This window comes from Acanthopagrus latus, chromosome 12 (assembly GCF_904848185.1).
Source record: "Acanthopagrus latus isolate v.2019 chromosome 12, fAcaLat1.1, whole genome shotgun sequence".
NCBI lineage: Eukaryota > Metazoa > Chordata > Actinopteri > Spariformes > Sparidae > Acanthopagrus > Acanthopagrus latus.
In genome coordinates this window covers 26338475-26408416 of record NC_051050.1, presented here as the reverse complement: position 1 = coordinate 26408416, position 69942 = coordinate 26338475, and the positions used below count along the sequence as shown (strand labels likewise).

Here is a 69942-nt window from a genome sequence, read left to right as displayed (position 1 = left end):
TCATTTACAGTTTCATCTGGTTAACTGGTTCTGACCCGCTGATGTTGGTGTAGAAGCAGCATCAGACACTCGGAGCTGTGCGACGACTCGTCTCGTCTACAGAGACGCTCAGAACGCTCGATACTGACCATCCGTGTTTATCCTCCGCTGAGCGGCGGCACCACAGCAACCTCGTCTCCGTCTGCCAGAGTCACCACCTGGTCGCCAACGGCAACGTACTGCTGACGCACCGCCAACACCACCTGATCCTGCAGGACGGAGAGTCTGCACGCACAAACACACACACACACACACACACTCTGATGACTGACTGTTGGTTATTTGTCACCATCAGTCAGTCAGTGAACACATCAGGGTACCTCTGGTGTCGCTGCAGCAACAGTCTCCAAAGGTCCCGGCTGCTGATTGGTGTTGGCACAGCAACAATCTCCTCCTTCACTCTGGTCAGCTCCACGCTCTTAGCGAAGTACAACACACACACCTGAGGAAGTACAACACACACACACACACCTGAGGAAGAACAACACACACACACCTGAGGAAGAACAACACAAACACAGTACTACAACACACACACACGAGGAAGTACTACAACACACACACACACTCTGTCAGGACGTCACATCATGAAGCTGATGATGCTGATCAGCTGATCAGAGTCCAGGCGGGTCAGCCTGAGTCACAGGTCTAGGTCTTTGCTTCGGTTCCGGTCCGGACCCCCTGCCGGTCCCGGGGCCGCCGTGACGTAGGGACTGATGAGGTCATCTGCCTCCTCGTGCTGCTCACGAGGGATCTGCTCACCACGGTGGTCCTCCACCGCAGAACTCCACTTGGAAAACCTCAAATCTGAACAGTTTCTACCGTGTTTGCATATTATTTACCTCAATTATACATAAATCATTGATGTTTTTATCCGAACTTCTTCTGACTTGAGTTCGGAACCAACATTTGTGAACAGCACCGATACAAACGAACTGTGAACGTGTTTCTGCTCCGGCTGCTCGGTGGACGTCACGTCGGTCGGTACAGCAAAGCGGTGTTAAAAGAAGAGGAAATGTCAGCGGAGTCTGGTGTTCACCTCCGTGCACCCTGTTAACTACGTCACACTCTGACACACCGCCATGTTTGTCCTCAGGTGTGTTTCTACTCTGACGTTACGTCACACTCACCTGAGCAGTCATGAAGAAGGTGACAGCTTCTGGACATCTGAGGAAACTTTAATCACAAGCTGTGACTGTCACTTCCGGTTCTTCTTCTTCTTCTTCTTCTTTTCCTCTGGCGGATACAGACCAATAATACAGGTGATGTCGCCACCTGCTGTGCCGGAGCGGAACAGCATGTTTTTGTTAACCGGTTTGATTTAAAGTTCATTTGAACGAGCTGAACAACACTTGATGCTGCTCCCCCCCCACTGACTCCGAAACATTGAATCCAAACATGAATGATCTTAGTATTTTATTACTGAATGAATGTATTGATAAAAATAATCAGTACAGTTTTAGTTACTAGTTACTCTTCAGATTACCTTCCTGTCAAGTGGAGACCTCGTATCTCCAGGTGTAGAAGTACACAGTGATACAGGAAGTAATCTGTAGAGTAACTAGTAACTAAAGGTATCAAATAATGTAGTGGAGTAAAAAATACAACATGCTGTCACTGTGGGAAACGTGACTCATCCCCATCATCAACAGACGATCAACAATTCTCACTCTTTAGTTTCTCTGAAGTCTTTCAGCTCCTCCATCATCTTATTAAAGGTATCAATGACCCTCTGACTCTGATCAGCTGACTGCATGATGGACTCTCTGAACTTTCTGTCCTGTTCAGGGGTCGCAGAGACTGAGAAGACTAATACAAACAACTTTAACATATCACCTACAGCCTGAGTCACGGTTAGAGCTACATCCAAAACTTGTTTGCTCTTTCCCACTTCAGACACTCGTCTAAGAATCAACTGAAACTCCTTCATGTCTGTCAGAGTGTTTCCAGCCTGAGCTTCAGTTTTCTTCTGTTCCAATTTTCACACGTCGTCTTGATTTCTTCCAGGATTTCCTTCATCGGTTCAACAGTTTCCATGAATTGTTTCCCCAGTTCTTCTACTTTCTTTACACTTTTAATCTCTACTTGTTTTTTTGTTACATTTGCATGAACAACAGTAGCTCCTGCTGCTGCAGCTCCTGTTGGTCTGACTCTGTTGTCTTCTGCATCTTTTTCACTTCATCAGAGATCTTCTTACACTCTCTGATAATCTGTCTCATCTTTGATTCTCTGAGGTCAAATCCTTTGATGAATGAAGCTGCATATTTAATAAGGTCGTTCATTAAATCAGAAAAAACAGGAGGGATTTCTTTGCTCCATCTTCTTAGAGCAGAAGCCATGTTCAGGAAGTTGAGTCAGCTGATCAAACTGAAGTGTTTCTGATCACAGAGACTCTGTGGAGACAAAGAGAGAGACAGGTGATACTCACACAGGTGTTCTCACCTGAGGAGAAGTTCTTTGTTGGCCAACACAAACTTTACACTACATATGAAATATATATTACATCTCAATATATTTAGATAAGCTGTACTAACTTTACACTCCAAACACGCTATATGTCACAAATCTCTCAATTCTCAAAACTCGCCATCTCTGTCGCTGTCACTCATCCGCCTCCGTCCCGCCCACAACTTTCTGTTCCTCAGCAACCTAGTGATCGGAACGGCAGTTCTTTTTACTGAACTGAATCTCTAGAATCCGTTCAGTAAAATGATTTGTTCAAAAGATTTGTTCACCGAATCGTTCAGTGCTCTCCAACTCCCTGAACTGATAAGCAGCCAAATGATCCGTCATTCAGTTAATAATTCAGCCCTGAGGTTCACGTTCACTTACTGAGGGACGGTGCGCAATCATTCAGAGGAGACGCAGCGCTGCTCTGAGTATACATGCACTAAAATTACAACAGGGTGAAAGTGTCCTCTGTGCACAGTAAAATCACTTAACATGATGCTACACGGATTTTAGCAACACAGCGCTAATTTTAGCAGTACCGTTACTGAACGTGAATCATCTCCTCTGCCCTGGCTGGGTGAGTGACACAGCGCCACTGTCAGCACAGTACCTGCACGAAAATCACGTCCTCAGCGTCAGTTCTCTGCCTGCAGTAGGTTCGCGAATCATGAACGAATCACAGCGCGAACGAGAATCACGTCCTCACAGTTCTCTGAGTGAGTCGCAGCAGTTCCACTCCCGGCCGGCATGATTGCGGCTGAGCTCAACTGAACTGAGAAAGGAATGAATCAGTCCATGAAGTGATCCCGTTCACTTCATTTACTGAAAAGATTTGTTCGTTCGAACGACACGTTCGCGACCGACACAACACTACAGCAACCAAACTTGCTGCTTGGACACTTTTGTGACAAAAGCCTGTTTTTACCGTTTCTTCCTGCACAGACACAAAGCAAATGTGATGGCAATGTTCGTGAAAAAGCGTGGCGGTCATTATTTACCCTAAGTCCGGTTCTGGACCTGCCGGTGCGTCGGTCAACTCGGGAGGTGGGCCGTGTTAGCAGCTAGCAGCTAGCTACACATGAACATCCACAGATTCCACTTTGTTGTCCGCGCGTCTCTGGATCTCCTCAGACCCGAACAGACCCGGTCCGGACTTGTTTTGTCTCATTAATCCACAACAGTCAGTTTAGATGCACAGAACGGGACCGAACCACCGGCAATATCCCGGTCCAGCTCGCGTCTCTGCAGGTATAAATCTGCCTGTTGTCCTGGAAGTGAGCTCTGCAGTGATTGGCTCTGGTGCGCACGTGACTATGGTGGCTATGGTTAGCAATGTGAATTTGGAAAGCATTTATGAAATAATTTGTTAATGGTATCACTGCAGTCCAAAAAAATGTGACATTGCACACCCTTGAACCAAGCAGCAGCCATGTTGAAACTCTCAGGTCAGTCTGATTCTGATCTGCAGAGACATCTGAGGCACAGACACACACACAGAGGTTTCTTGCTTTTATAGAGAGATGCAGAAATATACAGCACATCGCTCACTGTTAGTTAGTGGTGGGACTGTTTTGTTTTGTGTTTTGTTGTCTGGTTTGTTTCTTTTCCACTGTTTGTGCTTATAAAAATGAAAAACGTTAAAGTTATGACATTACATTATTAGAGTTCTGCTGCCTGAGTTGCTCCAGGAAATCAGTTTCTCAACAGGAAGTTCAATTAAACAATAATTTATTTAGTATTAAAACCATAAAATCTCCCCAAACACAGAAAAAGCACAAAATGTTTAACAGTCGTGATAGAAAAATACATTTTTAGCTTTTAAATAAACATCTGAGAAATAAACCCGCTGATAGAAAATATACAGAATTTCTTAATTAAACAAAACCCAGAAGTTGTTTCACAGTAAAATACAGAAAACATCATTCAACATGTCAGCAGGTCAATATGTGCTCATAATCAATAATAAATCATCAATAATCAATAGGAACTCACACACACACACACACACCCTGAGCTGCACGTCCACTGATCATCAATCGATCAGTCAGTCAGTCAGTCAGACATTTCACCCACAATTCCACATTTTGGTGAAAAAAAAAGAAGAAAAAAATTCGAAACAGCAGTGAGACACACGCACACACACTTATAAACATTCATTAAGCACTAACGATGTGTTTGGTCCCGTTGTGTTGCCGTCACCATGACGACCTTTGACGGGTTAATTAAAAGTGTAACGGCTTCATTTCACCACAGTTTTGAAATAATAACTGATTTTCTTGGTTCGCTGGTTCATCTTCATGTTCACGGCTGATTAATAACATGTAATGATGATTAATGATGATTTCTGCTGATTGTGTTTCATGGCTGATTAAGTTTTCTGTCGTCCTGTCAGCTGGTTCTGTTATTTGTTTCTTCTGATCACTTTCAGATGCCTCGTCAACTTAAGTTTACATTCATGCTCCATTTTTAATTTTTCACTAATGATCTTTTGTGTATTTTCCCTCCAACACGTGTTTTAAAGTGATTCCTTCTGATTGGCTGCTCGTGTCATCGACACAACAAGTGGAACAATTTTACCAGAAATTACAAAATGTTGATGATGTTTCATTTTTCAGTCTATCTCGACACGGAAGGCGGTGATTTCCATTGGCTGCAGGCGAGTGATGCGTGGAGGCTGCTGTTGCCGGGCGGATTCCGGTTCATCGTCTTCACGTAGCAGAGTGAGACCCGACTGACGGACAGAACGGAACCGGAGAGGAGAGAACAGATCGTCCAAGTTCACCTGGAGACAAAACCAGGCGACACGAAACCAGAAGAGACGAGACAAGAACAGAAAACTCTTTTTAAAACAACAACTATAAAAAACAACATCTGGGAACATTAAACTGTCACATGAAGCTCAAAACACAATTTAATAAAAAAGTCTGAAAATGTAAATATTCACACAGTTTAAAAGAAAGAAAGTTTTTATATTTCACAAAACAGAGATTTTAAAAATGCAAAGCTATTATTATATAATTTTTAATGTGTGTGTGTGTGTGTGTGTGTGTGTACCTCCTCGTGCGCGCTCCACGTGCACTGCAGTGGCATGTCGGGGGCGGAGCTACAGTCGAAGCCCTTCCTGTGGAGGAGCAGAGCCACTTCCTGTGACGGAGTTTCTGCTTCCTGTTTACCAGAAAACACAAACATTCATTTGTTTTGATTTCATGTTTAACAGATTTTAAAAAATTTCAATTACTTTTTTAAAATAATATTATAAAGTTATTATATTAAAACTTTTTTTTAATTGTGTTTTTCAATGTATTCCTATGTGAAAGTGAGTATTGCTCAGTTAATGACTGCTTATTATTTTCAACACAAAAACCACAAATCCATTTTTTCCAGGTGTTTCCAGGTGTTTCCAGGCGCTGTTCTCACCTGTGCATCCTCCAGCGTCCTCAGGTTCAGCAGGTGAAGGTCGCACGGCATCGACGAGCTGAGTGGCAGGAAGGGGCGGAGCTTTGGCAGCTGGCTGTTGCTTGGGGCAACCATGGTGATTGGCGGGTGGCAGAGGGAGAGCGAGGACAGGTGGGCGAGCAGTGACAGGTGTTCAACTGAGGCTCCTCCCACTTCCTGTCAGGAAAATAAACAGAAGGATAAAATATAACCTGTAAAAAATGAAAAAACATTCACAGCTCTGATATCGATGCTCTGCACCGTCACATTGATATTCTACTAATGATCAGAACACACGAAGCTGTCTGATCCGACCCGGTCCGTCTCTCAGGTGGAGACGGGTGGTGCAGTCTGTGATGTTCTGATCTCTGGGCCGAGTAAACATCATTCTAGCTGCTCACCTCTCACGGGAACATCATAGGCGATGTCTCGTCCATGAGACACAGAAGCACAACAGTCAACAGTTTGAGAAGATGAGTGCAGTCAGAACCAGTGATCCAGCTCCCTCGCCCGAGCCCCGCCCCTCACCTGAGCCCCGCCCCTCACCTGAGCCCCACCCCTCCTGTCCTCCAGCAGCAGGTGGTAGAGACTGGCCGTCAGCTTGTTGTCGGTGACGCCCTGACCGAGGCCGCGGTTATCGTCCTGCTGCAGCCGCCGGTCCAACACCACCTCCAGCTCACCTGCACAGGTGACAGGTCAGAGGTCAGAGGTCAGCACAGTGACAGACTCACTGTGTCCTCACTGCTCGAGGTCGCTGTTGTCCATCAGTGAAAACATCATCGATCCATGTGTCTGACACCACTTCAGTCTTTTATTTTGCTGAACTTCCACTGTTGACCAGCTGATGTTAGAATGATGACATCATTGTTATTAACACTGTCTAAAACAATGTGCAGCAAATATTATTGATTATAAAACTGATTCTGACACAAGTGAGTCACTGATAAATTGTCCTGTTGAAGTGATGAAGAGTCTCTGATGTCATCATCACTGGACCTCCACGATCACCACGAAGCTGAAAACCTCAAACACCACAGAGACAGTGAGGCGGACGTGCAGGTGAACAGGACTCACCTGGTGTGAGCGAGGCGACGGCCTGACTCTGAGCCGACAGCAGAGACACGCGAGACGTCGAGTCCTGCAGGAACGACGCCGATGACATCGGGTAGAAGTTCGCCTGCAGGGGGAGCTTCGCCAGAGTCCGCCGCTGCTGCATCTGCAGGCCGGATCAATACGCTGCTGATTACTATCAATACACTATCAATACGCTGCCCATTACCTTCAATACACTTTGATACAGGATCACTGACATGTGACATCATCAATCAGCGTCTATAAACACAAAAGAAGGAACCTGGAAACTGTTGAGGTCGGAGTAGAAACGGTTGCCGTTGGCAACATCGGTGACGAGCTTCATGGCGAGCTCACGGTTGACCTCTGACCTGATGTCCACCATGTTGGAAATCTCCACAGATCGCCCAGCATGCCCTGGGGCAGAGACAGACAGGAGACTTTTATTGTGAAATTACTGAGTGTGATGAATATTAAGTGAACAGCTGGACAGCAGATGAGGACAAAGTCATCTGAACTCCAACTGACCCTGAACTCATCATCTGCACCTGAACTCATCATCTGCACCTGAACTCATCATCTGACCCTGAACTCATCATCTGCACCTGAACTCATCATCTGACCCTGAACTCATCATCTGCACCTGAACTCATCATCTGCACCTGAACTCATCATCTGCACCTGAACTCATCATCTGACCCTGAACTCATCATCTGCACCTGAACTCATCATCTGCACCTGAACTCATCACCTGGGGATGCCTCTACCCATCATGACAACCAGAACCGGGCCACCTGTCACATCCTGACAGAACCCGGGGCTGCGGTTTAACTGCGGTCTCCTTACCATCCAGGTGGTACAGTCGGACTCTGTGTGTGAAGTGTTGGAAACAGGAAGTGATGTCGGAGAAGACCGGACCTCTGGAGACCCGGACCAGGGGCGGCTCTGAGGATGTGTAGAGCTGCAGGAGGGCGAGAGACAGTGAACCAGAGAACAGAGAGAGAGAGACTGATGTGGCTCACGACTGGATCCTGGTTCTGGTCTCACCTGACCCCCCTCCTTCCCTGGCAGAAACAGGTAGGCTCCGCTCTTGTCCCGGTTCGATGTGGTCCCGTACCACAGAAACTGGACCTGGAGCTGACGGACCAGACCGGACTGGAGGCGGAGCTTCTGCATTTCAGAATAAAAGCATATCATGTCAAAAAAAGTATTAAAAAAAAATATATATAAAAAATAATATATATATATATAAAAAATAATATATATATATATAAAAAATTATATATATATATATAAAAAATTATATATATATATATATATATATATATATATATATATATATATATTTATATATATATATATATATATATTTATTTATTAACAGATTTATAATCAGTTTAATGATCAATAAATCAGTTATTTGTTTTATTATGATTCTGCTCTGATAATCTTTATCACACCTCATGTAGCTTCACATGACTTTAATATGCCCAGAACACTGGAACCAGAACACCAGAACACGTTCCAGGAGGGATTCAGTATTTTGCTCAAGGACACTTCAACATTCATACCAGGGGAATCGAACCAGCGACCTTCCGTGCTGTGAGTGTAAACAGTGAATCTTTCTTGCTCTGAATATGAGTTGTGATTGTTTTTCCTTTTTATTACTTTGATTCATTTTCTTTAACTTTATTCAGTTTGTGTCTGTCGTGACTTTTAGTTTGAAAAGTCTGACCTGCAGCAGGCCGGTCTCCGGGGAGCTCCACATCTGGACGTGCTTGTTGCTTAGCAACAGGGGGGCGTCGGCCTCAGGCCCCTCTGGGTGGGACACCTGGAAGTGTTCGCTCTGGATGGTCAGAGGGTTGCCGTGATGATAGAAGGTGTACTGAGCCCGATGGGTGGAGCCAACAGCGGCTTTGGTCACATGATAGACAGCGAGCGACAGAGGAGGAAGTTCAGCCACGAAGTCGAGCTGAAGGCGAAAAACATTAAGTTTAAAACACCTGAACACCAACTCACCTGCTGTGACAACGTACAGTTGCTCAGCTGTGATTGGACTGTGATTTATCACTGACTAGGGGAGGAGCTTAACATTAACCAGGAAATAAGGCAAAATGTAAAATCTCAAAACATCAAACAGTCCAGACCAATGAGACATGTGAACATAAATACTACTAATAATATCAGCAGTGACACGTCCGCTCTCAGGAACATCTGAGCGACGTGTTCATCACCTGGAAAGATTCTCTGGATGCCCGGCTCGGCTCCTCCCACACCGCAGAGATCTGTGCAGCCATTGGTCGACCCGTTTGTGTGTCGACAACACGAGCGTCCGCAGAGTCGACGACGATGCTGACGACTGACGTACGGAGCTGCTCAGTCGGGTTAAATATGATCAATGACCTGACACAAACACAATCAGTCAGAGGAGATGACAGGAAGTCAAACCTGCAGACAAACTGTCAGTCAGCCGACACGACCTGCAGCTGGAAGCATTAATAAAGATTCAACTGGAAGATTTATATCACTAAATCACACGACAGCGTGAGTGACGATAAAGTAAATACAGTCAGTTTGCTCACAGATGTTTGCGTCTCGTTATAAACTATGAAAATGACTCTGAATCAGATTCTTCATGTTCACACTAACAAAGTTTTTCCTTGTAGCTTCTATAACTGTATGGAAGATCTGCTAGCTTGTGATGCTACAGTGACTTCCTGTTTACTCCGCTGATTGCTTTCATTGGACAGAGCTGCAGCTGTTTCCTAGCAACAGATTAAAACATTTGTTCTTAAGTCTTCACAGGCCGAGACATTTATTGAGCTATGACACATGTAGCCTGATGTAGCAGAGCGTTAGCGTGATGCTAGCTGCTGGTTAGAGAGAAGTCAGGAAGAACTTTCTGTTTACTCTCATCATCAATATAAACTCCTCCCTTTAAGCTCCGCCTCCTCACCTGGGCTCATCACTGAGCGTGAGCGGCGTCTTCTGAGGCAGAGCGTCCTGCGCTGAGATCACGTCATCCTGAAACATTCATCACAATATCAACCAATCATCCTTTGTTGTCATGACGATCTGTCACATGTTTTAGTTCATCAAATCTCTGAGTCTGTCTCATTTATAAAAGTTATTATCCATAATATTAAACTGGATGTCACAGAAATAAACAATGAGGACACCATTTGTAGGAAGGGTTTTGATTGGTCATGGTGGTACTCGCTCTTGTCCAATAGAAGCAGCCAGTGGGCGGAGCTCTGCAGCACCTGGCGCATGTTCAGGATGGAGTGAAGCAATCTGCAAAATAACACTAATTTCAGTTTTCATTTTTAATGATGGAAGAGTTTTGATTTTCTTTATTTTCATAAATATGTGTTGAGCTATATTTTACCTTCTCTGGAGTGAAAAACATGTCGACTTTATGAGAACTAAAAGCTTTTATGACCAAATCTTCAACTGTTACAACTTCACTTTAAAGACAAGGTGAAACACACAGTGACTGACAGACTACACTGTAAAACACACATGAAGAAGAAGCAGGGAGCGATGGGAAACTAATGTTAGATGCTAATGCTAAATGAATGGGAATGATGGGAGGCTAATGCTAACTGCTCACACTAAGCGTGGTGGTACCTGTTACCGTTGTCAAGGGCGACATCCTCCTTCAACAGAGAGCATGGAGGGACAAATGAGACAGAAAACATGCTAATGCTAAAAATGCTGAAGAGTTCCTGGAGCTATGATGCTAACACTTATTTAATATCTGGGAAAATAATCAATAAGAAAAACATTTCTACAAAAAATTGGTTTCTAAATTTAAACTGTTATCTTAATAATTCACAAACTGTGTTGACCTTTGATCCATGATCCTTCATAATAACATGCTAACATGCTAACACAGCTGACCAATAAATAAACATTCTTCAGCTGAATAACCCTCAAACTATTCTTGTGTTGTTAGCTGCTCATGCCCCCTCTGCTAGGATGCTAACATGCTAACACACCAGCATGCTAACATGTTTTGGTGCTAACAGGAAGTAGCTACCTGGTTCCGTAGTCCACCACCACAGCATCGCGGGCGGTGCCGGTGACGGCGTCGTGGTGTTGAAACAATGCCAGATTCCGTCTCCCGGCCGTCAGCCGCTGGAAGTGCTCATGTGCAGGGAAATCAGCGGCCAGCTGACCGTTACCATGGAAACGACGCATTTCAGCCAATGTCAGGCTAAAAAGGATTTCTGTCGCTCTGACGGAGGAAACGCGAACAAAAAGACAAGAAGAAGAAATAAAATAAAAAACAAGATAAACACTGAAATATATTTGTAAATAAATCACATGTTTATATGATTATTATAAAATCATTTTGCCAAAACAAAAGGCTTCAAACATTACAAAATATTAGTAATGCTGATTAATGTTCATTCAATGAGTCTGAACATTTATCTGATGACACACAACAAAAAAAAAAAACTCAATGAGACCAGAACAAAATATAAAATATATTAAATACATAAAAACATATAAAAACATCTAAATACTATAACATTGTTTTTAAATGTCTCACTGAGTAAAAACTTATTTAGCTCTTCTTCTTTTACATTTCTACAAAATTCAAGAAATTCAAGAATAGACGTCCGTTTGATCTGAAACGAATGGAAGAAAGAAAGTGAGGAAGAAAGAGAGGAAGAGAGGAGGAGAGGAGGAGAGGAGGAGAGGAAGAGAGGAAGAGAGGAAGAGAGGAGGAGAGGAAGAGAGGAAGAGAGGAGGAGAGGAGGAGAGGAGGAGAGGAAGAGAGGAAGAGAGGAGGAGAGGAGGAGAGGGTCTGACTGTATCTGTATGATGAGAGATAAAACCTGTGAGATAAAGTACCTCAGCGTGGCCTCCATGGTTCTGTCGAGGCGTTTGTAAAACGGTCTGGACGTGAAGTATCCGCTCCAGTAATGATCGTCACGGTCGGCGTATGTGAAGAAGTCGCCGCGGAGCGTCGGCAGTGTGGAACCTGCTGCGCTCAGACGCTGATGGAGAGTCGTGAAGTAATCTGACAGAGTCCCGAAGCGAGCCTGGAAACAGACAAGAGAAGAAGAAGTGATGAGAGCCTGGAAACAGACAAGAGAAGAAGAAGAAGTGATGAGAGCCTGGAAACAGACAAGAGAAGAAGAAGAAGTGATGAGAGCCTGGAAACAGACAAGAGAAGAAGAAGAAGTGATGAGAGCCTGGAAACAGATGAGAGCTGCTGGTGCTGATCCAGATGAAGAGACGAAGCAGGAAGAACTTTGGACATTCAACATTTTGGTGAATTTCTCAGAAATGATGATGGATCAGGATGAGCTGTCCGACCTTGGCGGAGGTATACACTCTACTGAGTGCCTCTGTAGTAAATGACATGATCAGTGTGGCTGACTCCGCCCCTTGCCCCCCCTTCCCAGGTGTCTTGGGTGTTCACCTTGATGTGGAGCTCTGGGTGCTGGTCGAAGTAGTCGAAGAGTTTCTGGTAGTTGCTGAACTGAGCATCCCACTCAGACGAGTCTGTGAAGCGAAAGTCGTCACCGAGCGGAACCAGAAGGACCGAAGAGCGAAAGAGACGAGACTTCTGACGGTACTGATCCAACAGGAGGAGAGCTCTGAGACGACACAGGGACACATTATATACAACACCTGGACCACAGTCACACCTGGACCAGTAACACCTGGACCACAGTCACACCTGGACCACAGTCACACCTGGACCAGTAACACCTGGACCACAGTCACACCTTGAACACAGTCACACCTGGACCAGTCACACCTGGACCACAGTCACACCTGGACCACAGTCACACCTGGACCAGTCACACCTGGACCACAGTCACACCTGGACCACAGTCACACCTGGACCACAGTCACACCTGGACCACAGTCACACTTCACACAGTCATATCTGCCCCCCCCACTTACCTTTCCTGGACATTCTGCTCTGTGATTGGCTGCGGTGATATCCTCCATGGACAGTAGACCCGCCCCCCTGGCAGGCGGTGGAAATCAAATTGACAACAGACCGACGGGTTCGGACCGCACGTGTGCGGTACATCGTAGCTGTAGAACGGCATCATGTGACACGTGATGTCACTGCGGGGGGAGGGGTCTGACAAACAGGAAGTGAGTGAGTTAGAGAAGCAGAACAGAAACAGAACAGAACCTCGTAAGTACTTTATTCTCTCGGTCAGTTTTTTATTCTCTTATTCTTTGTGGTTGTTTCTCGTCTCTCGTCCAAACTCACCCCAACTCTGTCGCCACTGAAACTCCAGCGTCTGTTGCCGGGCGAAGTGCTTCTTGACGGCGTAGTGAACTCGCTGGATGACCATGTCCTGGAGCCCCGCCCCCTTCAGCAGGTAGGCCATAGAGGGGGAGTGGCCGAACGGATCCACAGCCCAACCGCTGCTCGGCTTCACACCTGGACAGAGAGGCGGAGTTTAAAACGATGATGCATCAGATGATGTCACAGTCAGACAGAGGAAGTGAAGCGAGATGAACCGAGGTGTCGCTGGATCCACTGGTGTCCCTCAATCAGCTGATCCAGCAGAGCGAAGTAATGTGAGTTTGCTTCGTCGGCCATCACCCAGCCGCCCGTCACCAGCTCCAGCTGCCCTGCCCTCACCAGGCTGACCAATCACAGAGCAGGAACAAAACAGAACACACATGATGATGAACAAATGACGACATGTAAATATTAATGAACATGATCAAACACAAGAAGATACTAAGAAAAATCACACTGAGTTTTATTCATTATAACATTAATGAGGTAATAACACAAACTGTCTCCATCAGTGAATAAACCAGCTGTTCTCAGATGACAACAAGGTCTCAGAACAATGTCTGGGAAAGGTGTCAGGGTCCGCCACATGTTAACACAGGTAAACTACTTTAAGGTCAGTTTGACTGTTGAGTTTTTCTTTCTCTTCTCATTAAACAAATATGTTGGTTCCAGATGTTTTCTCTACTCACATCGTATTTGTATGTAGATTCAGAATTAAAAACAGGTTTTTCTTCAGATTTGAGAAGAAACAGACAGAAACTTGTGTTAAAGGTGTGATATGTAAAAACTGACCACCTGTTGAATTCACACTCCAAACAACTACAGGGCAGCACATCACTTGCTGCTAACTGCTGCTAACTGTACGCTCCTCATGACTGTAGCTACTGTTAGCTTGTTAGCTTAGTTAGCTGTGCAGCTGGATTATTACTACCACAGGAGCTTTAGCCCTCTGGGAGAGGTTTCAGGCTTCCGTTTCCTGGTTGGTTCAGATTTTGAACACTTACCGTTTGACCATCTCTCTCTTCTGCTCGTCGATGTCATTCCACCATTTAGAAAAATAACTGATTTCTGCCCAGATCATCTTCCTCCTGAGGAACACAGAGCACGAGGCCGTCAGTCACACACGCACCTGCTGGAGGACGCCGACAGGTGAGCAACAGTTACCTGCTGGGGGACGTCTACATGTGAGCAACAGTTACCTGCTGGGTGACGTCTACAGGTGAGCAACAGTTACCTGCTGGGGGACGCCGACAGGTGAGCAACAGTTACCTTCTGGGTAACGTCTACAGGTGAGCTACAGTCACCTGCTGGGTGACGTCTACAGGTGAGTTACAGTTACCTGCTGGGTGACGTCTACAGGTGAGCAACAGTTACCTGCTGGGGGACGTCTACAGGTGAGCAACAGTTACCTGCTGGGTGACGTCTACAGGTGAGCTACAGTCACCTTCTGGGTGACGCCTACAGGTGAGCTAAAGTTACCTGCTGGGTGACGCCTACAGGTGAGCTACAGTTACCTGCTGTCCTCACTCAGCTTGATCAGCATGTTGTTCAGGATGTGTCTTGTCTGATCCTGATAGTAACCATCGAACGTCTTCAGCCAGCCTGACACACACACACACACACACACACACACACACACACACACACACACACACACACACACACACACACTAAATATCTGATCACATTGATCACTGACAGGTTCGATCCGCCTCGTTGTCATGTTGTTCCTCACCTGGGTCGTTGTGCGAGTGAGGAACCAGAAAAAGTTCCAGAGGCTGCTCGTCCCACTCGTTACCATGGTAACTGATCTCAAAACCTTGTTTCCAGGCGCCGCCATCAGGATTGTCAAACGATAGGAGGTCGTAAACATCCAGCAGCTGAAACACAGACAGACATGAAGTCCTGTTTTACACACAGTTTTCATCTGAAGCTCCGCGGTGACATCAGTGACATCAAAGAGCTAACAGCTGTTAGCATGGTAAGCTAACCTGCACGCCGTCCGTTTCATCCTTCAACTCATTGGCCAATCGACAGCCTGGTAGTGTGTCAGCTGGGCTGTGGGCGGAGTCTGAGCTCACATTAGCCCCTCCTCCTTTTCCCCATGATGCCTTGTGTTGGAGCAGAGAGTCCCGCAGCGTAGCAACCAGGCGGTTGTTGTCGCTGAGGAGACGCTCCAACTCATCGATCTTCTGCTGGAGGCGGGACAAATCCTGCAGACAGAGACCGTGATTGGTTTAAGAAATGTTTTTTTTTCAGTGACATAAATGACGACAAAATATACAGACTCAAGAAGCTTGATAATTTAATAATCAATAATGAATTATAACTAATTTAAGTTGTTTAAATATGTTTATTTAATAAAACACTTTATTTTGAAATTCCTCTGGTGACTTTTGTAAGATCAGAAACTAGAATCAGCCTGGCTACTTCGCTGTGACTCACGTTGTCTACCTGTCCACCAGGTGTGTCCGGATGCTCCTGAAGCTCCGCCCCCTGCATCAGCTCCAGCATGCGGTACAGTGACATCACAGCCAAGCAGAAGACTCCGCCCACCAGCACGGTCAGGAGCCGACTGGTCTTCATCACTGAGCAGCTACTTTCAAAAATGAAACAATAAAAAGTCATTAATAAAACGTTTGGATAAAAACAGCAATAAGTCCTGGATGATACACACTGCCCAGGTGCATTATGGGAGCTGTAGGAGGCGGTGTTACCTCCAGTAGACCTGTGATGAAGAGACATTATCAGTTAATTGATCTGCACAAAATTAATTTACAACTTTACTGACAATCGAAATGTTGTCTTTCTCATTTTTAAACAAAAAAAATCCCCAAATCTTTGAAATGACACAGAAAAAAAACAGACTGAATTTTTCTGAGTTCTAGAAAAAAGACTAAATGTTCAAGTTTCATTAAGATTTATTGATCAACAGATTCAAAGTTATCAGGCTCTCTGAAGATCCTCATGTCTGATTCTAACAGTCACAGTTTAACTCATATTATTATATTATAAGTAAGATTTGAGTTCCAAACATGTGAATCCAAACGAACTCTCGCAGGCAAACAGGACCGACCGGTTCTGCAGCGACACTGAGGCCGTCTGCAGCCACGACCCTGGAAGTCCTTACTGATCAGTCATAGTAATCTAATAATCAATATCCAGCCTGAAATTTAATCAACCCTTTAACTGCCTCATATAGATCAAACTTCACCTCAGACACACAAACCCTGGTGACTCCCACACTGTCCCGGTACAGTACCTCACCAAGTAAATGTACTTAGTTACTTTCCAGGTTCAACACACTGATAAATGATGATGTAATCAGGTACAGGTGAAGTGTTTGTCATCACCTCAGTTACACAGAGAACGTGTTAGTTGAGTTTTATGTTCCTACTGAACAGGACAGGAAGGAAAAGTGCTGGGATCTGAAAACTAACTAGTAACTACAGCTGATGGTGTCACGGAGTAAGAAGCACATGGTGGAGCAGAACAAACATGTTATACATGATGTGTAGCAGCAGCTCAGTGATCATTCAGGTGTTTCACAGGATACAAGATAAATAAAACGCGTCTGCAGTAAAGTGTCCGTCGTGTCTACAACATTAGTTCCGGCTTCATTTCCTGCCGGAGGTTAAAGAGCGGACACACTTCATCTGATGTTAATATTCAGTGTTAGCTCTTCTGCTAACTAAGCTCGTCACTCCTACAGCTCGAACATGTCTCCAGATCAAATGTATAAACGTTATACTTTAAACTGAAGTTCAAACCTTCCGCTCAGCACTTCCGCCTCGGACAAACTGCAGCAGGTCTCGTGCTCCGGTGTGTTTCACCTATCCCGTGACGTTTCGCCCGTCCTGTGACGTAGCTGTCAGTCTTCAGCCCAACAAAGCAGAAAAATAAAGTAAATTAAAGTAAAATAAAGTCAGTTTGTGTCCGCAGCGCGCGCCTGCTGCTGCGCCTGCTCCCTGCCGTTTGTTTTGCTTCCGGGTTGGTTCAGCTGACTCAGCGCTGCGGACTCAGCACTTCCGGTGAGGGGGGTCCGTTTCCGGGAAGCTGCTCTGACGCCACTGAAATACGACTAAGTACATTTACTCAAGTACTGTACTTTACTGGAGTACCAGTACTTTCTTCTTCTACTCAGCTGAATGTATCTGATAGTTACTCTTCAGATTACAGACAGTTTCTCCAGATGTGTTGAAGATGAATTTTCAAGTGGTAAAAAAGTATATGTACATATATTATATTGTACTTAAGTATCAAAAGTAAAGTAACTAATACATGTCGGCTGAGTACTCTGTAATCTCTGCTTCTCTACATTCAACACATCTTTGATACAGACTGTAATCTGTACAGTAACTTAAGTAATCAGATATGTGCAGTGGACTAACTAAAGAACAAGGTGTTTTCAGATTATATTAAAAGTACTGTACCTGAGTAAATGTACTTAGTTACAATCCAACACTGCCTTATGTTGGCAGTGCTGCTAATGGAGCAGAAATAATATTCAGACACCATCAGCATGAATCTGATATCAACTGCTCAGTGCCAGAACCACTTCCTGTAATCTGTAATCTGTCATTTTTAGTCTGTAATCTGTAGTCTGTACTCAAGTAAAGGACAAGTTTGACAGTGACCTGCTCTCAGTTTTTATTTGAGTATATTGTGTTCTAGTGGTGTAATCACATTACTTCAGTGTTGTAAAAAGTACTCACAGCCATATTTAGGTATAAAGTGAAGATATGGTTTTAAAATGGTGGAACATAAGAACAGTACTGGAGTAAAAGTGTGACAGTGCAGTCCTGATGCTTTAATGTTTGTATGTTCCAGAGGATTGTGGGTCAGACCAGAACACTGGTTTCATGCTGCAGAATGTGACAGGCAGGCAGGTGAGTTCACCTGTCGGTCCTGAGTGAGGCGCCACAGGGCTGGTTGCAGAGAACAAGCGTCTGCAGCATGTCAGAGTGATGTCAGAGTGATGTCACTGCCAGAGGAGGCAAGTTACAGTTTATTTCTTTCTCTGTTATAAACACTATTGACTTGTACTTTGTCTTTTTGTTTGTTTTTTGGCCCCTGGATTCATTTTCATTCATGCTCCTTGGTTTTTGTAGATTTGTCTTTTTGGTTTAATAAAGCTCACTTTTTCTTCTCACTTACCCTGTTCTGATCACCTTTAGTTTTCCCCTTTAAACCGGTGATATTTGTCCATCTGCTCTTGCTGATGCTGACAGACACTTTATTTGAGGACAAGAGACTCAATAAATATGTTGAAATCTGTGTGTTTAATACCAGTGATGTGGGTAAATGTATATTATGATGATGTCACACACCACGCTGCAACACTTTCATTAAGTGTTTGTGTGATAATAAGAAGTTCTTCACATGTTCTCACTTCATCACTGTGTGTTATATTAATGCCCCACATCAGTCTGTCAGTCTGTCAGTCTGTCGCTGTGAACTAATCCTCACAGTTAGAGGAACACTGTCATGACTCTGCAGCAGAACTCGAACCCTTTCCACAGACAGACTCTGCATCATCGTCACAAGGAGCCTTTAAACTGTTGCTGTTAACACTGGACCGAGCAGCGCCGGTGTGAAGCCATATAAGTCATTTCACACAGTGGAACCAAAAGAGGCTTGACAGCACACATCGTGACCAGGACGTCCGTGTGTCTCCTCCAGTTTCCACCTGATAATCTAAACAATGACTAGTTTGCTCAGTGCTGCTTCTTGGTTCTGTGACAACGATCCGTGGGTCATTTCTCTTTTCTTTGATGAGTGAAGGATCTGAACACCATGAATGTGAAAGTAAAGTGTGAACCTAAAAAGTGACCGATGTTAAAACCCAGTTCCAGCAGAACATCTCCACAGTAGGAAGTGTCAGATGATGTGTTCTGTTTCTGTTGGGTCGACTTCAGATGAACAGAACCACATCGCTCCTGATGTCATCACAGCGATAACACAGAGGTCAAACTCAGACCTGTTGGACTTCAACAGATCTGTAGGCTTCTCTGAACACAGGCCAGACTTTATTCAGCACAGATGTTCCTGATATAAGATAATAACCAAAGTCTCACTGTGTTTCAAATCCTCTTTTACTGCCTTCCAGTGGATTTCCTGATCACACAAAGCTCTATAAGTACGGTGCACCTGATTTGACTGTTGTCATACCATTGAATAGGTGTAATCCTGATACCCTCATCCCACATACAGTATATGGGCCAGTAGGACCCTACTCTACCTACTACTAGGTGCAGGAGACTCAGTCAAATCGGGTGCACCGTCACATGTCTGAGCAGGTCGACACAGCTCCTCACTCACAGGACAGTTTGATCCTCACTGCAGCTGGCACATCCGTCCTCCTCACACAGGCTCTTTATTCAAGGATCATTCTGCAGAAACTTTTTTAACACTTTATCTTTTCTTTAACAGTTGTTACTCATGAAGAAGGAAACAGTAAGGTGAATATATTGATGGAAAATATATTTTACAAATGGCTGCTGCATCAAACCAAATGTTGATCACAGTCGTCAGTCTCATTAAATCATGCCAATCAATACATTTGTATTCTACTTTCTTACTGCCCCTAATAATAAGATGTCACACCAGTGACGTCAACTGAAAGCGTCATATGAAATCTGAAGATAAATGAAAAAGTCTTCTAAATGAACAGAGACGGTGGACAGAACCAGGTCAGTGATGTCATCAGTGAGTCCACAGGACGATTACTGTCATTTTATATCTCATGTTTTATGTTGTTTCCATCATATAGCTGATGGTGACGTTCACATTGTTGAACTGTAAATGTTCTCTACACAGCCGTGAGGACGAGCAGCTCTGTGGTGTTACTGATAAAACAATGACTTGTTGTTTGATCATGAAATATTGATAAACCTCACGTCTCAGGTGTGTTCAGGTGTTGGGGGAAGGACAGAAACATGGACACCTCTGTAGAATGACCCCTGAGCTGCTGCTGGGCTCCGAACCAATCAGGCCATCACATCTGTCTGGTTTCTGGTTGATGTGATGAGCGACTTCATCAGACATTACCTCCGGCCTGAACGTTGCTGCTCAGAGAGCCGAGTGTCCTGTGACCTGCTGGCTCACACAGTCATGTAGGACTCTTTATTAACTCCCCACCTCAGAGTAAACAGTCTGTCAGAGTCAGCTGAAAGGTTTACCTGCTGTCAGCACACCGAACAGCAAAAGAGTTAAAGTTTCTTTGGCTGCAGGGACTGAAATAGAAGTGGTGGAGCTTCAATCCTCAGACCTGTTGGAACCACAGAAGATGTTTCCTGTATCAGCCTTCAAATCTGCACCAACCGGTTAGACTGTCACTGACTCAGCTGCATACGTCTCCAAACACTGCAACACTGGACTGATACACTGAAGGACTTTGTGTTTCTCACTGAAAGCGTTCAGCAGATAAACAGACAGATGTTTCCTCAGGAGCTGCTGGAGACCAGAAACAGCCACAAGAGAGAGAAGACTTGACCTCACAAGAAGGCTCTGAGACACATCACCTCTCAGAGCAACAGCTCATGTTGAACAATGTGGAGAGACCTGATGATCAGGATTTCTTTCTGATTAAATTCTCTTCAACAAAGAAAACATTTGACTTGTCTGCAGTCACATTAAACCCCACGCCTATCTGCCACACCTGAGCTGGAAATGACTTCACTGAGTTCCCAGACGATTTGTTTCTCTTCTTCTTATAAACTTAAGAGACTATGATGATCAGAAGCGTTACAACACTGAAATTGAAGGATATTTGTCTCAGTGACATGGAAATGTTTCAGATAATTAAAATCAGCCTCTCTGATCATAAAATCTGGGTGTTTAATGGGGTCAACATGTCTTACTATTTGAATAATGAGCTCTTTAAATAGCAGGAAACAGGAACCAGCTCTGTGTTGGTCTGTGTCACTGTGACCTGACTACTCCTCACTTTAAGACCAACCCAGGTGAGCACAGGTACATTTGCTACTTACACAATGTGGGCCTGAAAATGACATCTGTGTCAGTCTGAATTGAACAATACACATGATCGTTGCTGTGCACCCTTAATTCAACATGTTACAAGACATTTTCACACAGACCTTGAGGTTTCACCTGTTTGTTGGCAATTTATTTCCAACGTAGCATTGATACTTGACCTGATTTTGTTTGGAGTGAAAACACCAAACATGGTATTTCTAATGCACTTTTAACAGAAGTTATACTGTCATGAGTTTTTACTGCTGTGATAAACTTGAGAGACTTCATTCAGTCACAAAAGAGCATAAATATAATGTTCCAAAACTTATTGCAGCTTCTCTCCTAACAGTTATGTTATTACAATAAAGACTCTACAGACCTAGCAGAACAGTTTGGGCTCGTATGCCTTTACCTACAAATTGTTTTATTCAGTGAATCCTCTGGTGTCTGCTGTAATCAGGTGGGAGCATTAAAAAGAAAACAGAAAGTCTGGGAAACTGATGGAGGGAGGAGAAGCTGATAGAGGGCAGTCTGACCCTCCTCCCAGGCGTCAGTAGAGTCCGTCCCTGCTGATATGAAGCTGTGAACACTGTGATCACTGCGTTCTTTCTCCTCGGCATCACAGAGCTTCCTGACGTCAACAACAGGTAAAAGACTTTGAGACACAACAGACGAAATACTTTCAAATGCAACAATCAGGACTTTAACCTCCATCAAAGATTCACTTTGCATATAACTCATATGTATACATGCAGTTTAAGTGTTTGTAATTTCTTACCAGGTTTGTAATCTTATTCTAAGGAAATATTTGTCACTTGATATTCAGATAAAGAATACAATAGACTGATATTCTTATGCATACAAACAATATGAGACACAAAACTCACATCACCACTGGCCTGTAGGAAGCTCAGGTTTGTTTCTCGTGCTCCTTTTACTAAGTTTAAAAAAATATATTCTTTCATGTGTGTTGTTTTTTCAAGAGGAAAAAAAACTAATTTTTCTGTCAAGTTAACTGTCCAGTTATCAGCATCCGTGGTAGAAGTCCAAGATTACATCAAGCAGCATTAAAGAACGAATGCTGTGCATATTTCAACAGATGCGATTTTAGTTTTCATGTAGTTTCTGTGTGAAGTCGCTGCAGTGGACAACACCGCGTCCTCTCTGGAGACGGTGCAGATCATTCAGATAATATTTCAGACTGAGGGTCATCGGTCAGTGTGATCACTGTAAACACAAATACTGTGGAGTCACTAGTGCACAATACTGATGGATGTGACTGTCCTCGTGCTGCTGAAGGACAACATGAGTGGAAGAATTGATAACAACACTTAGAACTTATTTTCTGCGTCTTCCTCTCGGTTGTGGTGATTCATTGTTCACTAGACACCCACTGCCGAGAAGGCTGATAATACTAACCTAACCCTACCCAGTATTCCACCCACGACACTTACAGCAGATTAGCAAGTATGACATTTTCCTCGCCCAAAGAAATATGACAGTCATGTTGAATAACCTGCACATCCTGTGATAGATGCATCTTGTGTTTAGAGTGCAAAGAGAAACTATATCTCACCTGGAGCAACATGGACACTCTTCATTTTATTCACATGAGCAGTAAACTTAAGCCTCTTGTGGTCAAAATGAGTATTACAGAGCAAACAGAACAATTAGCCTTAACTTTCCTCTTGAAAAATGTTCACTTGGTTTCACAGTTTTTCTTTTTGCGATCTGCTTGACACATAAAAATAAGAAATAAGAAAATGTTTTTTATGAGGAGACAGTAACAAGATGTATAAACAATTGTAATACAATCTATCAAAGAGCCACAAGATGTCGATCTTAAAGAGAGCTGGTGAAGATATCCTGCTGCTGCTCAGGACGCTCCTGCTTTGTGAATTTCTACTAATGACCTTTAATGAGAGCATTAACCCTAAAATGATTCAATCCTTCTTTTATTGATGAAGGTTCTGCGGAGGACCATGACTCTGTTTTCAGCTTTAAGGAACATCCTTCCTGGTCATGGCGTGGAACCCGAACAACCAGGCATTGACAGGGCAACAAAGTGAGTCTCATTAACACAGTTAACCTTAAAATATATAAAATGTGATGTATTTGCATTTAAATGTTGACTGGATGTTTGTTCTATATGTTGTTGAATTGTGTACTCACATTAATGTTCCAACCAAAGAAATCAAGTTTCCTCAGAGTAACGGTGAATTTCATCTGCTTGTCTGTCGGTACAATTTCAGGAAAGTCAGAGAGAGAAGAAGGTAAAACATAACCTCGTCTGAGTCACAAAGACAGATTTATATCAGCAGTGGTTGATGTTTAACAGTGAAGACAACAACTCCCATGATTCCACTGTGATTGTGTTTGGATGAGAGAACCTGGTGGCAGAAATGACATGTGGCATGTTTACAACTAAATTAAAACAAAGTGCAGTTCAACATAAAAGCCATACATGTTACACTTTCACAGTAGCTTTAGGGTCTTCTCATGATGATTGTCGTGACTCAAGATTTGATGCCTTTGTCTTGTGTCTTATGTTTTGATTGTCCATGTCCTCTTGTATCCTTTAAGTTTCTCCTCTGTCTTCTCGCCTTCCTCCTTGCATGTTTGTCTCCCTCTGTCTGTCAGTGTTTTCTCCTCTGTGCCTCCCCCCTCCTCACCCTCCTCATCTGCTCCTTGTCTCCTCGTCAGTGTATCTCTGCATTTAAGTCTTTGTTTCCCCTTCACTCCTTGTCCAGTCAATGCGTCTGCATCATGTCCTTCAAAGTCCTTCTGTTTCCAGTCTCCCCGTGGTGTGTGCTCTTTGGAGTTTGATTCTTGCAATATGGTTTTTTGATTTGAACTTTGCCTTTTGTTTGCATTTTGTCTAGCGTTTTTAGCCTTGGTTGCTACTTTGCTTTTTGTCTCCCTTTGTCAGTTTTTTTTGGCACCTGGCTCCCTCGGTTTTTGTATCGTTCGGCTTTGAGAATAAAGTCCCATATACATGGATGAAAGCAATCTTTTTTTCCTCCGTCTTCCTCGGCAATGTTTGAAGAATATTGCACCCAGACGGAGCCACTGAAAATGACCTAAAACAACCTAAAACGGAGAAGAAGACAGGGAGCATGCAAACAGACAGTAGAAGGAGAGACCAAACACAAGAAGAAGAAGAAGATGAAAATGGCGAGTGCAAGGAAACCGCGACTCACACTCAACTACAAGGCGAGTAAGTTGCAAGAGTAAGTTTTTGGATTGTACGGATGTAGCATCCCGGGATGCCATCCCGAGGGACGTAGCTACTACACGGCCACACCACTCCCTGGCTTTGACACAGAGTACTGAAATCCCACAACCACTGTCTCCTCGTCCTCTTTTTGCTCCTGTAGTTTCTGGGCTGTTTTCCTCAAAGGTGTCAGCGTGTAGTATGTTGATAAAAAATTCTGCGGAGGCAAGGCTGGGTGGAATGATAGAGCAATCTTTATTAAAACAGACTTGAGCCTAGCATCCGAACAGAGTGTGTGGCCACACCTCTGATGTTCTCCAATCTAGGGCAAAGTAATGCCAAACGTTTTTGCCCCTTCTTGCCCTATCGGAACTCCTACGCCTTCGCTCTTAGGAATTCTACCAAGTGCCACCCCCCTTGTCTCTACTCGTGAGACCCTTCTTAAAGTCCCTCGGGCAGAGCTTGCTTGCTCCTAATTGGTTACTGTGGTGGGTTGAAGGTCCATCTCCCATAAATGACCAAATCTGTTACTGTCCCTGTTCGGGCTTGTATTCCAAAATTACCTAGATGAGCCCTCTATCCTTTTCTGGAGATGTATGTGTTTAGATATCATCCTCCATCTGACACAGCAGTCAGGCTCCAATTCAGTCCCTATAGTGGCCCTGTCCCCTGCTAACCTTTGACCCACACAGCTAAATGCTGACTCCAAGGTCTCTTGGAGCTGTGAGCCCCGTATTGTCTGCATTCCCTAACTCACACAAGAAGGAACAGGTTAAATTTAAACTGAGTTGAATTAAAGGCCAGAATGTGTTGTCGTCCAGACACCTCACTCCTACCACACTCATCATAGGAGACTCGATAACAACATTCAACACAGCCACACACTGCTTTCCTGGAGCCACAGTGCCAGTTATCCTCGATAAGCTTCCCATCCTACTATGCTCTCTCCCATCATCTATTAACCAGGTAATAGTTCACGTTGGATCCAACGACATGGCGGTAGTCGGCAGTCTTAACTGGCTAAGAAGGACTTTAATGCCCTCTTCAGCTTCCTAAACAGCTGTGGAAAGGATGTCTGGCTCAGCGGACCTCTCTCAGCTCTTGGCCGTGGAGTTGAGCGTTTCTCCAGAATCCTCAGTCTGAACACCAGGCTTCAGTCCATCTGCAGAATCCACAACATTCGTTTCATCCAGGACTTCAACCTGTTATGGGACCTTCCTTCCCTTTTCAGGACCAATGGACTTCACTCGAACAGTAGCACAGTATTAGCAGCTAACATCCAGCATGCTATCCAGACCGCTGCTAACCTGCCCTACCCCCGACCAGGTGCCATCTTCTTCTACTCTACCTACTCATGCAGCTCCCAGCACTGTGTCTCTCACTAGCCCTCCCTGGGAGCCAACCAAGGTACTGACACTCTCCATGGCCCACTGTCTCCCACTGGCTGTCATAAAGCTACCTCCACTGCTGTGATTAACTGGATTCCATTTCCTGTTGTTATTTCACATTGCAAATCAATACACCTGCACAGGTGTAGTCAAAGTACTGATCACAGTGTGCTTGCTATTCCAGCTAGATCAGCTAACACCAAACCTCACACCAGCAATCTAACCTTTGGGTTATTTAACATCCGCTTGCTGACCAACAAGGGACCTCTGCTCTCTGATCTACTGGATGATCGTAGGTTTGATTTCTTTTGCCTGACTGAGACATTTCAGCAGCCTAATGACTTTTCACACCTTAATCAAACTCTTCCTCCTGGATTTGTCTAACCCGTACCTCCAAATATGGAAAGTTCCCTCCATCACAGTGCCTATATATCCCTCATTTGAGTCCATTGCTCTACAAATCAATGGTCCAGCTCCTACTATTCTGGCCATTATCTATCCACCACCCAAGCTGCCTTCCTACAGGAAATCTCTGCCTTCCTAACAAGCTTATGTTCTGTGTCCCCAAACTTAATATTGCAAGGTGATTTTTATATCCACTGGGATAGAATCAACAATGTTTTTAAAAAGGACTTTACTTCATGACTTGACAGCTTTGGACTACAGCAACTTATTGACTTTCAAACACATTCCAAAGGACACATACTTGACCTAGTCTGCTGCTCTGGTGTAAACTGTTGTGCCTCCGATTTGCCCATCTCAGACCTCTGACCTCCAGAGGAACAAATCTGTATAGGTCTTTATCAGGACAGCTGGTTCACTCCAAACTGTTGTACTGTCTGAATCTGGAGTCTTAAACTGATGTTTTAGAAACAGTGACATGTAGAACTACTCTATTTAGTTTACCCAAGACTCCATCATAAGTATTTGCTCATTGTCACATAATCTCTGCTGCTTCATCTCAGGGAGGAATGATTATGAAATTACTAAACCATCACTGGCCCACAGACCAGTGAGAGACAACTATGCATTTTGTGTGAACTATTCCTTATTCCTCCTTAACTCTCCTTTGTCCACCTGGACTTTTCTTTCTCATGAACATCCCACATAAAGAACTCAATGTTAATATTCCTGAGCATGGAAGTGTTGAAATATTTCATGAAGACTTGGAACAAACCTCTACAGCCTTTTGATTAGGAAACACAACTTTCTTTTGTTCTTTTATCTGCTTTTTATTAATTGTTTTACATATATTTTGTTGTTCTATTCTGTTTTAATATTTCTTTTAACTAAGCTTTCTGTTTCCCTCCTGTCACAGAACTCCCACTTACATGACAGAACTCAGTCGACCTTTTTTGGCATTCCTAACAAAAAGAATGATAATGTTGAATAATATCAAAATCAGTGGATGTCTCTGGAAATCTGTCAGTTACCATTAACTTTACCTGGCTTGCATTAACTTTGTTTGCCACCTGACTTGCTTAATATTAGCTGACATGCCACAAAGCAAGACAGTTATTTTAGTTGTTATATTAGTTATTTACAGAAAACATTCTACAGTATTAACTAGTTTAATAGCCGTTTCATAAACTGTACGAAAAGTGGGATTTTCGTCGGTATGCAGCTCTGTAGACTGTCGTGGAAGTTCAGATTAACGACTGCACACGGCAATTTGGAGGCAACAGCGAAAACTGCTGTGAATTGTCAGAAATTGATGTGGGCCTTGCTTGGCAGTTGTCCCCCCATGACGCCCCTCCCCCCGATTCTGTCAGATCGGGGTAAAAGGGAAAACTATGGAAGGAGAAGGTGGACCCAAACGCAGTTACACGCGGGAGTCAAAGATAACGTGGAACAAAAAGCGAGCTTTAATAAAGCAAAAGCCGAAAACAAGAAAAAGCCAAGGCAGACAAAACAGGACAAAAAGCAAATTAACAACTGAAACAACCAGGCAAAGTAGCAACTTAACAGCAAGACAAAGTACAAAGAAAAAAATCAAAGTTCAACTTAAACAGGAAAATCTTGAAACCAAAACATACCAAACCGGGGCAGGAGCAGGGACAAGAGCAACCGAAAACAGAATACAGAATACAGCAAACAATGACCAGACAAAGAGTGAGGGGCACACAGAGACTAAATACGCAGACACTAATGACATGACGAGGAACAGGTGAGGAGAGAGGAGGAAGGAAGCCAGGTGAGATAATGAGGGGGAGGAGCACAGAGGAACAGACCAGGAGGGAACAAGACAACAGACAGAGGGAGCCAGAGGGGAGAACACAGGAGAACTTAAAGGACACATGAGGGCATGGAAAAATCAAAACATGAGACACAAGACATGGAGAAAGCAAAACATAACACAAGACATGATACAAATATGTAAATCAAATACAAGAAACCAAAAACCAGACACAAGAACAAACAAAACAAGAGTCCTGACAGAACCCCCCCCCTTAAGGGACAGCTCCCAGATGTCCCTCAATACCTGAGTTTAAAGTCCAAGTGAAGCCGGGAGGGTGGAGGGGGTCTGGAGGAGGGCCAAGGTTCAAATAAACAAGGAGATGGAGGCGAGGACTGGGGCCCACTGGGGACCAGGGACGTGGACTGAGGTGCAGGCTGGAACCTACTGGAGACCGGTGACCAAGGCGTCGACGTGGCCTCAGACTCGCCGGAGGGCGGCGAAGAAGACATAGGCGCGGCCTGGAACTCGCTGGAATCCGGCGACGAAGGCGAAGGTGAAGGTGCGGGCTGGAACCCCCTGGAGCAGACACAGGACTTGGCGTGGGACTCGGCCGGTCCTCCGACGATGGTGTGAAGGGGGAGCAACAGCTTTCCATTTAAATAAAATCAAGCGCCTCGCTAATAAGGAAGAAAAGGCAATGACCCTCTGTAAGTGAGCAGGAGGGACAGATCCGGTTGGATCTGAAAACCACCCAAAAACAGCAACCAAAGGAGAAGGTACAATGTTATAAGCACAGGCATTAGAGATAACTTCAAAAAAGACACCCAGAAAGGAACAAGTTTCGGACAAGACCAGAACATGTGATAGGAGGTAGCAGGAGCCTGTTTACATCCATCGCATATTGGGTCTTTGTTTGGAAATATTCTTGCTAATTTGACTTTTGAGAAGTGTAACCTGTGTAACACTTTGAACTGTATTAAGGAATGTCTAGAACATATGGAAGAAGAATGGACTCTCGTGAGAGCCATATCCCATTCCTCATCGGACAACTGGGCCCCCAAGTCATTTTCCCACTGTTCTGTAATATGTGAAATAGGGAGGCTGCAGCTATCCATAATGTGGGAATAAATAAACGATATTCTACTCTTATTCAGCATATTGACCCTTAGTAAAGAATCCAGACGGGGGGGGTGTGTGTGTGTGGGGGGTGTAGGAAAGTTAGCAAACTTTTTATGAGTGAAATCTCTAATTTGTATGTATCGCAAGCAATGATTATTGGTCAGACCAAATTTTTTCGATAATTGTTCAAAGCTTGCAAAAGTATCATTGACATACAGGTCTTCAATACTATGAATGCCCTTGTCATACCAAATTTTGTCAAATGTTTCCAAATTCCCGCAAGACTCTAAGAATTTCAGGGGTAGTTGTGATAGGATTGGTGACATATAATAATAAATTGTCTGCATAAAGCGAGACAGTATGAGTTAGGCCACCATGTGAGATACCTTGTGTCTTGTTGTTGCCTCTAAGGGCTATAGCAAGTGGCTCTATAGCTAGAACGAAAAGTAACGGGCTCACTGGATCTCCTTGTTTTATACCTCTGTGAAGAGGAAAATACTCAGATAAGATACTGTTGGTATAAACTGAGGCAACTGGATCAGTGTAAATAAGCTTGATAAGATGAATAAAGTTGGGGCCAAATCCAAATCTGTCAAGTGTATGAAAAAAATAGCCCCACTCAACCCGATCGAACGCCTTTTTGGCGTCGAGCGATATAACTGCTTCTGGGGATGGACTGCTAGGTTCAGTGTAAATGATATTAAACAACCGTCCTAGGTCAAAATAGGACTGTCTGCCCTGGATAAACCCAGTCTGGTCCCCCGAGATGATATAAGGAAGAATTGCCTCCAATCGGAGTGCAATGGCCTTCAAGAACACTTAACCATCACAGTTTGTTGAGCTAATTGGTCTGTAAGAAGAGCAATCTAGAGGGTCTTTATTTTTCTTTAATAGCAGTGTAATAGATGCCTGACGGAGTGTGGGTGGAAAAAAATTATTTTCCACTGCTGCTTCATAAACTGAAAGGAGAAGAAGGGCAAGTTTATCTTTAAATTTCTTATAGAAATCAGTTGGAAACCCATCCGGGCCAGGTGCTTTACCACTTTGAAGGGACATTATTGAATTGTTCATTTCTACCAATGTCAGATTTTGTTCCAATCGTTCTTTAGAGTCAGAGTCAATTGTAGGGATGCTCAGGTTAGAAAAAAAAGCGTCAAATAGGTTGTGATCTGGTGCTAAATCTGAAAAATATAATTTAGTATAGAACTCTTTAAAGCAGTTGTTAATAGCCTGATGATCCTGGGTTGAGGAGCTATCAGGTAGCTTAATTTGGGAAATAATACAGGACGCTGCTTTTTGTCGGAGTTGACTGGCTAATAGTTTGGAAAGTTTATCCCCCTCGTCATAGAATCTACTACGGGATTTAAAGATGAGTGTCTCAGTTTGGGTGGCAGTTAGGAGATCAATTTTAGTTTGCAGGCCTACTCTCCTCTTAATCAGATCAGGAGTTGGAGAACCAGATATGAGTCCATCCAGCGCCTTAATTTCTGAAGATAGCTTCTCAATATACTCATGCTTCATTTTCCTAATGTAAGCAGAGCGAGAGATAATCTGTCCTCTGAGATACGCTTTAAGGGTCTCCCAGAGAGTTGAAGCTGAGATGCCCTCAGTCCTATTTACCTGCAAAAAGAAGTCTATCTGCTCTGTAATGAAATTTACAAAGTCCGAGTCGGCCAACAGAAGTGTGTCAAGCCGCCATGTCCGTTCTGTCCTCTGAGTCGGGAGAGTTACCCTAATACTCACCGGGGCATGATCAGAGATAATGATTGGGTCATACTTACAATCTGTAGTAATAGTAAGTAGATAGGGATCAACCAAAAAAAAATCTATCCTGGAAAATGATTTGTGTACATTAGAGTAATACGAGTATTCCCTTTTAGTAGGATGTTTAAATCTCCATGGGTCTATGAGTTTATATATATCTATGAACGACTGAATTGTTTGTACAGATTTAGACGGTCTTGGTACAGACTGAGAAGAGCGATCCCGGACAGAATCAATCACCAAGTTGTAATCTCCAGACATGATCAAGTGATGACTATCCAGATTAGGAATTAAGCTCAGCATCTTTTTAAAAAAATTATCGTCATCAAAGTTTGGGCCGTAAATATTAACCAACACTAAGCGAAGCTGAAACAACTCTCCCACAACCATCACGTATCTGCCATTTGGATCCAAGATAGTGTTTGACACAGCAAAAGGAATCTTTTTGTGAACGAGTATAGCTACTCCTCTGCCTTTACAATTAAATTGTGAATGGAACATTTGCCCAACCCATTCTTTGTGAATTTTAGAGTGGTATCGATTTTGAGGGTGGGTTTCTTGTAGGAAAGCAATACCAACCCCAAGGTATTGTAGGTGAGAGAGAGCCCTTTTTCTCTTGATTGCCTGATTCAGACCCTTTACATTCCAGCTTATAATTTTCATATCATCTTTACCTGGGACAAGATGTGAATTACTCTGTGTCATTAAAACCATGTGATTTAAAAATAAAGATATCTACCCCGTTTAGATGATCAAAAAGCCAGATAGGTGCACAAGCCTTATAAAATACTAATATCACATCAAAACTACAACATACAACACATACACAGGCCTTAAAAAGGCTATCCCCCCCAAAGAACCTCAAACTACTGCAAACCTGCATTTGCGTGCTACCCGCAGTGATAAATATTGATAAATATTGATTAACGTCTAGAACAGAATATGAAATGAAATGACCTGTAACATCATTTGTCAATGTTGAAACCACAATATCCATAGGCCATAGACAGTCAGTGTAACAAGACGGTGGTGATCATAAACAATAATAATAAAAATAATGTACATGAAAATAACAATTTAGGAGGGCATCTATATGCAACATTGCGTGCAATGTACACATACACTTTCGCACATGAAACGTTCATTGCCACATAAAGAATACTAATAAAATAATACTACAAAAATAATAAATACTGTCAGAAAATATGACAGAATAACCATATCAAATGATATCACCGTCTCTTTTAAGTGGCTATTGGTGTCATGAACCCAATCATCAACCCGTCATCAGCAGTAAAATTGTTGTTAATGTAGGTCAGCGCCTCCGCGGGGTCGGTGAACTTAATGCGTTTCCCATTTTGTGTGAACTGCAGAGTGGCTGGATAGTAGAGGCCGAACTGGATCTTTGCGGCGTGGAGCTTCTTTTTGGATTCAGAGAAGGCTATTGACGTCCGGGCTGTAGTCAGGAAAGATGTGAAATCTTGATCCGTTGTATGAGAGCGGGCCCTTCTGTCTGGCGAGACGGAGGATCAACTCTTTGGTTTTGAAGTGATGCAACTTAACAATGAATGGCTGCGGTCTGTTGGTTTTGGGGCCAGACTCCTGTGGGCTCTGTCCACCGCCAGCGGCCTCTCAAAATTGTCCTCCCCAAGCACATCAATGAGTACATTGGTGATGAATTCTGTTGGTCGCGGGCCCTCCGCGTTTTCTGGTATCCCCACAATGCGTATATTCTGCCGTCTGGTATAGTTTTCCAGGTAAGCTACCTTCTCCCTCAAGGCCTTATTTTCTCTAGCTAACGAGGTTTGGGAAGCTTCCATGCTACTCAGTCTCTTGTCAAACTCATTCAGCCCGTCCTCCATATCAGTAATTTGCTGGCCATACACACTCAAAATTGAATGTAGAGAGGCGATAGACGTCCGGTTCTCCTCCCGAAACGAGTTGATAGAGGCTTGCACAGCAGTAACTGCATTAGCCAGAGCTTCCATGCCGTTAGCATTATCACCTGCTTCTGCGCTAACGCTAGCCGAGGAGCTCGAGCTGCCCCGTGTTGTGGCTTTCCCACTTTGTTGTTTGGCCGGTTTGGGAGGCATTCATCCACCTACACGGTAGTAGAGCCACTTGGTGTGACTTTCCACCGGAGTTTGAACAGTTGCGAGGTCCAAAATGTATAAACTTGATGGAGTAATGCGGGAGCTGTGGAAGGCACGTCTACTCACTACTCATGCTCAAGCGCGCCCTCACAATTATGAATATTTACGTGATAATCAGTTAGTATTTTGTAAAGATATGCAAGATTGTCATCTTTCAACACAATATGCAGGAATTTGTTGTTTTATATTTCAGGCGCTTTATTGACTATGAAAATTCGTTTGAGAACTTTTTATCAGGAGGGTCCACAGATGCTGCACACAAAGTTTGGTGCAAATCGCTCAAATTGCCTAGGAGGAGTTTGAAAAAGTACGTCCTTCATTTGTTGCGATTTTGCGAATGGAAAGTTAGTGCGAAAGTGGACGTGGCCTACACCAAACAATTCAGCTGAATGCAGGGAACACACAGGGATGGTTTAATGATGTGCATCATATTAAGTGGGAGTAAAAAACGCTTTTGCATTGAAAATAGCCCCACCTGCTGGTCATTTTTGGTGTGTTGGTCACAGGGGCCATTCTATAGCACCTCTATGAATTTCATTTCCAAAAGTGTTATGGTGCGGCACAGTGTCAAATATTAAATTAGACGCCACCAGAGTGCCACCTAGTGGCGGATTGGTAAACCCTTCGTCAGATGTCCTCAGGAGCGCACTGAATATAAATGTACTAAATTTCGTGTTAATCCACTGAACTGTTGTGGAGATATAAAATTCATCATTTTAAAGAGTGCCACCTTGTGGTCATCGCCTAAAATTTTGCACAGGGCCTCAGGGGCTCATGGGGAAGCAGTAAACATAGTTTCATGTCATTAGACCTCACCAATGTGGAAATATGTAACACTTCCTGTTTTGAAGCAAATCTGCAGGAAGTTGTTATTTAATAACTTTATAATTGATTGTCTGATTAAAACTCTTTTGATAACTTTTTGTCAGGAGGGTCCACAGATGCTGTGTGCCAAGTTTAATGCAAATCGGTGAAATTGCCTGGGAGGAGTTCGAAAAAGTAGGTTTTCAACATTTCGCGACATAGCAAAAAAAAAACAAAAAACGAGGCGGTAATGGGCGTGGCCTATACCACGAGACTCAGCACAATTCACTGTACACTTGCATGTGAGGTTTTTGAATGTGCAACGAAGTATATGGGAGTTATTAGCCAAAACGCACTTTCCTTAATAACAGCGCCACCTAGTGGTGGAAATTCAGGACGACAATAGATTATAACATTTTTCACCAGGTGTGACTTATATTCCAAGTTTGGTGAGTTTTGGGGTATGTCCAGGCAGTGAAAAATGCGATTGTTTGGGACAAAGAAAAAAAAAGAAAAAAAGAATAATTTGAAAAACAACAGGGTCCTTGCAGGTTCCCTGCTCGGGCCCTAATAACAATGTGAGGGTCTTTTTCTAGGAGGATAAATCAGTCCAATAAAGAAAGGAGTCTCAGGCCATTTTTGTTTTGTCATGTAATCCATGGATTTTTGTATATTTTGAGTTCATTCTTCCATCCATTGATGTGGGGCTTCACCTTAAGGTATTTGCATCTATGAATGAAATGTTTTCCAAGCGTGATCAAATTGTTCACTAAGAAGTCTAAGTTCTTCTCCTCTAATTGCACTCCAACATTAAACAACATCCAGTTTAATGGATGCAAAATAATTTGTTTGGTTAACAACCAGCTATGAAACAATACCCACAGTTGTATAACATGTTCACATTCAAAGAAAATATGTTCCACCGTTTCAATGTCACTCTCGCAAAATCCACACAAATTATTATCCCAATTAAATCTTACATGTAAGAAGTGGTTTGATGGAAAATATCATTTAGTATTTTAAATGTGACCTGTTTTGCTTCATGAGGGATTGGATAAGATAAATATAATTTCCTTATCTTTCTTGCCTCCACAACACTGTAATCTGAACATATTTTCTTTTAAGTTGATAAGGGTAGTATTGGGCAGTCAAAATAATTCTAATAAACTTATTAGAGAATAATTTACTACCTAAAGTGACTCCTTCCACATGTAGTGATCTCATTTCCGGAACATTTGAATGCATCACCAGTTGTTGAGTCATTGTTTTAAAAGGAGTTGGAATGGCTTTAATTATTTTATTGTACTCCTTAGTTGAGCACTGAAAGTTAAATTTAACACAAAGGTTCTCATCAGTTAGGAAATTGCCCTGATCATCCAATAGATGTGAAACAGCCCAAATTCCTTTATCAAACCTGGTCCCCAAAAACAATGACTTACGATTGGTCAGTATATATCTATTATTCCACACGGGTGAGTTGTGAGGGGTAAAATTGTGCTTATAAATTAAGTTCCAGTAGAAGAGAACTTGTTGGTGATAGTCTGAAAGTTTCACAAGGAAGTGAAATAGTCACAATGAAACAAAAATTCAATGCCTCCCATTTTTTTTGAAAAATTGCATTAGGAATGCTAAACCAAAATGAGTCTTTCTGCAAAATAAATTAATTGAGCCATTATTCATAACCTATATATAAGAAATCTATAGCATTTAAGCCACCCTCTTCAATACTCTAGACCACATCAGCTCTTCTAATATACTGGCATTTGTTTTTCCAAATAAATTTAAAGATTATATTGTTGATAAGTTTAATCATTCTGTCTGAAATATCCGGTGAGAAAGCAGGATAAATAGCTCTTGACAAACTTTCCATTTTAGAAAGCAAAACCCTCCCAAATACAGTGATGTCTCTCTGTAACCAAGAGTTCAGAATGGTTTTGCATTTATCCCCATTTTTACAAACATTTTCTCTCTCTTTCTTAATTCTTTTATCCTGGTAATAAATATGCTTAAGTATTTGACTTGCGTTTTAATCGCAAAGTTACATATTGATCACGAAGGGCAAATATTACATTTAAATATCACATTTATCAATGTTAAGTTTCAAGCCTGATGCCTTGGAGAATTGATTGATGGAATCTAATGCTTTGGGAATTCATTTCATTTTTTTAAAATAATGTCATATAATCTGCAAATTGACAAATTATAATATGTCGTTCTAAAATGTCTATTCTTTGGATACCATTATTTTTTTTAATCATAATTGATAATAGCTCGGCCACTAGAATAAATAGTAAGAGGGAGCTGTTGCCGCCTTGTCTAATACCTGTTGACTTGAAATCTTGTGCATGTACCATGTTCCAAAGCTACACAACTATAATGTCCCTGTATAACATACCTATCAGGTTTATGAATTTTTGACCAAAACCAAAGTAATTTAGAGTATTTAATATGAAGGGGTGCTCCACAGAATCAAAAGCCTTATAAAGATCTAGGAAGAGAATGAACCCCTCTTTTGACAATATATGACTATAATCAATCAGATCCAAAACCAGTCATATGTTGTTGTGAATAGATCGTCCACCCAGAAAACCAGATTGCGTTTCATCAATAAGTTGTGACAAACCTATTTTCATTCTAGCGGCTATACATCCAGAAAGCAGTTTACAATCAGTGTTAAGAAGAGTGATAGGTCTTAAGTCGTCCAATATTGTTTTATCTTTGCTGTGTTTGGGAATTAGTGTTATCACACCTTGTTTCATACTGGGCATTAGTTCTTGTTTTCCAATGCATTCTTGAATTGTGTGAGCCCATCAGAGCCAGGGGATTTGTTTTGTGACAATTTCAAACTGACAGCATCTAATTCTTCTATTTCTAAATCCAAATCACAAATTTATTTAAATATATCATTGATGTTTGGTTTGTAGTTTGCAATTTGGTCAAAGACGTTGGTTGAATCAATAGGAGAGTACACAGACGAGTAAAGATTACTATAGAACATAAAAACTTCTTTTTCAATAATTTTGTTCTCCTTGCATTCTCTTCCATTAATCAACAAACTTGTTATCGTCTTATTTTCCTGTCTTTTTTTTTCTCCAGCCTGCTAAAGTATGTCGTGTTTTTTTCTTCCTCCTTCATCCATTTTGTTCTTGACCTTACAAAAGGACCCTGGGCTCTCTTCAGAAAGATATCATCAAGTTTGGACTGTAAGAGCAGTCATTTTTCCTTGTCTTCACTAGTCAAATCTAGTTTGCTACAACATTGACTAATTTCAGAGAACAAATTGCTTCCTTCCCTTCTTCTTTCTTTGTTTAGTTCTTTACTGAATTTAAAAGAGAATTCACAAATTTTATATTTAACATATTCCCATTTATTACAAAAACTATTTATGCTTTTATCCTTTTCAGTTTCAATTATAATTTCTTTTATTTTAGCACAATATTTTTTGTTTTTTAGTAGGTTAGAATTAAATTTCCAATAAGCTTTGTTTTTATTTTTCCTGTAAATCGAATTCAATGTTATTTCAGTTATACGGTGATCAGTTAAAGGAGCTTTGGAAATGACAGCTTCTGGGAAATGTCCTCCAAGCGTATCTGCAGCAAGCGAGTAGTCAATTCTAGATTTAGCCTTACCATTAGGCTTGTACCAGGAGAATTGTTTTTTAACACCACATCTTGCATCTTTCCTGCTCCCTGATTCTCTCTTTCAGTTCTTCATTTTAATTTTTGAGGAGTTTATGTTGTTTTTCCAGTTCCTTCACTTTTTCTTTGCATTCCTTAACTTCTTCAGCATTAAACTTACCGCTTTTGTCAATGCAGCAAGCATGCAGCTAGTCTGTCTGTTTAGCTTGTTCCTTTAGCTCCTCAAAGTTTTTTTTTTTTTTACATACCTCGAATGTCTTCTAATATGGTCAGGTTGGAGACCTCCATCTCATCGTGTTGACCTTTACTTTTCTTGCCAGCTGGAGGCTTATTCAGGGTCTCTGGAGCAGACCCAACATCTTTCTGTTTGGTTTGGTTAGCCATGCTAGCCTCCATAACATAGTCATGGTCCCGCATCTTGCCGGAAAACACCAGTTTATGTACTCTCCTCTGGCCAGATGTGGTTTCACTGCTATTCATATGCTAATTGGAGCCATTAGTAGGGTTAGGGTTAGGGTCGTACCCTTTATATGTGGCACAGACGAACGTGACATTCACAGGCTGTAAACTGTCACAAGAGAGAAACCATGACATTATCATCGATGAAGTCATGCCCTGTGGGGTAGAGGGGAAGTCTGATCAGATGAGTCTTGATTCTTCTGCTTAAGACAGAGAGTGACTCCGTGGTGGTCACAGAGGAGAAAATTATCTGCAGAAAATTAGGGAGATTTTTGGCCGTTAATGGGGATAAAAATCCCACTTTTCATGCAGTGATGCTTCTGCTCTGTTCACTGTCCGAGGCATCACCTGGGCGCCCGAGACTAGTGGGCTTGGTCAGATGGCTGTGATTGGCTTGATGGCTGTTAATCAATCTAACTTGACCAGTGGGTTTTCATGTATACTCACCGTACTGAGGTGCGTTCCATTTCAGTACGCTGGTACACCGCCAAGGCAGGCAAACTTTTTAATACCATAGGAATAAGTGAGGGGATGAAATCATCTCATTGTTCATCGGTATGATACTAAGCGTGCACATCAGGGGGGATTTAGAAGTGGGCATAAGCAATTCTGGCTGAAAAATAAGTGGGTATATGCTGTATACCCGCGTATACCCTGGACTACACCAGTGGTGTTCGTTATCGACAAACTGTGACTAGCACGGAAGTCCAGCAACAGAACACCACTCTGGTTCAGATCAGGGAGGCCGTTCCTCCCAGTCACACCCCTCCAGGTAACACTGTCGCTGCTCAGGTGAGCATTAAAGTCCTCCAGTAGAATGACGGAGCACTTTTCAGTACCCCTCCCAGGGACTCAAAGAAGGCTGGGTACTCTGCACTGATGTTCAGCCCATAAGCCGAGACAACAGTAAGAGACCTATCCTCGACCCGAAGGCTGCTGACCTGGGGGTCTATAAGCAAGCCCACACCAGCTTGCTGCCTCTCACCACGGGCAATTCCAGAGTAGAAGAGAGTCCAGCCTCTCTCAAGGAGTTGGGTTACACGCACAGAGCCCAGACTGTGCGTAGAGGAGAGCCCGACAATCTCTAGCCGGTACCGCTCAACCTCCCACACTAGCTCAGGCTTTTTCCCCCCCAGTGAGGTGACATTCCATGTCCCCATGGCTAGAGTCACCGTCCGGGGATTGGGTCATCGGGGCCCATAACTGCCATCCAAATCACACCGCACCCGCCCCTGCTGAACCCTCCTGCAGGTGGTGAGCCTACTGGAGGACGTGCTCATGTCGCTCATAAGTGCTGCACCCGGCCGGGTCCTTTTTTTTTGTCTGGAAATGCACATTCTAGTTGAGATATTGGTGTTTTAAACTAAATATTTGGTTTATCTTTTTAATATTCTGTACATCTCTTTGAACGACGTGTGTTTGCCTTTAGAGTGGTTGTAATCCCCTCTCAGAATCAGAGTTTCGTAACAACATTAGGACTACTGTGGCTCCCTCTTGGCTGGACTCCCAGCCTCTGCGACTAAACCGTCGCAGTGTATCCAGAACGCTGCAGCACGTCTCATTTACAATCTACACAAATTCCCAAATTCTTCCATGTGACCCGCTTCCTCCGTGACCACCACGGAGTCACTCTCTGTCTTAAGCAGAAGAATCAAGACTCATCTGATCAGACTTCACCTCGACCCCACAGGGCATGACTCCATCGATGATAATGTCATGGTTTCTCTCTTGTGACAAATCTACCTACTGTAAGTCACTTTGGACAAAAGGGTCTGCTAAATGCACTAAATTTAAATGTAAATCTTAATTTGCTGTGGCTTCAATGAACAGACATTGACATGCTAAAGATGTTTAAGGAGGGAAGTTTGAAATCTAACCCTTAAATTTAACGTCTGTGTGATCTTCTCCCACAGCAAAACTGACGCCTCAGTGAAATACGAGGACATCATCTCTAAGAGTCTTCCTGTCCGTTCAGGATCTCCTGCTGTCTACCAGCTGAGACCAAAGAAAGAGGAGATTGGATCTCTAAGAAGAATGACTCTTGGTGAAAAAGATCTGAACCAGACAAACAGAACCATCTTACTTGTTGGAGAAACAGGAGCAGGAAAATCTACTCTGGTCAACACTCTGGTCAACTACACCATGGGAGTAGAGTGGGAGGATGATGTCTGGTTTCAGATTGTCAAGGAGAAGGAGAAAAGAAACCAATCAGAGGAGGAGAAAAGAAACCAACCAAAGAGTCAGACAACAGATGTGATCGTGTACCAGATCTTTGGATTTGAAGGTAAAACTCTGCCCTACTCTCTGACCATCATCGACACTCCTGGATACGGAGATACCAGAGGGATTGAACATGATGCTAAAGTCAGTGAGAGATTATTAGACTGGTTCCGCTCAGAAGATGGAGTTCATGAGATTAATGCAGTGGGTCTGGTGCTGAAAGCAACTGAGAATCGACTGGATGATCGACTGATGTACATCTTTGATTCAGTGGTGTCTCTGTTTGGAAAAAACATGGAGCAGAACATCGTCGCCCTCATCACACACTCAAGTGGTCTGACACCTGAAAACGCTCTGAAAGCTCTCGAGGATGCAAACATTAAATGTGCCAAAGATGAAAAGAATCAGCCGGTTCACTTCCTGTTTGATAACTGCCAGAGCGAACAGAAAACACAAGGAAATCAGGACCGTTTGAAAAGCTCATGGGACTTAACATCAGTTGAAATGGGTCAGTTCACTGATTTCCTTAAAGGAAACGCCCCTCAGAAGCTGATGAAAACTGCTGAAGTGTTGAAAACACGAATGAGACTGAAAGCCTGCATCCAAAACCTGCAGGAGAGGATCGAGCTGACGGAGCTGAAACAGAGAGAAATCCAACAGACCCAGGAAGCTCTGAAGAAACATGAAGAGGAGATGAAGAACAATGAGAACTTCACGTTAGAAATCGATGAGGTCTACAAAGTTCAAGAGGATATCAGTGAGAGGAGGTGGTGGGCGTTGGGGTTTAATTATGGAGGAGCTGTCTGCTGTACAGTCTGTGAGGAGAACTGTCACCATCCCTGCACACTGGCCTGGTATCCAGGACACTGTGAGGTCATTAAAGATGGCCGCTGCACTTCATGTAGTGGGAAGTGTCCTGTGTCAGATCATGTGAAGGAAAAGAAAATCTATGTGACCGAGACAAGAAAAGTTAAAAAGACCCTGCAAGATGTGAAAGAGAAGTATGAAAAGGAGAAATCAGAGTGTGACAAGAAAACAAGCCTGTTGGAAAAACTACAGAAGGAAATGAAAGAACTTGAGAAAGATAAAGATCAGATGTTGGATGAATCCTTCCAACAGGTTGTCAATCTGGAGCAGATCGCTCTGAATGTTATTTCACTGTCCACTCTGGTCCACTTGGACTACCTGATTGATAAGATGGAGGAGAAAGGAGACACAAAGAAGATCCAGAAACTGGAGGAGATGAAGAGACGAGCAGAAAAAGATGGAAGACTTGCTGCAGTGTTGCGATACAGGTTTGGTAAAATCACAGCCGCAGTTGGTAAAGTGATGAAGTGAGTAACAACATGACTGTAAGCAGAAAGCGGTGAAGAAAACAAGTCGTACACTGCTGACAACAAGTTTAAACATCACATATATTTTGTCAGACTGTTTCTGTAACGTGGCTGTAACTCACTACATGAGAGAATTAACATGTAATCACTTGTTTAATGTGTAGTTGGAGACAGCGCCCTCTGTGGTCTGTCACCTGTTTGATCATTTACATTGATCCAGTAATCAATAGTTACTCCACTGTCAGATGAGCAGCAGTGTGAGCTGAGTCATCATGTTCTGGTGCTGAGAACAGTTCTGGACTGAAGACGCCTCCTGCTGGTTAATGTTGGGTACAACAGCTGCTCCTGTCACAAACTGAACTCAGTCACATCCTGTTGAATGAAAACATGTTTATTTCTCTGTTTTTTGTGTGTGCCAGTTTAATGTTTTTAAGCATTTACTAATGTTTTATTCAGTCGATATAAGGCTGTGATTTATTATATGTTACTCTGATGTTGACGGGCCTCAGTAAACGCATCACTGACGTATACATATATAATACACACATACAGCAGTCAAACATGATGTTGTTTTCTCATGTTAATCACTTTGTACACAGGAAATATTCTGCTATGTTGGACATTAATCTAACTTTGAGTCATGTGATCTACTGTACTTTGATTTGATTGGTTCTCTGGTTCCTTCATGTGTCTTCATGCTTGTAGAATATCTCAGATGACTCAGTCCACGTGGAAACATGTTGATCCATATTTTTAGTGATTGTAATATATTGTGTTATTCCACATGAAGTCATGTCCTGACTGATGCAGCGTTCAGTGAATCATTAATAAAATCTGTGCTTGATGAACTCAGTTTGTTCAGAGTGTCTTCACTGGATCATCAGCAGCTTTTTCACTCTGTTGAATCTTCTGCTGAACTTTCTTCAACAATCGTGTGTTTGTCTTTGTTACTGAAACACTTTGAGTGTGACACAGATTCACACAGCACCGTTATAACTGAGGCTTCATTAAAGATGCTTTCTGCAGTGACCACTAGAGGGAGCCAACACTGCATTACTGAAGGGATTCTGCTGTGTGGACTGACGAGACTCTACTCAACTAAACTAGTCCACTTTTTACTGACAGCACACAAACCTGGCAACACAGCAGAGACCTCACAGGTTCACCTCATGAGGAGTTGCCATGACAACATTTGACCTTTTAAACATGGTGGATCACACAAAGAGGGAAAGTCATAAATACATCATATATTATTATTACATTAGTTCTGATGCTTTTATAATAATGTTAGTAAACAGAAACACAACATAATAAATTGCTGAACTATAAAAAACAACAGTCACGTATCAGTATCAATATTTATCAAATCTTCCCTGATATGATAAATATTGATGATATCTTATGTAAAAACAGTTTGACAGAAAATGAAAAACTATATTTCCAGTGTTAACAGTGAAGATTTATACTCAATAAATGAAGTTTTATTTCAAACAGCTCTGTCTGATTCTGCTCATCTTTGATTGATGATCAGATTTAACTTCATGTTTATGAGCAAATGTAACGTTCACACAACATATATGAAACATTATGAAGCCCTCATTATGAGGAGCACCGCCTCCATTAGGTGATTAATCAACTGATTAATCAGGAGGAAAATTAATCCCACAAATGAATCAGTCTGATATCTAAAAGTTCATTTCATGAGGAGTAATTATGACATTTGAATCTATTTATCTATCTATGACTGATAATCATTATTATTATTGAGAGCCATATTTAACCCAAAACTCCCTTTTAAAGTTGCATGAAGCATTAAAGCAGTTTGGATCTTGTGTCCTGCTGCATTTGTTGGAGTTGAAGGTTTGCTGATCAGCCGACTCACTGACTGCTCCGTTTCAGTTTCCAGGTTGTCTGCCGACGAGTCTTCCATCCCTCTCGCTGACTCCAGCCATTTTCTTCCAAGAACCTTTAGTAGCCCAAGGTGGGCGGGACCCGAACACGTTACCTGCTGATGTCACTGCCACAGGCAGCTACCCTGTGGGAAACACCTGTGTGGTCTGGTCCCTCCTGCCGACTGTCTTTCCCTGGTCAGCTGCCTGTTCACAGTAATTAGTGGTTCACCAAAATTAAAAAATAAAAACCATAATAAAACTAAACCTGCTTCCAACTAAAGACATTTTATTCAGAACTTGTGTAAAACATATTTTCACACAGTGTGTTTACACTATGTGTGTGTGCTCCTTGTATTAAGGTGTAGATCTACTCTGCTTACTTCCACAAAGAAATGTGGGACTCTTTTCTAAACTGCTACTTTGAACTAACAGTGAACTTTTTGGTAAAAACTACAAAGTATTTAACTTATAACTGTTTATATAAACGCAGGACAGGAGGAGCGATAATAAGTGGGACACATGAGAGCGATTAACTCCACTTTTTAATCATCATGTTAATAAATTTGGCAAATCAGCATGAAGATAGAAACAAACATATTTTGACATCTTCTCAAGGGGAAATTGTTCACATTCAGCATCAGCTCATCATTTCTCCTGTGTATATTGATCCTCTGAGGATTCTTCAAGTAGCTCATTTAAAGTTAAAGTTCTGCAACTATGCATGAAACACTAGAACTGAACCACCTCCAACATATTTTGCAAATACAAGGCTACTCTCCTGTACGTCATCAAATGTCTCTTCAGACTGATCAGACAAACTTTCCCCAGACAACATTATGGTTTCTCACCTGTGTGAGTTCTCATGTGAGTTGTTAAGGCACTGGTTTGCTTAAAAGTCTTCCCACATGTTTTGCAAGAATACGGCCTCTCATCTGTATGAGTTCTCATGTGAACTGTTAAGTTTTTACGATGTCTGAAAGCTTTCCCACATGTTTTGCAAGTAAACAGCTTCTCACCTGTGTGGACTCTCATGTGAGCTGTTAAGTTACTGTTTAGAGTGAAAGTCTTCCCACATGTTTGGCAAGAATACGGCTTCTCACCTGTGTGGATTCTTAGGTGTGAATTCAATTGGGACTTAAACTTAAAAGTCTTTCCACATGTGTCACAGCTGAAAGGCTTTTCACCTGGGTGAGTGTTATGTTGAATGTCTGATGAGGTAGAGTTTTTATTTTTTCTGTGATGTCTTTTCTTTTCCTTCGGCTCTCCATCTCCAGCTGATCCCGAGTCTCCATGTTTTCCTCCTTTCTGGTCTCGGCTCTCAGCTCCATGAGAGTTGTTAGAGAGGAGCTGGTGGTCACTTGTTGGTTCTGCTTCACTGTGGTCACTTTCCTCATAAGCTGGAGTCAACATGACGGTTTCCGTCTCCACCTTCAGTACAAGCTGCTCTCCCTCCCGACTGGTGCAGAGTTCCTCCTGTTCCTCTTTAATCTCTGGAGGCTCTGGGTCCTCTTGGTCCAGACTGGAGTTCCTCTCCTGGTTACAGAGCTGCTGGTCAGCCAGAACCTCCTCCTCCTTACAGACATGTTGCTGTGGGAGCTCTGGAGGGACACACAACAAAAGACAGACTATATTTAATCAACCAATCAACCTTTATTTATCCTCCAGAGATCATTGAGAGGCAACCCTCATTCAGGTCCCTGTATCATCTGATCATTCAATTATTCCATTTAATCTAGCAAACGGAAAAAAAAAACAAGTCAATATTTTGTTTTCCTGTTCTTCTGTATGCACCAACACTGGTGTTTATTTTCCTATTTTCAACCCAAAACAAAAGATTTAATAAACAAGGAAACCAAAATGAAATAATGAATCTAATTTACATTTTCCGTTATTGTTTCCGACGGTACATTTCTGCTGTGTGGCCACACTTTGTGCATGCTAATTGTATAGTCTGGTATCTCTGGTTGCTAATTACATTTTCAATAAAGCATTGGTGGAAAAAGAATCTCTGGTCGCTCAATATGCCGTGGTTCACGTTTGCTTGGTCAAATCAGTCGCACCTTTTTTTTCCAGTGTGCAAATCTATTAACATTTACAGTAATCATACTGAACCCTCTGAATGTGGGTCAGACTGCAGTCTCACATCAGAACTTCTATAGTCAATATTCCCTGTAATAAACTGAAGGTATCACGACGTGAGAAAAAACAAAACAAAACAAAACAAAAAAAAGTTTCCATAAGGAATCCAAGATTCATATACTGCTGAACTTGGTACTTCCTAGGCTATTTGCATGAACAATATGAAGTACTTTTATTGTGTGTTTTTCAAGTAATCGTGTCAAAATCCTTAACAGACGACAAGATTACGTATTTTTGCCCAAATGTGATGTAGAAATGTACTTGTAACAGAGTATTATCAGGCTGTGCTATTGCTCCCTTTTTGTTAAGTAAAAGATCAGAGTATTTCCTCCAACACTGTGGAAATATGAAACTTGGATTCATGAGTAGGTCTTTTTCTAGTCATAATAACACCCAATGCATATAAGAACATAGATACAACTTGAGAAGTGAGCTGACCATCAGCCAGCAGACGTTGACTGTGGTTGACTTGGAGCAGAAGGGAACAGTTGCTGACATTAACATCTAGAAGATGGAGCACAAAAAGACGGAGAAGTACCAGGAGCTGAAGGACCAACTGGAACAGATGTTGAAGGTGAAGACCAAAAAGGTCCCAGTGGTGAAAGGAGCATTGGGAGCTGTGCCCCCAAACTGGGAGAGAAGCTCCAGCAGGTTCCAGGTGCAACATCAGTGTTTGTGCAGAACCCTCGAATTCAAGCTTTGGTGATGACCAAAGCTTGAGAAAAATGCCAAAAAAGACATACACCAACCCCCCACATGGGGCTGAGAGGGAGGTTTGATAATGATCATACATTCATAATACACCAATAAAAACATAAATAATTTTGTAAATCTATCACTCTGAAATCATTAGCTTTTATTTATAATGATTTCACAACATGATAAAAGTGCAATGTAAATTTTTAATGACTTGCTCATGAAAGTTTGAGATTTGCACAGTGTTGGAGGAAATACTCCGATCTTTTACTTTACAAAAAGGGAGCAAAACCACAGCCTGATAATACTCTGTTACAAGTACATTTCTACATCACATTTGGGCAAAAATACTTATTCTTGTTCTCTGTTAAGGATTTTGACACATGATTACTCAAAAAGTACACAGTAAAAGTATACTTCATATTGTTCATGCAAGTAGTCTAGGAAGTACTAAGTTCAGCAGTATATGAATCTTGGGCTACTTATGGAAACAATGTTTTTTTTTCTCACGTTGTCCTTTACTTTGAAATCTGGAAAGATACCTATGTGATACCTTCAGTTTATTACCGGGAATAATGACTGTAGAAATCTTGTCTGTTTCATGGTTCTGATTGTGAGACTGCAGTCTGACCCAGTAAGAGCAGTTTCAATATGATTACCATAAATATTAATAGATTCGCACACTGAAAAAAAAAGGTGCGGCTGATTGGACCAAGCAAACGTGAACCATGGCTGGCTTGACTGCAGTATACTGAGCGAACAGAGATTTTTTTCCCCCCGAATGCTTTATTGAAAACATAATTAGCGATCAGAGGTACCAGACTACCTCTCCGGGAACCATCACCTTATCGCAGTGGAGAGGTTTGCATGTCCCAATGAACCTGGGGGCTAGGTTGTCAGGAGCCATGTGCTCCCGGTAGGGTCTCCCTAGGCAAATTGGTCTCAGTATGGTTCAAAATACCCCATGAAAAATAGAGGTGTTAGGTGAGAGACCCTGCCCGGAGGAAGCCCGGGGCCCACGTCCGGAGCCACGCCTGGACAGAGGGCCCGAGAGTGAGCACCTGGTGGCCGGGTCTGCCACGGTGCCCGGCTGGGCACAGCCTGAAAGAGCAATGTGGCACTTCTCCCTCACCCATCCTGTGGACCAACCATCCGCAGGAGAAACCGCTGGGGTCGGGTGCGCTGCCACATGGGTGTCCGTGGTGGTAACAGGCCTTGGCGACCCAGACCTGGGCGGCAGAGGCTGACTCTGGGAACGTGGAATGTCACCTCTCTTGAGGGGACGAAGCCGGAGCTGGTGCGGGAGGTTGAGCATTACTGGTTGGAACTGGTGGGGCTTGCCTCCATGCGCAGCATTGGCTCTGGATCCAAGCTCCTAGATAGGGGCTGGACACTATTCTTCTCCAGAGTTGCCAAAGGTGTGAGAAGCCAGGCGGGTGTCAGGATACTCACAAGTCCCAGGCTGAGTGCCGCCGTGTTGGAGTTTACCCCGGTGGACGAGAGGGTCGCCTCCCTACTCCTAAGGGCTGGGGGGAAAACTCTGACTGTTGTCTGTGCATATGCACCGAACAGCAGTTCAGAGTATGCGGCCTTCTTGGAGGTCCTGGCTTGGGCCCTGCAAGGGGCTCCAGTGGGAGACTTCAACACGCTGGGAGACTTCAACGTGCACGTCAGCAATGACGGAGATACCCGGAGGGATGTGATTGGGAAGAATGGCCTCCCCGATCTGAACCTGAGTGGTTTTCTATTATTAGACTTCTGTGCTAGTAACGGTCTGTTTATAATGAACACCATGTTCAAACACAAGGATGCTCATAAGTGTACGTGGTACCAGAGCACCCCAGGTTGAAGGTCAATGATCAATTTTGTGACTGTATCATCTGATCTCCGGCCGTGTGTTTTGGATACTCAGGTGAAGAGAGGGGCTGAGCTGTCAACTGATCACCACCTGGTGGTGAGCTGGGTTCGGTGGCAGGGGAAATCCCTGGACAGACCTGGTAAGTCCAAATGAGTAGTGTGGGTAAGCTGGAAACGTCTGAGGGAGGCCCCTGTCCAAGAATCCTTCAACTCCCACCTCCGAAGGAGCTTGTCTAGCATCCCTGTGGAGGCTGGGGATGTCAAACCTGAATGGACAATGTTCAAAGCTTCCGTTGTTGAAGCTGCAGCTGTGTCCTGTGGCCATAGGATCTTAGGTGCCTCAAGGGGCGGCAACCCTTGGAAACCGTGATGTACACTGATGGTCAGGGAAGCCGTCCGACTGAAGAAGGGGTCCTTTAGGGACATGTTGTCCCAGGGGGACTCCTGAGGCATTCTTGGGGTACCGACGGGCCTGAAGGGCAGCAGGCGCAGCTGTGGCAGAGGCAAAGCAGCGGGTGTGGGAGGAGGTCGGCAAGGCCATGGAGAAAGACTTTTGGGCGGCACCAAAGCGCTTCTGGAAGACTGTCCGCAACCTCAGGAGGGGGAAACGGGGAACCATCCAAGCTGTTTACAGCAAGGATGGGACCTTGTTGACTTCAAGTGAGTTGGTCATAGGGCGGTGGAAGGAGTACTTTGGTCACCTTCTGAATCCCACTCAGCAACCCACTGAAATGGAGACAGAGCTGGAGGATGATGAGGTATCTTCACCGATTTCCCTGGGTGAAGTCACTGTGGTAGTCAAACAACTCCATAGTGGCGGTTGGGGTCGGTGCCAAAGGAGTTTCAAACAGGTGTGGTGGGGGAACAAAGGGTGTGTGCCAATTAAAAAGGTATCTCACTACTCAGCCTGCCTGGGAAAGTCTACTCCAAGGTGCTGGAAAGGAGGGTCCGGCCGATTGTTGAACCAGAGATTGAAGAGGAACAATGTGGATTCTGTCACACTGTGGTCCCCCGGGATGTTCTGTGGGAGGAGCTGCGGGAGTATGGGGTGAGGGGGTCCCTTCTCAGGACCATCCAATCCCTATATTCTCAAAGCGAGAGCTGCGTGCGTATACTCGGAAGTAAGTCGGACTTGTTCCAAGTGGGTGTTGGCCTCCGCCAGGGCTGTGCCTTTTCCCGAGTCGAGTCGAGAGCTCTTGAGCCTGGTGGGGTAGCTCAGGGCGTCTGCCCTTTTCTACCCATTGTTGTGGGTGGAGCTTGGTGAGCGGCAAGAGGTGGGAGGGGCTGGACTCTGGAGGAAGGAGGACGTAAGTGAACCAAGGCAGGAGAAAGAGAGACAGAAAGAGAGAGAGAGAGAGAGAGAGAGAGAGAGAGAGAGAGAGAGAGAGAGAGAGAGAGAGAGAGAGAGAGAGAGAGAGAGAGAGAGAGAGAGAGAGAGAGAAACAGAAAAAAAAAAAAAAAAAAAAAAAAAGTGCTCATGTGTACTTAGTGCAGACTCGTGTTTATGTGTTTTGTGTGTGTGTGTTGTGTTTCATAAGTGATCATTCATATTCATATATTCATGTGTGTGTATTAGATGGTTTGTGTTGTATGTTTTGTGTTAAGTTACTTGGCCATGGAAGAGGGGGATCAGGGGATCAGGGGATCAGGGGATCAGGGGATGGGGAGGGGGGCTTCAGCTGGAGGATAAATGACAGGGGGGTGTTGACAGTTTGTTTGGCTTCTTGGATGGTTTTCTGAAGGGCAGGGTTGGTTATTGCTGTGCTTAGGTATCTTAGGGCTAATGCTTGGTGTCTCTGTCTGATGGTCTGGATGCCGGTTATTCTGTGGATGTAGTGGTTGCTGATATAATTTGGGAGACGGTGAGCCAGTTTTAGTGCTTTGTTTTGTATGACTTGGAGGCGTTGTATCTGGTTGTCAGTGAGGGTGATCCAGGCGGGAACGGAGTATTCAAACAGGGGGCGGATGTAGGCTAGATAAACTTTGATTATTGTTGAGGGTGATGCACCATGCTTTCCGCAGAGGGCTTTGAGATGGTTCAATCTGATGTTTCCTTTTTGTTCCAGTTTTGTGATGAATTTGGTCCAGGTCATGTTGCTTTGAAAGATGACTCCGAGGAAAGTTGCTTCATTGCTGATGCTGATTTGTTGGTTGAATAATGAGAGGTTGGTGTTGTTGAGCTGTAGGTGTTGATTCTTGGTGAAGATGACACATTGGGTTTTGACGGGGTTAAGTTTGATGCGCCACATGCTTGACCAGGTTTCTATTTCTGTTATGCAATGCTGAAGTTTATTGGCTGCTAGTTGTGGAGATTTTGAGCTGGACCAGTAGCAGAGATCATCGGCAAACTGAGAAACTTTGGCTATGGTGGCTGGCGGGTAGTAGATGTCTGAGGTGTAGATGAGAAATAGAAGTGGACTGAGAACTGCGCCTTGTGGTACTCCTGCTTGGGGGGTGAATGATGTTGAGATGGCTGAGTTGACTTTGACCTTGATGTGGCGGTTGTTGAGGAAGCTGGAGATGATGGATTGGGTGGCTTTGGGTAGTTTGAGGTTGGTGTCCATTAATCTGTACATGAGACCATTATGCCATACTTTGTCGAACGCTTTTTCGATGTCAAAGAATATTGCTAGGGTAATTTGTTTTTTATTGAAGTTTCTGTAGATGTCTTCAGATAAACGGAGAATGTTGTCTGTTGTTGCTCTACCTTTTCTAAAACCTGCTTGATGGATACCGATGAGACCTATTGATTCGATGTGATTGCTGAGGCGGGAGGTGATGATTCTTTCCAAGAGTTTTCCAATGTGGCTGAGGAGGCTAATAGGGCGATAGCTGGTGACATCGTGGGGGTCTTTTCCAGGTTTGTGGATCATGATGACTAGTGCAGTCTTCCAAAGTGAAGGGAAGTGGCCGGTGGTGAGGCAAGTGGTGTAGAGCTGTCCAAGGTGCTGGAGATAGGTGACTGGTGCTTGTTTGATCAGTATGGTGTGAATGGTGTCTTCTCCTGGTGCTTTATTTTTCAACTTTTTTAAGTGGAGTTGTATTTCTTCGGTGGTGACAGGCTTTGTGAGGAGGTGGTGCTCTGTGGGGGGGTTGATTCTATTTGTCTGTGATGATTTGTGTTTTGTGATTTCCTTGTCCACCAGGTCTTTCCATGTGTTGTCAAAGTGAGTGTCGTTGGGGCATGAGTGGATATTTTCAAGGTGGTTACGGAAGAGTGTGGCCTTTTCTTTATTGTCTGTGATGATTGTGCCAAAGGATTTAAGTGAGGGGGTGGTGCTGGTTTGTGGATCTCCATTTATGCTCTTGATTTTCTGCCAGAAGGTTTGGGGGTTTGTGTCATGGTCCAGTTTCTTGTAAAAAGTTTTCCAGGTGTTTTGTTTGTGGAGGCTGAGTTGTAGTTTGATAGTGGTTTGGAGTCTGTTTATTTCTCTTTTGGTTTGAGGTGATCGGGACCGGATGTAATTTCTTCGTAGTTTTCTCTTCTGTTTGATGAGTTGGAGGATATGGTGGGGTAATGACTGTGTTGGGATTTTGTTGGTGTTTTTGGGTATTGTTTCCTCTCTGGCTTGGGTGAGTATTTGACTTAACAGGACTGCTTGGTGGTCCAGATCGTCGGGGGTGGTGTTGGAGATGATGGGTGTTTGTTTTAGATTTTCTTCGATGTGCGTTCTGTAAATTTCCCAGTCTGCTTTTCTGTAGTTGTATTTATTGTTTGGGGTGGCTTGTAGGTGGAAGGAAAAAGTGGTGAGGACAGGTAGGTGGTCACTCCTGAGATGGTTTGTGGTGGAGAACTGGAGAAGTTTTGAGGCCAGGTCGGGTGTGCAAAGAATCAGGTCCAGGATGTCCGAGTTGCCTGTTGCTGGTGAGATGTAGGTGGGTTCATTGGTGTTGATTACTAATAAGTTGGTGTTGTTTAAAATCTGTTTGAGTGTAGTTCCATTTGTGTTTGTTATATTGCAGTGGAAGTCGGTGTGTTTTGCATTGAAGTCTCCCATGATGAGGGTGTGGTCAGAGGTATTGATGGCTTGAAACAGTTCTGCTGAAGGTCTTATTCCAGGGGGACAGTAGATGCTGATGATTGTCATAAAATGGTGCAGATGATTTTTTATTTTTATTGCGACATATTCATTTCCATTGAGTTGTTGTGATGAGAGACCGTAATCCATTTCACTGTATTCGATGTTTTTCTTGATTAAAATTGCTACTCCTCCTCCTCGTCTAAACTGTCTTTCTTTCCTAATGATATTATACCCAGGGATGTTGATGCGTGATATTTTTGTTAGGAATGTTTCATTTATTGATGCTACAGAGATGTTCTTTTCATTTAGCAGTTGGATTAATTCCTCTTTATTACCTCTTATCCCTCTGATATTTATATGAAGAAAGGTACTGACGGTCATTATGAAAAGAAAAAGAAGAATGTAACAGAGGACGGGACGGCAGGTGTGTTATGTATGGTTTGGGTGAGGATTTTCATGAGATGTAGTTTGTGTGTTTTCTGATGCTTTCGATGACTTCTTCGATTCTGGTGTCATCCATGGCCAGCTTCCTAAGGTCGTCGCGGAGGTGGGTAAGTTGGGTTTTTTTTATTGGGTGGCAAGCTGGTGGGGTTGGTGGTTGGGGGTTTTTCAGGGGGTGGTGGCTTTCGGGAGGATGGAGTCGTGTATGACAGGTAGACGGGGCAATTCTTGGAGGCAGCAGAGTGTTCACCAGCACAGTTGACGCACTTGGCTTCACGTTTGTCTTTACTGCAGGTTTTGTGGTGGTGGTTTTCGCCGCATCTCAGGCATACAACAGGGTTTTTGCAATTTGTGGATATGTGATTAAACTGTTGGCATTTGTAGCACTGGCGGATGGTAGGTGGAGGCCGGGCCTTCTCCACTCTGTACTGGAACAGATCCATGTAGAAGCCCTCATGGAGGAGGCTGGCCGCTTGATCAGGGTTTGTCAGGTGAATTTTGAGAAATGTGGTTGGTTGCTGGGTGGTTCTGCTGATGATTCTGTGTATTCGGTTGATGAGGATGCCTTGGTGTTCCAGTTGTTCTTTGACTCGTGTTTCACTGATGTTGATGTCGATGCCTTTAATGACCAGGAGTTTCACAGAGGAGTCAGATGGAAGTGTGGAACCTTGTTTTCGTGCCAGTCTACAAGTGAAGTGTGCACCGTTGAATGCACCCTCCGGCCATGGCGTGAGAAGGTTGTTCAGGGAGGGGATGTCCTTAGGGAAGATGAGGAGGTTACCATTTCTCATATGAACCAATTTATGGAGTTGGATTTGTGGTTTGTGTTTTTGAATTTCTTGGACAATGGATTGATTGGTTGTGAAGGAACTATCTGGGGTTCTGTAATTTTCCATGACCACTGGTGTGACATGTTGATTTTCTGTTGATTCCCTTCTTGCTCTTTTTCTTGAGAGGACATTAATCGTTGAGTACTTATGCCTGTTTGTGCTGACGATGTCAGAGTAGGTAGCAGAAAACTGTGGGAGGGGGGTATGTGGGTCCTGTCCTTCCAGTAGGATCTGCTCCATGGTTGTTAAAGTAGATTTCATCTGCGTGATGGTGCTGCTGAGGGAGGTGGACTGAGTGTATTTGCCAAGTTCGGAATATAGATGGTTGATTTGGGCAAAAATGTTTTTGATGATGAGATGGTCTATATTCTCTGTGGTGGGGGGGATTGGTGGCTCGGTAGGGGTGGGGGGATCAGGGCAGGCTGTTGCAGTGGGTCTAGATGATTTGCTGATAGCTGGGGTAGAGTCTGGGGTGATGGGATCCATAGTGTGAATTTCTTGGAGGGTGTGTGAGATGAAGTTGCGCAGTGTTGCATCTTCTGGGTTCTTCCTGGTCTTCAAATTGGGGTCAGATTTCCTTCGTGTGTTGTCATGTGCTCCAAAAGCTGAAGTCCATATTCCTTTCCTCTCCAGTGTGGTTAGGGGTTTGGAACTGGCCATTGTTCTGTGTGTGTGTGTGTGTGTGTGTGTGAGCGTGTGTGTGTGTGTGTGTGTGTGTGTGTGTGTGTGTGTGTGTGTGTTTGTTTGAGGTTTTTTTTTTTTGTTTTGTTTTTTTTGGGGTGTGTTTTACCTTTTGTGCTTTTTAAAAAAGACCCACGATGGAAAGAAGTGAAATGTGAATTTCAAATGCTTTGTGACACCAGTGAGATTTTAAAAGAGATAGAAAGTGCCTTGGTAATCACCAGCGCCTCTACCTTGATTTGATATTGGTCCGTGGATGAGGGCAGTCAGGCTCTGCTGGCGATAGCTCATAGAGCAATGTAGCACTGTGTCTGTCATCGAAGGTGCGAGGCTCCGTGCGAGGCTCCGTCCATTCATCTATTGAGTTAGTTTCGAGGTCGAGTCGAGTCGAGAGCTCTTGAATGTACCTTTTCCCCAATCCTGTTTGTGATATACATGGACAGGATTTCCAGGCGCAGTCGTGGTGTGGAGGAGTTACAGGTCGATGACCTGAAGATTGCATCACTGCTTTTTGCAAATGATATGGTCTTGATGGCATGATCTGCTGGAGATCTACAATTCTCACTGGATCAGTTTGCAGCTGAGTGTGAAGTGGCAGGGATGAGGATCAGCACCTCTAAATCCGAGGGCATGGTTCTCAGTAGGAAACTGGTGGATTGCCTACTCTGTGTGGGGAATGAGTCCTTGCCCCAGGTGAAGGAGTTCAAGTACCTCAGGGTTTTGTTCATGAGTGAGGGGATGATGGGGCGTGAGATTGACTGGAGAGTCAGAGAAGTGGGTGCGGTGTTGCATGTGCTTCACCGCAAGGTTGTGATGAAAAGGGAGCCGCGCTAGAAGGCAAAGCTCTCGACCTACCAGTCAGTCTTTGTGGGTGGGTCATGACCAAAAGAATGAGATGGCGGGTACAAGCAGCCAAAATGGGTTTTCTCTGCAAGGTGGCTGGGGTCTCCTTTAGAGATAGGCCCTTCTCTGGCCTGGGAGTGCCTGGGGATTCCCCAGTCAGTTAGCCGATGTGGCCAGGCAGGGGGAAGTCTGGGGCTCGCTACTGAAGCTGCTGCCCCTGCGACCCGATTTTGGATAAGCAGTTGACAATGGATGGATGGATGGAGGCACCAGACTATACAATGAGCATGCGCAAAGCCACACAGCAGAAATGTACCGCCGGAAACAATAACGGAAAATGTAAATTAGATTCATTATTTCGTTTTGGTTTCCTTGTTTATGATATCTTTTGTTTTGGGTTGAAAATAGGAAAATAAACACTAGTGTTGGTGCGTACAGAAAAACAGGAAAACGAAAAATTGACTCGTTTTTTCGTTTGTCATTTGCCAGATTAAATGGAATAATTGAATGATTAAATGTCAAATCAAATCAAAGGCCGAATAACAACAAGTAGAAATACTAAGAAAGTTTCAATAGCTTCCAGGTCATGTGACCCCCTGACTCCAAACCAGTGCATATTAGTGAATATTAGTGTTATTAAAATAAGAAACTTTTACTCACCTATCCTGTGTAACTTTTCTTGGCGTTTCCAGCAGATATCCAGCATGACGCGCTGCCGATCGATCTCTTCCTCGTACTGGACGATAGTTGTTTTAAAAACTCTGAATATTTCTTCAGCAGCAGCAGTTAGTCGCTCGTTGACAAACTCTCTCAAACTCTCAACTGAACTCATTCTTCTTTAATTACTCGTTCAATAATGAGCTGCGCTGTGACTCAGTACCGTCTTCACTTCATTCATTACACACAGCCAGCTAATGCTGCTAGCTGCTACTGTTTACTTCCGCTGGGTGTCACGCTCTAAAGCTCCGACAGCGGAACTGCTGAGGCTTTTTTAGTTCCGCTTCAGACTGAAGACATTTAATTCAGCACTTGTTTAAAACATATCTTACGGAGGTTTTTTTTTCTTTTTCCCACCAATGTTTTATTGAAAACATTAGCGACCAGAGGTACCACACTATACATTGAGAATGCACAAAGCGTGGCCACACAGCAGAAATGTACCATAGGAAACAATAACGGAAAATGTAAATGCGATTCATTATTTCGTTTCGGTTTTCCGTTTTAGGCTGAAAATAGGAAAAACATCTTCAATGTTTGGTGCATACAAAAAAACAGAAAAGCGAAATATTGACTCGTTTTTTTGTTTTTCGTTTGCCAGATTGAATGGAAATAATTGAATGATCAGATCATACACGGACCAATGAAGTTTTCGTACAGTGGTGCGAGTTTGATAAAGATGTCTCTCAGACAGACGTGAGGCTGGAGGCTGATGTGGCTTCAGTAACAGTAAAGAGGTGAACACACAGAGGAAACGGTCACTTTTTACATACACATATAGACCAACACACGTAGACATATATTCACAGACCCCTCACTGAGCAGGTTGGTATTAACTTATAGCACTTTGTAGAAGGAGCTTTGTCAGGTTTACTTCATTGACTTGTATCAGGTCACGGGGCTATAATATGTCTGTCTACATATACGTGTATATATGTATATATATGTCTATGTATATATGTGTCTATATTGTATATGTGTATGTGTCGCTCAGTAGTGAGTCAAGTTTCCCTCAACTTTCTCCTGAACTGTCGAACCGGAAGTTTGCCTCAGCGTCGCGGCGCATCGTGTGCGCAGTGCATGCGCAGTGACAGCCTGCGTGTTTGCAGCGCAGCCATCGTCAGAAGCCGAATAACGGAGTGCAGGGAGTGTTGAGACAGCGGCGAGCTGACGGAGCAGCAAACACAGCGGGACGTTTCACTGAGCCTCAGGTATTTACCGTCATCGTTACATCTGAGCGTTACTGACTGTTACTGACTGTTACTGAACACAACTGACTGTTACTGAACGTTATTGAGCGTTACTGACTGTTACTGAGCGTTACTGAACACAACTGACTGTTGCTGAGCGTTACTGACTGTTACTGACTGTTACTGACTGTTACTGAACGTTACTGACTGGTTCTAAAAATACCCCCATTACAAGTAAAATCATTGTATTCAAAATCAAAGTAAAAGTACTTTACTGATCAGATGTTTACTATCTCATCTCATTTAATACTTGATCATGGGATTATTATTGTGTTGTCGTTGCATTAATATCATGATCGATGTTAATCGATGAAGCAATTGGCTGATTTAATGATAAAAACAATCAATAACTTCTGGCAGGACTGCAACTGATTATTCTCTTGATTAATCAATTTATTGATCTTCACTTTGATATCAGAAGGAAAAAACAGAATCTGGAACAAACGTAATTTTTGTCTTTATGATGAATCGATTATAAAAACATTGTTTCTTCAGTTCTGCTGCTAATTTTACTTTGTTTTTTTGATTGTTTATAATATTTTAGATACAAACGTTTGATAAACTCTGAAAGTTCAGCGTGTTGTTAAAGTTTTAACGGTGAGACACGTTTTGGACGTGTGACATCATGTCTGTGAGCTGACGACCGCAGTGTTTCTGAGTGTTCCAGCTACCTGGTTAAACGTTTATTCACACTAACACCTGTTTGTTCACACACTTGTGAACTTACGAGTCCACAGAATGTGTAAAGATTTACAGTTTCTCACTCAGTAAGTACTGAAAGAAATTATCACCATTTTTCTTAATGAATTGTTTGTATTTTGGCGTAAAACATATCTGAAAACAGTGAAACTGTGATAGAAACCGAACATCTGAGTCAGTAAGCTCATTTTATTTGGTTTGTTTCTGATTAAATAATTACTAAAACTATCAAAGTTATCAAAATAGACACATTTCATAATTTTCTGTTGACTGTTTCAGCTGAGGCTGATGTGATGTCATCAGTTCTGCAGGTTAGTGATCATAAGTCGATGATGCTTCAGTCTGGACACACTGTCTGTCTGTCTGTCTGTCTCCAGATGATGACGTGACCTGACACCTGCACAGGTGTGGCTGCCTCAGCTGTCAGTGATGGAGGACCTGTGGTGTGTGGCTGCAGGTGTTTTCCAGGTGTGGATGTTTGTGGTGGTGTTTCTCATCATGCTGCCCGCCATGTTTGGCCTCTCTCTGGGGGTCACAGGCGTCTACATCCAGATCCTCGTCAGAATCCTGGAGGTAACTCAGACTGTCAGAGTGTAGTTGTGTGTCCTCAGCAGAACTTCAGCTCTTACTTCAGATGTTTGTTCAGTTGTGAAATGTGCAGCAGGAGTCACGGGGTCAGAGGTCATCTGAGAATAACTCTGTTTGCAGTGGGCCACGTTACGGATCCAGAGAGGACGGCAGGAGCGGCCCAGCGTGCCGGTGCCTCTGCCCAATGGTGAGTCCATCACCGAGCCTGATCCATGACTGGTAATTAACCACGATTAGCTGAGTCATTAAAAACGTCACCATGAAACGAAGAAAGAAATGCCTCAGAGCAAATAAATATTGATGAAATAAACCATCCAATAAATTATCAAAGCTTCTTTATGTTGGTCGGAGGTAAATCTGTGGCTGACACAGTTACTGTGATCCCAGTGACATCATAGAAACCCATTAATGAATGTATCTGTAATCTGATTACATCTTTTCTTCCTGTAACTTCACTGTAATACAGTTACCTTTTACTCTTTATCCTGATGACATGCATCCAGTTAATCCCTTAACTTTACCCTTTAATTAAAAACGTGTCTGTGAGTTAATACCTCAGGATGTTGTCAGATACATGAACGTGTTATGATCCTCACACTGTAATCACACTACAATCCTACCATCAGAATCTGTCTGCCTGGTGACAGTCAGCACATTTGTGTCTTTGCATGTGGACGATGAACCAGCATTTAAATTAAATTACACTCTTGTGTACTTATGTACTTGTACTTTACGTGAGTATTTCCATGTTATACTCCTGTGTACATCTGCTTCACTTCATCTTTGAGGTGAATCCCAAATCCAGTTTGATTGCAGGACTTTAACTTGTGAGGAGCATCTTCACAGCGTGGTGTTAATAAGGATCTGCAAACATCCTCCACCCCTCCACACTCCACCCACTGAAGCTGAGGTTCAGATGGGACTTTAACTCAGACTGAAACATTCGAAAATCATTCAGGATGTTGGAGACTTCACGAGTCAGTCATGAGCAGCAGCAGTTCCTCCTTCGTGCTCTCAGGACATTGTGTTCTGCTGTATGAGGGATTTGTTTCAGCTGCACACAGAGATCATGTGACGCTGTGTGTGTGTGAGCAGCGTGAAACACACATGGCTTGTCTCAGGATGATGATGCAACAGAAGATTGCATAACTTTAGTCAAACAGACTGACATCAGCTCCCTGTGCAACACTAACACACAGTCTACAAACTGAGGAAGTTCATGCATCAGAAAACTCTTCACCACATGCCTGGTGCTTCATATTCAGATGCTCTCAGTGATTTGAGAACCAGCTCACGTATATAAATCAGCTGCTGCTGGTCAAACCACAGAGCCTCCTTCACTGCAGAGACCACAGTCATCGATACTGTTCAGGGGAAGCAGCGCGGTGTGTTAAAGGGTTAACCATGTGTGGGAGGTCAGCGTCCTCGTGATCCTCCTCTCAACATAACGTACACTGTTCCTCTGCAGCAGCTGCTTTTAATCTCATTTCAAGCTTTAGAACAAGTTCCCATGGTAGAAACAGCAGCTACACCTCGCTGTTCAGGAACCATCCAGCAGCGTATTATTACTATTACGAGTCAGAACTTAATAACACGAAACACTTGATCCAGATTGTATTTAGTTGTTGTGACCTCACTCTGTGCATCAATACCAGGAACATTCCTACTGAGTGAAATCCTGTTTGGTAATGAACCTGATTCAGATTACAGGACAAACTTTTTCTCTTCCTGTGTTTAAATACACACAGTGTTTTCAGAGTTGGTTAATGAGCCACATATTTAATGTTACACAACACAGTGAACCAGACTGATGTATGTGTACTGGTGAAACAGTGTGTAGTTCATTTATCCACCGCTTCATTTAACACCTTTAACACCAATATAATGTCGAAGTATACGCTGGTGGATCGATATCATCAAATGTTAGTGGAGAAATGTTAGTTTGATATGTTTGAGGACAGCTCTAACCCACCACACCAACAACACAGCCAAATTAAATTCTCTTTTTAAACTGAAAGACACTGAACCATTAATGTATACATAAAATAATCTGCAGTTTCAGCTCTAAATTAATATTAAATTCACAGTAAACCTGCATTAGTGGATCTTGTCACCTTCTGACGAGCGCTGACGTGTTCTGTGATTGTGTCCCAGGGATCATTGAGCGAGCGGGGGGCTCGATGCAGGAAGAGATGGGGCCACTGCAGAGCTCTCGGTCCCTGTCCGGCAGGGAGTTTGCTCTGAGTGACGCCTTCTACTTCTGCAAGAAGGGTTTGGAGAGCATCGTGGACGACCAGGTGACGCAGCGCTTTTCCTCCGAGGAGCTGGCCTCCTGGAACCTCCTCACCAGAACCAACCAGAACTTCCGCTACATCAGCCTCCGCCTCACCGTCATCTGGGGCTTCGGGGTCTTCGTCCGTTACTGCGTCCTCTTCCCTCTCAGGTCAGTCAGCTCCTCTGGGAGATGGAATGTGGAAGGTGTGGACATGCTCACAGCTCTTGTGTCTGACAAGTCTGACTGGTTCTCTAAATGAGTTCACAAATAACAGCAGCCATAATGAGTTTTCTCTGCATGGCATCTGAGCTCAGCCTAACAGACAGAGTGAAGGGCTCAGAGCAGAACCAGAACCAGAGCTGCTTCAGGGACTCAGCTAATGTGTTGCTGGAGTTCAGTTCAACACTTCACATCTAAATGTTTCAAAGCGACGATCTGTAAGATACAGCCAGCATTTAATGTAATTACCAGAATGTGAAGAGACAACAGTCTACTGAAGTTAGCATGCTAACCAGCTAGCTGCTAACATCCCTCTGTCTCTCAGAGGTGCCTGTAGTTTCAGCTGGAGATGTAAAAGCAGCCAGTTCACTACTGAGTCTAATAAGTCAAAAACATAAACTCACTAAATATCAAAGGAAATATTTTGACTTCCATTTTCATTATAAACAGAAAAATCCAACCGTCTGAACTCAAGTTTGTGTCTCTGACTGAACTCAGACCAGTTTAATCTGCTCGTTAACTCATCGTCAAACACACAAACCGAATCAAATCTGTCAGCTAACAGGAACACTTAGCTCCACGGCTAACTGAGCTGCACGCTAACAGCAGCTAGTGGCTTCGGCCAATAGGTGGCCATATCTTACATGTGGCAACTATTCAAAGTTGGCACCACCACTGATTCCAAAGAAAGCTGCTGTCTGGATGCAAATGCTCTCCACACTCCACATATAGGTAGAGCTAGCTCACTTCCTGTTGGCTCCCTACGAACATGAACATGATAAACTAACCGAATCATATGACTCTTCTAGACTGATCAAATGTTATCGGACCAAAAAGGTCGAATTCTGATCAAGCAAAGAGTCTCTTCAGTCAGTTTCACTCCTGATGTTAGTAGAACAACCTGACAGTGAATCTGGTTCTCCTCGGGCCTCCTGCTGAGAACTGTTTTATTACGTTTATTCAATAACCAGATTTGTGTTCCTGCAGGATTACCTTGGCCATCATTGGCCTCTCATGGCTTGTGATCGGAACAGTTCTGGTCGGATTTCTGCCTGAGAGCAGGTACAGCAACAAACCACAGCAACAAACCACAGCAACACAGCAACAAACCACAGCAACAAACCACAGCAACACAGCAACAAACCACAGCAACACAGCAACAAACCACAGCAACAAACCACAGCAACACAACAACAAACCACAGCAACACAACAACAAACCACAGCAACACAGCAACAAACCACAGCAACACAGCAACAAACCACAGCAACAAACCACAGCAACACAGCAACAAACCACAGCAACACAACAACAAACCACAGCAACACAACAACAAACCACAGCAACACAGCAACAAACCACAGCAACACAGCAACAAACCACAGCAACAAACCACAGCAACACAGCAACAAACCACAGCAACACAACAACAAACCACAGCACCACAGCAACAAACCACAGCAACACAGCAACAAACCACAGCAACACAGCAACAAACCACAGCAACACAGCAACAAACCACAGCAACACAGCAACAAACCACAGCAACAAACCACAGCAACAAACCACAGCAACACAACAACAAACCACAGCAACACAACAACAAACCACAGCAACACAGCAACAAACCACATCAACACAGCAACAAACCACAGCAACAAACCACAGCAACACAGCAACAAACCACAGCAACACAGCAACAAACCACAGCAACAAACCACAGCAACACAGCAACAAACCACAGCAACACAGCAACAAACCACAGCAACAAACCACAGCAACACAGCAACAAACCACAGCAACACAACAACAAACCACAGCAACACAACAACAAACCACAGCAACACAGCAACAAACCACAGCAACACAGCAACAAACCACAGCACCACAGCAACAAACCACAGCAACACAACAACAAACCACAGCAACACAACAACAAACCACAGCAACAAACCACATCAACAGAGCAACAAACCACAGCAACACAGCAACACAACAACAAACCACAGCAACACTTGAAAAATTAAGTTTCTGTGTTATGTGATGTGGGACGATGACACTGAATGTCTCCTGTGTCCGTCAGTGTGAAGAACTGGCTGAGCGAGCTCGTCCATCTGACCTGCTACAGGATCTGTGCCAGAGGACTGTCCGCCACCATCCAGTACCACAACAGGTCCGATCCAGCTCAGTGCGTGCAGCTGTTTGCTCAGTGATCGCCATCATCAGACTGATCATCACATGCGTCTCCGTCTTGTTTCTACAGAGAGAATAAGCCTCAGAAAGGGGGAATCTGTGTAGCCAATCACACCTCTCCGATCGACGTCGTGATCCTGGCCAATGACGGCTGCTATGCCATGGTGAGTGTCTTCATGAGGGGGAGTCTGGTCAGCTCTTACTCCTCATGTTTTGATGTCGTGATGTCGTCCACAGGTGGGTCAGATCCACGGAGGTCTGATGGGGGTCATCCAGAGGTCGATGGTGAAGTCATGCCCGCATGTTTGGTTCGAGAGGTCGGAGATGAAAGACCGACACGCCGTGACCAGCAGGTGAGAGGACGCTAACAGGAGCCAACGGTTCTTCAAGTGATCACACATTAAAGGAACAGTTCACCCAAACCCAGTCCTCCTCTCCTCCTCCTGATGATATAAAGTCAGGTGAAGTGTGGTAATCCACAGAACAGTTCTGGAGTGTCACAGTAAAACAGAGTTGCAGCATTCTGCTGAACAACTGAAGCAGCTGAGACTTGATTTAAAACAGAGAAACAATCACAGAAACATCAGATGTTTCCATACAGCTTGTCTGCTGTGATCACAGTCTGCAGGAGAGAACACATCACAACCTGATCTCAGACCAGATTTAGTCTTCACTGAGATGAAGCCGTGTCAGGTCTGTCGGCCAGGCGACAAGCAGACAACTTTTAAATGTTTGTTCCCTGAATGGAGTTCAGATCAATCAGAGCTGTGCTGAGATGTTTTTCTAGAACTTAACAGGCAGTCTGACTTTCTAGCTCACTTTCCTCCACGGCAGCTTGTTTGTCTCGTCTCGGTACGACTCGTACAGATTACTGATTATTTTCCTCTCCTTCATTACTGTTCATGAATGTCTGTACATCAGCGACGTGAACCTCAGATCGCGTCTCATCATTGACTTTGTATGTAATCTACCCTGCATTTGGTGTGAACACATCATTAGAGGTTCACAGTGTAGGATATAGTAGACGGCACTCTCTTTTATTGTAACGCCATGATCGTCTTAGACCGTAAAAACAAACTGACTCCCTGGTGAAGGTCAGGCAGGACCACGCCGTGACAATAAAGGTTTGCAGAGAGTCTGTCAGAACTTGTCTTTTAATTTTTAAGTATTTGTGAAAACAATTTTCAGACTGATTATGAAATAGCTGAACCCTAAACATCTGTTTCAGATGTGACGTTGAGCATTCACAGGTCAGACTGATGCTTTGTGACAATATCATAGAGAAGAAACTGCAGAGTCACTAGGTGACAAAAGGGTCGACGCGACTTGAGCATCATGAGAGAGACTCAGTGGAGGATCCAGAACTGAGACAAATGTCCTGAAAATCAAAGTGAAAGAGGAAATTCGGCAGGAGACAACGTGTGTCTGACAGCAGCCTGAGCGCTGGATGATTTTTATCCTGATGAATACTGAGAACTTCCCCTCATGACTAACCACAGTCTGCTCTCTGTCTGCAGGCTCAGAGCTCACGTTGCTGCCAAGACCAAACTTCCCATCCTGATATTTCCTGAAGGTCAGAGTCATGTGATGATGATGATGATGATGGTGGTGGTGATGATGGTGGTGATGATGGTGGTGATGATGGTGGTGGTGATGGTGGTGGTGATGATGATGGTGGTGATGATGATGGTGATGATGATGATGATGATGGTGATGATGGTGATGATTATGATGATGATGGTGATGATGGTGATGACGATGATGATGGTGGTGGTGATGATGGTGGTGGTGATGATGGTGGTGGTGATGATGGTGGTGGTGGTTTTATGGGTGGATGACTCTTGCCTGTGTGTCCGCCTGTAACAGGAACCTGCATCAACAACACGTCCGTCATGATGTTCAAGAAGGGAAGCTTTGAGATCGGAGGGACGATTTATCCGGTCACAATCAAAGTGAGTCCAGCAGATAATGTTGTGTAAAAGTTCAGTTAGACCTTTAAAGGAGCGAAACAGCTCGAGTTTATCACACATACTGAAGAATATCATGTGTATTAAAAATACATTTTGTCTTTTATAAACCCTCACGAAAATGTTTCATGTCAAATGTTCCTTTTCCACATTTTCTTGCAGTTGACTGTTTTCAAATGATCTTTTCACAAGGGAGCAACTTTTTCATACTTTTCTAAAAGTGTAGTTTTATAGAAGAAATTCAAACTGAGAATTTTAATATTTACAGTATTAACAAGGTAATAATTTAACTTTTCTCTATAAGTGAATAAACAAACTTGGAGCTAGAGAGGTGGCAGGGTCCGCCACATTTGTTGGTGCCACATCTAGATTACAGTATGTGAATCAGTTTAATATTCAGTCATGACTTTGTAAATGAATTCTTGCTGCAGTTCCTGGAGGTGAACTTGTTCCAGTGACACCTCTGGAGGTTTCAGAGCGAGTCGCTGTCAGGAAGGATAACGACTGCCAACTGTCTGTTGGTGGATGTCACGTCACAGTCGAAGGATTATGTGTCTGGATTTAGTTTCTTCCATAAACTTTGTTCAGAATTTTTTTTTTTATCCAATTGTTATACAATCTGTTTGTCTTGAGCACCACAGATGAGCTGATGTGAGTCAGTCTGACGCAGCAGTGTGTCACGGTGTCTGACCTGCAGTCTGCTCTGTGTCGCAGTACGACCCGCGCTTCGGTGATGCGTTCTGGAACAGCAGTAAATACAACATGGTCAGCTACCTGCTGCGGATGATGACCAGCTGGGCCATTGTGGTCAACGTGTGGTACCTCCCTCCAATGACCAGACAGGTACAGCGTGACACTCTGTTCCCGCCACATGTTTACAGTTTATTAACTAGGACAGAGAGAATATGATCAGCTGACTGGAGACGTCAAAACATGAGAAGAACATCAAGTATTTATCTTAAACGAAAAAAGGACAATTAAAAAAGAGCGATGACGATGAATCATCACGCACATGATGTCACAGTCACGACACAACAACACAGAACCAGGTCCGATACTGAAGAATCAAACATCATCCAGCTGTTTGTTTTATCAGCTCGGATATCTTGTTCAATCTAAATCTATCAATAAAAACTTTATTTACTGTAAATGCCCACCTGCAGTACCATCGCAGCCCACCAGGGGGCCCAGCCACACTGAGAATCACTGCTGGGGTTGATGACGAGTAGATCCTGTAGATCCTGTACGATGCTGTCAAGACTATATATGATGTGATAATAATGCATGTCTGACTGTGCATTAACATATTGTGTGTGTGTGTGTGTGTTGCAGAACGGTGAAGATGCAGCTCAGTTTGCAAACAGAGTGAAATCTGCCATCGCTGATCAGGGAGGACTGCTGGACCTGGCATGGTGAGCAGAACGGTTCTGTGGTACTTTCACTTCACAGATACTTCAAGTACAAGAAGTTGATATTATAACTTAACGTAAAAGTTTGAGGCTGTTCGTGTTCTGTTTTACCTTTTGTTCTGAGGGGTCCAATCACAAGTCGACAGCTTTCAGCTCGTCGGTCCACACCTGATATAAACACGTGTCCTGATGTGATGTCACTTCCTGCTCTGTATGAAACAAACCCGTCCATCACTGAGACAAACAGACTCCATGTTTCTACTCAAAGACAGAAAGAAGTTCATGTAGAACAGCTGCTGAATTAACAAGAAGGTCCAAATAATGCAGAATGAGTCAGAGACAGAGTTTCACAGAGTTTATAAAGTGTCTCCAACTCAACAACTCACTAAACTGACACATTTGTTAAGGGAGTCTGGGGACTTTCTCCACGGGGACAAAGAAGTCGCCTATATTGTTCCTGTTTAGTGTCTTTGTAACATGTGGCATGTTTAGATCAATAACATGTTTCTTCTTTCATAAATGGAGTGTAAATGGTGAAATCAGTGTAAACAGTGTGTTCAAACAGCTGATCAATGTTGGCAGGTAAGACTTTAGCACTTTAGACACAGAAGCAGACAGGCTGGTACAGACATGCTGCCACAAACTGACACTTTTTACAAGGAGACAAACAATTTCAGCTGAATCATTTAATGTTGAATTTACAACAAGGACACAATGAGTCAGAATCTGTCAGAGACACAGTTTCATGATGTTTATAATGTTTGTTTTTATCTCAACAACTCTTAAAATCACTACATTTGTTAATGGAGTCTGGTGCTGATGTGTTACTGGTTCAGTGGCGGATCAGTTGAAACAGACGGTGTATCTCCTGCTAACATTTAGACAAACACGTCTTTTACATGACAGTGAAACACACAGACCTGTGAATATGGTCAGAGTGATCGGATCTCTGCTGAGTCTCGTTCACACCTGTGCTTTAAGCTGTCCAGCTGTGATTGGATTGCTCGGGTCTGAACAGAATATCTGTTGTGTGTTTCAGGGACGGAGGACTGAAGAGAGGAAAAGTGAAGGACTGGTATAAAGAGGAGCAGCAGAAGATGTACAGCAGCATCATCGTGGGACAGAACGGCTTCAACTCACCGGCACCCTGCAGCGGCCCGGAGCAGCAGTGATACCGGTCCTGCTGGTGGTTCTGGACAATCGATACCCAGCCACATGTGGACTGGATGAACTCTGATCGACTCTTTTAAACTTTCAAAGTCTCATTTTACGGTTTAAAACGACATCAACTCTATATTTTAATCTTTTTTAAAGTGGCGTGTGTGTAGGAGTGTGTGTCCACCAGCAGGAGGCAGTGCAGGACAACACAGCAGTCCTCTTCTTCCTCTTCCTCTTCCTCTTCCTCTGCCTGTCATTATTGTAAATGTCTCTGTGTTTTAAACCAGCTGCTGTGTGGATCTGATGACTGAAACAAAATGTTAATGACTGTAAAAAAATCTTCATTCACATTTCGGTTCTCTTTGTTACGTTGTGACATCAGAGATACAGACGAATCTGAAAATGATGACGGAGGAGAAGAAATATCTGTTCTTCACTCCTGCAGGGACTTTTACTGCCTGACATTTTCATCAGCAGACGTCATGTTATATTTTATACTGATTGAAACGACTTCAGGGTTGTTACAGCTTCTGTGTCTGTCTGAAGAGAAAAACAACAATCATGAGATTCATCATTAAATACATGAATCTGAAAAAACACATACACTCGTTTTCATTCAAAACAGCAAACTTAATGTAAAACTTTGTATTTTACAAAAAAATTATATAATATAATAAAATATATATACACAAACTGATAAAGTGGAAAGTAGATGGACATATGTAGAAACAGGGAAATATACATTTTCCTTTTTAACTCCAAATATTTCTCTTATTTTCCGACATGATTCACAGCAGCGGTACCAACCTGCGGGTCGGGCCCAGCAGGGGTCGGGCCCAGCAGGGGTCGGGCCCAGCAGGGGTCAGGGGTCAGACTGAGGGGCTGGCAGGACTCATCACAGGAGGCAGGAACTTCTTCAGTATTGATTTACAGACATTTATATCTTCTGCCTTCTCAAAGAAAAGACGAATCAAATGGATCGGACTGGAACAATCAGGGGAATCATCAGCCAATCAGAACGTCTCCTCCAGTGCATCATAAAGATAAATCTATAGATACTATTGTAAAGGAGGATGTGATGTCATCATAATCAATACTGTGATATGAGCGCTGTTCTCTCCTGCAGAGTTCAGACATGGAACCATGAGGGTTCAGCAGTTCTGAGACAGGTCCAGGTTACAGGTCCAGGTTCTGCTTCAGAGAGCCCAGATCAGTCCAGATGTGTCTGACACCAGGAGAGTCGTCAGCGAGCCGCCCGTCGCTCGTTACATCACCTGCTGATCACTTTCATGCTGCAGCTCGTTTTAAAGTATTTATTCATAAATCACTGATGAATTTACTGAACAAAATGCTCGTTAATAAATCAGATACAAACTGATTCTCATCAAAACATTATCTCACGAACAGCCACGAGAAGAAAACCAACATCCGATGTTTTTTCTGTTTGATTTTTTTGTCCAAATATTCACAAAATGAACAAAACAGAGACGAAGAAACAAGAAAGAAAAACTCTGTCCAACGCATAGGAAGTACTCAGTTACTGTACCCGAGCGCACGTTCAGGCATCTGTACCCGAGCGCACGTTCAGGCATCTGTACCCGAGCACACGTTCAGGCATCTGTACCCGAGCGCACGTTCAGGTCATCAGACTCAATCACAGGACAATCAAAGTGTTTCCTCATCATGAGATCAACGTTTGTTTTCTCTCCACTGAATCTAGAATCTGTCATTTTGTATGAAGCGGCTCTAAAACCCTGATACACCACAAATCTTCCTCCTCCCTGAAACTGAGCGAGCAGCGGAGTTCCTGACGGTAACGTTATTATATATTCAGCCATGTTTGGGTTCAGAACTCTCTGGACTGATACCAGGTAGAGTTCTGATACACAGAACATTGTTTCACGTCTTCTCTGCTCCGTGCTGCACACTGAACTGTGAATCTGCTGCTCGACGTTTCCACACGTCGTTGTTTCATGTCTGTAAATCTGATGTCAAGTGAAATATAATAATAATAATAATAATGATAATGATAATGATAATGATAATAATAATAATAATAATAATAATGATAATGATAATAATAATAATGATAATGATAATAATAATAATAATAATAATAATAATGATAATGATAATGATAATAATAATAATAATAATAATGATAATGATAATAATAATAATGATAATGATAATAATAATAATAATAATATAGCTCTCATTATTTTACAAACATTTCCTGTTTTTTTAAGATCCAAGAAAAATTACAACAGAATTTCAGTTTGTGTTTCGTAACGAACAAAAACACTTTGACAGTTTCCTCATATTTAAAACAGTTTACAGTCAGAGAACTATTGATTGATTTTTATTGTGTGGTAATATTATTGATCTGTTGAGTCACTGACAGCCGATCAGAGTGAAAGACAGCCTGTTTTTCCCATCATGCATTGTGCTGCATATTAATAACTGTCCTTTCTAACAGAACTCTTTCACAATAAAGCATCATTATGTGGTTTTATTCTATCTGACTTCACT

General features: G+C 43.2%; 6 protein-coding genes across 9 annotated transcripts in view; 2 read left to right on the top strand and 4 right to left on the bottom strand.

Annotated features, from left to right (window-relative positions):
- Positions 1-264, bottom strand: part of LOC119029427 (molybdopterin synthase catalytic subunit) — a 1575-nt gene extending 1311 nt beyond the window's left edge. The window contains exon 1 of one of the 2 annotated variants that reach the window (XM_037116238.1): positions 129-264. In XM_037116238.1, coding sequence (XP_036972133.1) covers positions 129-131 — 3 coding nt within the window. In that variant the 5' untranslated portion in view covers positions 132-264. Of the gene's footprint in view, positions 1-35 lie in introns of both variants that reach the window. The other variant, XM_037116237.1, reaches the window with a different exon arrangement.
- The window catches only part of LOC119029428 (molybdopterin synthase sulfur carrier subunit), a 1720-nt gene extending 423 nt beyond the window's left edge, over positions 1-1297 (bottom strand). Inside the window, exons 1-3 of the mRNA XM_037116239.1 lie at positions 1170-1297; positions 360-481; positions 129-264 (exon numbers count right to left, since the gene is read on the bottom strand). Coding sequence (XP_036972134.1) covers positions 138-264; positions 360-481; positions 1170-1181 — 261 coding nt within the window. The 5' untranslated portion in view covers positions 1182-1297 and the 3' untranslated portion in view covers positions 129-137. The remainder of the gene's footprint in view (positions 1-128; positions 265-359; positions 482-1169) is intronic.
- Positions 1298-4201: 2904 nt separating this feature from the next.
- man2a1 (mannosidase, alpha, class 2A, member 1) lies at positions 4202-17290 on the bottom strand. 2 transcript variants are annotated; one of them, XM_037117632.1, is made up of 24 exons: positions 17056-17290; positions 15731-15884; positions 15277-15498; positions 15021-15165; positions 14800-14887; positions 14290-14373; positions 13501-13628; positions 13247-13420; positions 12925-13111; positions 12434-12611; positions 11860-12050; positions 11039-11236; positions 10176-10290; positions 9953-10020; positions 9231-9399; positions 8732-8968; positions 8044-8166; positions 7843-7957; positions 7280-7413; positions 7000-7141; positions 6472-6605; positions 5908-6102; positions 5545-5655; positions 4202-5272 (listed from the first exon to the last, which is right to left on the bottom strand). In XM_037117632.1, the coding sequence occupies exons 2-24, from the start codon at positions 15869-15871 to the stop codon at positions 5102-5104; spliced, it is 3450 nt and encodes a 1149-aa protein (XP_036973527.1). In that variant the 5' UTR covers positions 15872-15884; positions 17056-17290; the 3' UTR covers positions 4202-5101. The 2 variants fall into 2 exon arrangements, with proteins under 2 accessions (XP_036973527.1, XP_036973526.1); XM_037117631.1 differs by having other exon boundaries at positions 15731-15881.
- Positions 17291-38797: 21507 nt separating this feature from the next.
- On the top strand, positions 38798-43791 carry LOC119030265. The gene is made up of 4 exons (XM_037117698.1): positions 38798-38846; positions 39147-39234; positions 39894-41370; positions 43786-43791. The coding sequence occupies exons 1-4, from the start codon at positions 38798-38800 to the stop codon at positions 43789-43791; spliced, it is 1620 nt and encodes a 539-aa protein (XP_036973593.1).
- Positions 43792-43950: 159 nt separating this feature from the next.
- On the bottom strand, positions 43951-55907 carry LOC119029710 (zinc finger protein 37A-like). The gene is made up of 2 exons (XM_037116775.1): positions 55596-55907; positions 43951-45024 (listed from the first exon to the last, which is right to left on the bottom strand). The coding sequence occupies exons 1-2, from the start codon at positions 55765-55767 to the stop codon at positions 44261-44263; spliced, it is 936 nt and encodes a 311-aa protein (XP_036972670.1). The 5' UTR covers positions 55768-55907; the 3' UTR covers positions 43951-44260.
- An 809-nt stretch (positions 55908-56716) lies between these two features.
- On the top strand, positions 56717-68103 carry gpat3 (glycerol-3-phosphate acyltransferase 3). Of its 2 annotated transcripts, XM_037116759.1 has the most exons (13): positions 56717-56863; positions 57979-58174; positions 58310-58376; positions 60344-60632; positions 61671-61745; positions 62767-62856; positions 62947-63040; positions 63114-63229; positions 64394-64449; positions 64743-64828; positions 65558-65686; positions 66176-66255; positions 67292-68103. In XM_037116759.1, the coding sequence occupies exons 2-13, from the start codon at positions 58031-58033 to the stop codon at positions 67422-67424; spliced, it is 1359 nt and encodes a 452-aa protein (XP_036972654.1). In that variant the 5' UTR covers positions 56717-56863; positions 57979-58030; the 3' UTR covers positions 67425-68103. The 2 variants fall into 2 exon arrangements, with proteins under 2 accessions (XP_036972654.1, XP_036972655.1); XM_037116760.1 differs by lacking the exon at positions 56717-56863 and having other exon boundaries at positions 58045-58174; positions 58248-58376.
- Positions 68104-69942: the final 1839 nt, after the last annotated feature.

Excerpts from the sequence above, each read along its gene's own strand:
- man2a1 (XM_037117632.1), bottom strand. The coding sequence starts at position 15,871 with ATGAAGACCAGTCGGCTCCTGACCGTGCTGGTGGGCGGAGTCTTCTGC. Across the intron at positions 13,421-13,500 it reads GTGGATCCAGCGACACCTCG|GTGTGAAGCCGAGCAGCGGT; the intron begins GTTCATCTCGCT and ends CTCTCTGTCCAG. Across the intron at positions 10,021-10,175 it reads CAAAACCCTTCCTACAAATG|GATGACGTGATCTCAGCGCA; the intron begins GTGTCCTCATTG and ends TGAATGTTTCAG.
- LOC119030265 (XM_037117698.1), top strand. The coding sequence starts at position 38,798 with ATGACGGAGCACTTTTCAGTACCCCTCCCAGGGACTCAAAGAAGGCTG. Across the intron at positions 38,847-39,146 it reads AGGGACTCAAAGAAGGCTGG|AGTCACCGTCCGGGGATTGG; the intron begins GTACTCTGCACT and ends CCCCATGGCTAG. Across the intron at positions 39,235-39,893 it reads GCTGAACCCTCCTGCAGGTG|CAAAACTGACGCCTCAGTGA; the intron begins GTGAGCCTACTG and ends CTTCTCCCACAG.
- LOC119029710 (XM_037116775.1), bottom strand. The coding sequence starts at position 55,767 with ATGAGTTCAGTTGAGAGTTTGAGAGAGTTTGTCAACGAGCGACTAACT. Across the intron at positions 45,025-55,595 it reads AGAAAAGTTACACAGGATAG|AGCTCCCACAGCAACATGTC; the intron begins GTGAGTAAAAGT and ends GTGTCCCTCCAG.
- gpat3 (XM_037116759.1), top strand. The coding sequence starts at position 58,031 with ATGGAGGACCTGTGGTGTGTGGCTGCAGGTGTTTTCCAGGTGTGGATG. Across the intron at positions 61,746-62,766 it reads GGATTTCTGCCTGAGAGCAG|TGTGAAGAACTGGCTGAGCG; the intron begins GTACAGCAACAA and ends TGTGTCCGTCAG. Across the intron at positions 62,857-62,946 it reads ACCATCCAGTACCACAACAG|AGAGAATAAGCCTCAGAAAG; the intron begins GTCCGATCCAGC and ends TTGTTTCTACAG.